Source organism: Eucalyptus grandis, chromosome 1, assembly GCF_016545825.1.
Source record: "Eucalyptus grandis isolate ANBG69807.140 chromosome 1, ASM1654582v1, whole genome shotgun sequence".
NCBI lineage: Eukaryota > Viridiplantae > Streptophyta > Magnoliopsida > Myrtales > Myrtaceae > Eucalyptus > Eucalyptus grandis.
Window position 1 is genome coordinate 754106 of NC_052612.1, and position 70133 is coordinate 824238.

The following is a 70133-nucleotide window of genomic DNA, read 5'->3' on the forward strand; positions in this document are numbered from 1 at the left end:
AATTTTTTTTTTATTCTCAAATCTTGTCCAAAATCGTTCCGAGAACAAATTTGTTCCGGAACAAAAAGTTTACCAAACGCGATTCTCGTCCCAAAGCGGATTAAGGAACAAAAAATCGGAACGTGGCACTTTGTTTGGCAAGTTGCCAAAGAGGCCCTAATATTCTCAACAATGCTCCACTTTGTGTTTTCCATGCTTCTTTCTCTCTCTTTCCTTTGCTTTTTGCATACTGTAATCTCTCCGTGACACGATGGGACAGCCCGCTCTCATCCTACATCACCTGTAATGAAGTCAAAGATCTATCATATGTGTTTTTCTACGCACCAACCATAGGCTGTTTAGAGGTGAGTTATGCCGTGTGGATCAGGCGCACCTTTGGTTGTATCTTTATGTTTGGACGCTATCGGAACGTCTAGAGCTTCTGAACTATTGACCTAGTACAGCATAGACAGCTAAAGGATACATTATTGCGCTCATGAGGAGAAGTTTCACGTTTGTTCATTCAAAAAGAAATGAACATAGTCTAGCGCGGATGGGACTTGAGATTGAAGAAATTGGCTTCTTTGGAGCTACCTTTGAAATAAGTTTGTCATAAGCAAGAAATGTGCATATCAAGGTAACAAATCGGAAAGCAATAAATCAGAATGGTTACAATGCAAGAATCTTCTATAAATCAGTATAAATATCACACATCAAATAGAGTATTCTTAAGTTAATCATTTAGAGATTTTCTCTAATTTATTTTTATATAATTTTTATGTAGAGAAAAATTTGTTATCTTTTATTTTTAACCGCCACAGAGCGGTGATATATCTATTTATATTGTTCATCTGCTCAATGAAAAAGCATATTTCATCGGCTCAATTCTTTGTTTTACTTTAGCGAACACCCAAAAATACAAGTAAATGGAAAGAATGAATGTGAACATTCTACTGGAGGTCGAGCTTCAATTCCATGTACAAAAATATAACCTTTTGATATTGAATAAGCTTAAAGTGAAAGAAAGTACGGTGCAAATTCGTAAATGGAGTTTCGAAAAAAAAAAAAATCCTTATAAGAGTCTTGTCGAGAAATCGATGAATGAAATATGAAAATTTTCAATGTACCGACCCCACATAATTAATGCTTTGAAAATCGAATTATCCTAATAAGGGTCTTATCGGGAAATTGATTAATGAAAAACCGTAATTTTCAATGTACCGACCCCACATAATTAATTCTTTGAAAATCGGTCTCGTGTGTTCTCAATCAGATTTCGGTACTTTTAAAAAAAAATAATTTCGGACAAAATTTGATTAATTATCTAATCTAAATTTCAAGGAACCATGAAAATAGCATACCCGAATCCACGTGTCAAATATGGATATATCGCGAAAATGCGCGGGCATTCTCGATCTTGCATTTGGGCCTCGGCCCAATCCCGAATCAGGCCCACATCATATCTGCAGGCCCAGAGATCAGTTCAATTCATTTTTTTGACCGCGTCATCTCCCCGGAGGCGAGACCGCTCCCTTGCTCGCTCGTTCGTTGCCGACGAACCCCCGGCGATTCGATTCGATTCGATCGCTAGGGTTTATGTCATCCCGCTCGCGCGATTCGGATTCGATTCGATTTCGATTCGACGCGATGCGGCGCGCGCCGATCGTCCGAAGCTTTTCGCGTTCGCGTCCTTGATCGATCTCCATTCCCGCGCCGACACCGCGTCGATCGCCGCCGCCGCCTCTAGCTTCGCTCCGTTCGTGCGCCCCTGAATCCTTTGGAATTGGATGACCACCTTTCGCGAGGAGTTTCGTTCAGTTTCCGATTGAAGCGGAAGCGGAAGGGAGTCGATGCGGTCCTGATGGCGCAGGCGCTTTCCTTCGTTTGGAGTTTGCAATCCCGGTTGTGGCCCTTCTCCCGGCCGAGGTCCGATGATGACCTCAAGGCCTCGAACGAGCTTGTCCGGGAGCTCCCGGTCCCCGAGCAGACGAAGCAGTTCGTCTTCGCCGTGCGGGACCCCGAGTCGCAGTCCGTGGTTTACGTGCTCGCCGTCCAGAATCTGTCCGAGCGGTCCACCCGGGACGCGGAGCGCTTGATCAGGGAGGTTCGGCCGAGCGCGGTGGTGGCGCAGGTCGATCCGTTGGATTCCAGTGAGGTACGGTCTGTCGACTGTGTGCCCGGCGATGGGGTCGATTGCGCCGTGCCCACTTCGGCAATCGGCGTTCTCAGGCGTTGCTTTGTGGATAAAATTAATAAGGAGACGTATGAGAATGTTGCGGGGGGATTGGTTTTGAGAGAGATCTTCGGTATTGGCTTTCAAGGCCATTTCTTTGCCGCCAAGAAGGCTGCACGCGAGGTCGGTTCGTCGTTCGTTGTTCTAGAGTCGCCGTTTGTAAATTGTTCTTCTGGGGATACTAGTCCGAGTGAAGCTGATTGTGGGCAAGGTGTTCAAGGTTTGGTCAGTAGCTTGGTTCCACAACGGATGGGTTCTGGGGTTTCTTCTTGTTTGAGGAGGCTTCCTCTTTATGATGATGTTCAATCTCAGATGGTAAAAATTGTATCTTCCAATTTGGATCCGCTGGCATGGATGTCGAGTCCTTCGAGTTCTGATTCAAACTTGGGGTCAGAGAAGGTGCAACCCATACCTGAGTACGAGGCACCACCATTTGCCCAGTCCATCTATCCTTTACTTGTGGATCTTCATAATATTTTCAGTGATATCCCATCTATTGGAAGGGCTCTTGTCCATGCTCAACAGCTGCTTTCTGATGTGAACGGGGGGCAAGCTGTAGATGGTCAAATTGTTTCTGAAGTTTACTCATTCCGGATTGCTGTTGAGGGGTTGAGGATAGCACTGAATAATGCTGCTAGGCTGCCCAGAAATAAAAATGGAAGTGGTGATTCTTCGAAAAGTGAGTTTGCAGATCTACCACACGAGGAAAAGGCACAAGTGCTCTTTGCACAGGCTCTTCGGAGTCAGGCTAAGAAGTTCAAGACTATAGTTGCTGTAGTTGATGCTAGTGCATTAGCGGGTCTCAGGAAGCACTGGAACACTCCCCTTCCCCTGGAAGTGAAAGATTTGGTAGAAGAACTTGTTACCGATTCTGAGGTAGCTGGAGAATTTCCTAATAGAGGAGACAAGAAAAGAATGTTGTCTGGTAAACCGGTGGTGGCAGTTGGTGCTGGAGCTACGGCCATCTTAGGAGCTTCTTCTCTGTCGAAGGTCCTTCCTGTGTCCACGTTTATGAAACTCGTGACCTTCAAAGTTCCTGCTTCATTTAAACTCATGCTGTCTCCAACCCAAAAGGTACTAGCGATGGCCTTTGGCAAGTCTCTTGGTCCCTCAAAATTGGCGGCCCCTGGACTTGCTAGTTCGGCTGCGAAAACCTCAGTATTGAAAGTGACTGCTTCAGCTGAGAAAATCCGGGTGTTGGCTCATGGTGCTATTGCCTCTGCTGAGAAAACAAGCTTTTCTGCCATGAGAACTGCATTCTATGAAATAATGAGGAATCGGCACATTAAACCAGTTGGTTTCCTACCTTGGGCAACATTTGGGTGCAGTGTTGCAACTTGCACGGGTTTACTTGTATGTGGAGATGGCATCGAATGTGCTGTTGAATCACTTCCTGCCGCTCCCTCAATTGCTAGTTTAGGTCGAGGAATCCAAAGCTTACAGCAGGCATCTCAGGCTGTTGTACATGCTAATGGGAGCAGAATACAAAAGTCTATAGAATCTCTGATGTACAAATTGAAGAAAGTAAAATTTCAATAATGTAAGGTTTTTATTGTTTTCTTTTGGCTAGATGATACGCAAGATATAGCAGTCCAGTTGTCGGACTTGAGTCCATGTTCAGGTTTGATTTTCTGTACCTAGAAGCTTTAACCATTCCTTATGCTCAATACCGATTGGTCTTGAAAGTCTGTGGACGCATTGCAGTTAGAGTTGGTGTACTCAGAGAATAAGCAGACCAAGAAAATCTATCTGATATGAGGATAAATGGCATTATATGATATCTATCTAAATGAAAGCATTGAGGATTTGTTTTGGAGAATTTATTTGCAGAGTTGGATACGAAAGTTTCCAGTAGAAAGTGGATCATTTGTCATTGCAAATAAGGGTAAGGACCAACATTAAGAGGATTGCGATATTATTGCCAAACTGCATTAATATTGCATCCAACTGTATTTTGACTCATCTTACGTGTGGATAGGAAAAATTTGCAATCCAGTTGATGCCATTATTAAGCGTGAGATGGTGACATTGGAAGAAAAAAATGGTCTGTTGCTTGATTCAATTTTTTAACAATGCTCACTCAGCCTGGTTTTGTACTTTAATCTATCCTTCGAGTACAGATTAAGTTAACTAAGTGCCAGCATTTAAGGTCCTCCTTTTGCATATATGCGTTCATTTAATTGTCAGCAGACTGATACTTACCAGAAAAGAATGAATTGATGCATACTGTCAAAGACTAAGATGTGAATATAGTTATAATTTGAATATCAACTTTAATAAGCAGTAAATAATGCTTTCGCATATCATCAATGGTTATTTTTTTCTTATATAGTGTTACTTAGAGTTTATGTGGCAAATGTATTCTGGTTGTAACTTCTGCAGAAATAGATCGGTAGGTTCACTTTGCTATACCATGTAGGGCTACAAGACCAGGAAGAATTTTTCTTCCTGTATGTGCTTGCCTCTTTGTACTTGGGCTAACATTTTAGTCTGACATTCATTTGTACTGAGTAATTAAAGGATCACATTTGTGTATGACAGAAGAATTTATTTGGGTTTAATATGTTGATGTTGAGGGGCAACTAGGTAGGTTGAGTTGCCGCTATAAACTGCTTATGATGTTTAATTGACAAATTGATCTTTGTTTTCTTGTGATGGGAATCAAGATGCACGTTTTTTTCTATTCCTCTGGATTAGTTATTTTGTGCTGCTGCTGCTTCCTGACACTTCCTGAGCTGTTGTCTAAATAAAATTTTGCTCTCTCTTCTCATCAGCTCCATAAGCTGTGAGTTACAGTTGAAGTTCATCATAGAGGCCTGGCAACTGGTTATTTTAAACTTTAAATTACTTGATTCAACTAAAAAATGGACAATGTGATTCTGAATTTGGAACCTAAATACAGCTGTTATTTAGGTTAAAATCTGATGGAGTGGTTTTGATTTTTTTCCTATCCTGCTTCGATGAATCTGAAGGGTACTTTTGGGAGTCAATGTACTCTGAAAATTTTAGATCAAGAAAATCTGTCTGATATGAGGAGAAAGGGTATTGTTTGACATCTGTCTACATGGAAGCATTTAGGATTTGTTCTGGAGTATATACGTGTGGTTTTGGGTATGAAAGTTTCGAGTAGAAATTGGATTGCTTATCATTGCAAATGTGGGTAAGATCAACCATAACAGGATTATGATTCTATTGCCAAACTGCAACTGTATTTTGGATAGTTTTACTTTGTTGATCAGAAAAACTGGTAATCCAGATGATGCCACCTTTAGTTGTGAGACGGTACAAGTGCGTATGTTTGGCGCAAGAACCTGAAACCTTTCTTGTATTTGTTCCTCCACTTATAGAAATGTGAACCCCTCAGACAGGGTTTGGAAATTCTCAAGGAGCATACCACTTTGTGGCTTAGTGTATTATTCACTTTGGAGCTCTTCTAACTAAATAAAGAAGGCTTTGCCATAAAAGGGTGGTTGAACCGGGGTTGAGAGTTATCGAACTATCCTGAAGGAACGAAGATCATTGTTTGCCCTTTCAATAGTGGCCCTGTCTAGAGATCGGGAGTTCCAGCTTCTTAAGTATCGCCATGACAGCTGTTTGCACTTTGGAATGTTTACTAAAGTTTGCGCCATACATGCAGGTGCACATGGATGTGCGGTGTGTGTGTTGCTGCACAGCTCCAACACGATACCTCACAGTACCATCAGTCCATAATGGCATGCCATTGCTTTGCAAACTTGCAATCTGATCCGTTATAACAAAAGCGGGATACAACTCTTTTATAACCAGCCGGGTTAATGGTCATCTGGCCTTTGTTCAGTCTTATTGGTCCCTGCAGAAGTGTTGACTTTTCACATATTAGTTAGTGCTCTGCCTGCAATGCCAACGTCTGTTTTTAAGTGTTGACCTGACGGTAGCTGTGAAATCTGGACAGTCTATATGGAATCTGTTAAACTTCACTTGTGATAGGATGGAAGTGTTTATTATTGAAAAGAAGCAGTACATTGGTTCTTTCTGCAAAAGAAAATAAAGAAGGAAAAGTAGGCATGTTATTGAAAAAGCTTAAGAAATATATGGTATAAAGCGGTGAGATTCATCAGTTGGCTATGCTTGACTGTTTGTAATTGTAGTGGCTACAGAGGAAAACTGTTTCATCTGATTCAGGACATGAACCTGCACCTCATACTAACTCTCTTCCCTTCTTAGTATCTTCTACATAAAGTTCTTCTCTATTAAGCTCATAAATTAAAAAGTTTTGGCCAAATATCTGTAAGTATATATATGTATTTAATTGATTTAATCAGCTGGAGGTATGATGATGTCATTCTTTCTCCTTTTCTTCTCTTGAGGGCCCATTTGGTTCGGCTTTAGGCAAATGTCATTGGGAAAATGCAAATTAAAGAGGTTTGTGAAAATGCAAATAGCGTTTGGTAAATTGTAATTTTGAAGTGCATTGTGAAAGGACTTTTGCTTAAACACCGTTTGGTAAAGTTACATTTTATGAAGGATTTTTGCTAAATTTTATATATTAAAAAAGTTTTTAAATTTTTTTAATTATAGTCACCCGCCGAACAGCCTTGCCTGCAGTTGCTAGACCTCAGGCGACGCTTGGGGTCATGACCCAAGCGGCCGTCGGGTCGGCGACCTTAGGCCGAGGTCGCCTATTGCTGCCGAACCTTAGGCGACACCTGGGGTTCGCGACCCAGGCGTCGCTTGAAGTCTGGCAACCTCAAGTCTCCGTTGCCTGGGTCACGCGAACCCAGGCGACCACCACTTGAGGTTGTCGGACCTCAGGTGACGCCTGGGTCACGTGACCCAAACGCCTGAGGTTGCGCGACCTCATGCGGTGGTCGCTGGGGTCGGGCGACGCCTTAGGCAACGGTCGCCGGCGCGGGCAACTCTTTGGCTGGTGGTCATTGGCCTCCATTCATTTTTTTGAAGAAGATGAATAGTACCGTGGGATTTGCATTCTAAAGATTCAACTTCCCAAAATACTTCAAGAGCTACGTTGGGCTAAAGGCCCTTGGAGTCATTTGGAGATGCAATTGTATCTTGCCAAAGTTGCCCAAAAAATTGAACCAAACGCGTTTGCATTTGGCCAAGAGACTTTAGAGTCCCAAATCCCCTTCCAAATGCCGAACCAAATGGAACCTAAGATGCTCCTGCACATCTTTATCGCCTTCTCAACAGCTGCATATTGGTCCAGAGGAAGAGGACTCTGCAAGGACTGAACTTGTGGTAAGATTAGGTTCATCTATGTCTCTCCGATTCTCCATGTCTTCCTCCCTGAGTAAGTATCTTTCTGAGCTCTTCTTTCTTTCTTTCTTTCTTTCTTTTTTTTTTCAAGTTAAAAAATTCTACATATATAGTTATGTCCAGTGGATATAGTCTCGCATAAATATGAATTCTGCTGAGCACATCAGAGACGTTTATTGCTTGCACCCTATGCATATGAACCCAACATATTTGGGATTGATCGAGTGGACCTCTGATGCACCCAGTTTATACAAAAAGTTGATAAGCTATTTGGTTCTCTGGGCTGCTGAGACATTAAGAAAGGTTTACATACTTAGATATGTTTCATCAATATAATCTTGCATAAAAATGAATTTGAGCACATCAGAAATGTTATTTGCATGCACCCGTTGCATTTGAGCCCTACACATCTGGGACTGATCAAGTGGGCCTCCAACACATGCCGGGTTATGAAAAATCTTGATCAACCATTTGGTTGTCTGGCCTGCTGAGACATTAAGAAAGGTCTACATACCTAGTTATGTTTTGTCAATATAGTCCCACATAAATATGAATTCTGCTAAGCACATCAGAGATGTTATTTGCATGTGCCCCATGCATATGAGCCCAACATATTTGGGATTGATCAAGTGGACCTCTATCTTGCTCCAGGTTCATATAATAACTTGACTAGCCATTTGGTTCTCTGGGCTGCTAAGACAATGAGAAAGGGACAGAATAAAATCAACGTTTGCTGAACTGTACTTCTGACCTTTGAAAAAGTGTGTTTTCGCTGAAATCTTTATTTTTGAATCTCCTTGGTGACAATAAGAATTTCATTTTGCTAGTCAGCTTTTCTAAAATAATTTGATGTTCTTCTCAGGTTTAAGAGAAGATGGCTATCTTTAGTGAAGAGTCAGTCTTGTGGAAGTTTTATCAAAGCAGGAGCCTGGGCTCGCATTGAAGACCAAACTAGTGACTATCGATTCTTTAATGGAGCAGTGACGTGATGGCGATTGGCAAAGGGTCTTGCGTAAGGTGAATGGAAACTGTAGAGTTTTCAGTTGATTTCATATAACCTGTTGGAACTGCAGCCAGAGATTTTGATTATGTGGGATAAATAAATAGTCTGCAAAGTAGTAAAAGGTACCTCTCATCATTTTCTGCTTGCTCTGGTATTATGCAGGTTCCAAGTCTGAGCTGTGTTTAGTGAAAAATATGCTAGGTGCATTAAGCTGTTTAACTAAGTTGATATAGTGAGTGATGTGGGAGATTTTTATTGTATGCCAGATATGATGCACTTTTCTTAGGGTCCATTTGAGGTGTGACATCTTTTAATGCATGAAATTAGCAGACCAATGTTGATATACCTAGCATTACTGGTGAGTGCATTGCTAAGCACATGGATCTCTGCGTAAAATGATTCTAACTTAAACGGTTATGCCTTTTCTATATGAAATTGCTTGAGCAGGCCCATCTCATAAAAGGGGTTTCTCAGAGAATTCTGTTGCCGATTCTCACGGTGTTGTCGTTCAGTTCTGCTGTGAGTTGTCCTCCAGCTCCAGCAGTTGCATCGAGAGGAAAAGCTAGTCCAGAGAAAGTCTGCTGTTGCGAACCAAATTCACTGCTTCCTTTTCAGATTTTAGGGATGGACAGCAATCTCGTCCCCGTCACCTTGAATCCCTTGCCTGTGTGGAAAGACATATCGCATGGACATTCCAGGATATGTGGGTGAGGCAGGGGACCATTTCTATTAGGGACCCAATTTTTATGGGTAATTCTGTGTTGTTGGGGGCTAAAAGCAGAACAAATTCGTGGCTTAGTTTTGCCGATTGTGGCCAATATTCGTTACAGATTACTGCTCAAGTTGCTGCTTTTGTGTAAAAGGTTACTAAATGCAGATATAACTTGAGTTGCTTGTTATACAATACGGTCGTTATATTCTTTGGTGGAGAATCACTTGATTACCAATTAAAGAAAATTTTCTTGATTTTCTGTCAATACTACGAAGAGCTTCTTTCTTCAGAAGTGAATGTGTACACAAAAAAGGGAAGCACAAATATTCGGTTTAGCTTATTGGGGATATACCCCACAATGAGTGTTAATCACTCATTTGTACCTTCCCTTTCAATGTCACCGTAGTGAAAAAAATAAAAACAAAAAATAACATTTTTCATTCAATAAATGGTATTCCGAAAGTTCCCGTTTCTAATCGAAGGCCACCAATTATTTTAAAACACGGAGATGTCGCGGATAATAATTCTTCTTATGGAATTACTTTGACATAACGAAAAAAGTATCGATTGATATATATAATAAATAACTTCTCTAATTCGACGAAGTAAAAATCAACCAGATATATGTAGAGAATAGAATTATAAAGATTTCCTATTCTTGTCTGGTTTTCACATGGCACAATATCTTACATTAAATTACATGCCCATGTACACCAAGAAGTAAAAAGAGGAAAAAAGGATCCACATAAACAGATTTGACCCCAACAGCTGCTTTTTGCCTTTTTCAAAGTGTCCTTTTCACACTCTCTCTCTTCCTCTGGTTCTGCAGCGCAGGTTGGCTTTCTTAATGCGAGCAGCAAGGGCGAGGCACACAGAGAGAGAGAGAGAGAGAGAGAGGGGGGCAAAAGAGCCCAAGGGGAACGGACGAAGGGGAAGGAAGGGGGGTGACTGACCTTGACCGTCAAACCACCTCCAATTAATATAAAGTCTCTCTCTCTCCATCGAGATCCCCCTGTTGCCGAATTCCCCAAAAAGCAGCAAAAGAACTTCAGAAATCCCTTCTTGGCAATACGCTGTCGATTCCCCACCCTCTCTTCCTTCCTCATCAGATCCCCTCTTCCCCCTCCCCAATTCCTTGATTGGCGTGCAATCCAGGGTCATCGTCTTCGTCGCCCTTCCTTCTTCGTCGGGGAATCGACGACCTTCCCACCCTTTTGCTCTGCCGCCCGCCTCGCTTTGGTCCCCGCTAGGGTTAGGGTTTTTCTTTTCATTTTTCGGTTTCTTCAATTGCTCCCCAGCCATGGAGTCCGATGACGATATGCACGACGCCAACGACGTGGAGTCGTTGGACGACGATTTCTACAGCGGGGAGGCCGACGATTACTACAATAGCGACAACGCCGACGTCGACGATTACGAGTTCGTCGAGGACGCCGATGCTGACTCCGACGTCTTCACCGCTCGTCACCATCAGGTGAGACAGCCGGCCCCGTCCGAATTCGTTCGGAGCTCTTCCCCTTTTCACCCGTGCCTCCTGTGCGGCTGCCTGTGCGCGGTTTGTTTTGGTTCCCGGGGGAGGGGGATTAGAATGGGAAATCGGGTGGAGCTGGAGCTGCTGTCGCTGGCTAGAGCCTCTAGTTCTTCGTTTCGTTTTTGATCATAACGACCCGTTCACCATCGGCGTCTTGCCGTGATGGGGGTGATCATTCTTTTATTGCTCGATGATCGGACGCAGCTGAAGTTGGAGATTGAAAGTTTGGTTTTTTGTCTTCTTTTTTATTTTATCTATGGTGAACTATGGCAGAAATCTGTTGCACGGTGATCATTCACCGTAAACGGGGTACGAAATGACGCACATGACCGGGATAAAAACACTTCTTTTTTTTTGGCTTTTTGCATCATGAAGGACGGAAGACTTGCTAGCGAGATGATATTAGTATTGTTGTGGGTGTGAATTCTTCTGCTTCTTCTTCTTCCAACAATCAAGCTTAATGGGTGAACGTGCTTATGTCCTGAAAATAACTCGGAGTAATTGATCATGCGTGTTCAACACATTGGATGAACTGTCTTTCCTTTATCTGTTTCGGGAGAACTATAATTTGATCAAGAGAGCACCCGATCTTTGTCCTTCAACGTCTTTGCTGTTACTTTTGTTGTTTTTATTGTGCATATTTGTTTGTCTGATTATGCTTTTTTATGTTTCCTTTTCTTCAGCAAAACTATATCATTTTAAAGGAGGAAGATATACGACAACGTCAAGAGGATGATATAATAAGAGTTGCAGGCGTCCTATCTATACCTAGAGTTGCTGCTATCATCCTTCTGCGCCATTACAATTGGTAAGGGGGTCCTTTGTTGGTGCTTTAGCTGTCGCACCTGATGTGCTATATGATGTGGCTTTCTTGCCATTGTTTGTTTCTGGTGGTGCTTGGCATTATGATGCTTTTGACAGTCAACCTGTATATGTAATTTATTTTTGGAAAATTACATTTATCTCCACGCTACCTCTTTTAGTTGTGGTAATTGAGTTGTCTATAGAAATGCTTGATGTCGTGATGTTTAGGTGGTGAGTTAAAATCTAAGTTTCTGCCGTTCCTGCTATGCTTTTTAATGGATTAAGTTGGCATCGCAGGAGTGTAAGTAAAGTTCATGATGCATGGTTTGCTGATGAAGATGGAGTGCGAAAAGAAGTGGGCTTATTGGAGAGACCGGTTGTTGAGCATCCTAATTTAAGAGAAGTATGTTGTCTTAATTGTCTGAATTGTTTCCAGGCTCAGTTTCCACTTACTTTCACTAACTATGGACTGCTCTCTTTGCAGCTACCCTGTGGAATCTGTTTTGAGTCCCATCCACGTGATAAAATTATGTCAGCTGCTTGTGGTCATCCTTTCTGCAGTACATGCTGGGCAGGTTTTGTCTGATTTCCCGCTCTTGTCATCCCGATCTTTGGGTTGTTATCTGCAATGTCTTCACAATCTTCACTATCTATAGCTAGTTATCTAAAGAATGACTGTTAACATATCTTGGTTCTTTTGTTGTTTATTGTAATCTATGGTTGAATTTTGGGTCTTTTGCCTTTTGAAGTAATCTGAGATTTTGGGGCATGTTTGGTGATTACGGAAGGGTTTCTTCCTCAAGAACTAATGTGTTATAGAGCTGTTTTTTATGAACTTCTTTAATCATTTAATAGGTTTTTCCGTTGCTATCCAAAATGATGTTATCTTTTCTTTCCATCTGCGTCTTTGAGAATATAATCATCAATTTAAGATGGTGCATGCATGTTCATAGTAAGTCTCTAACCAGCAGGCCTCAGCTAATGTTAATTTTCTTTTTCGGATGTGATAGGTTACATAAGCACATCGATAAACGGTGGTCCCGGATGTTTAACATTGAAATGTCCTGATCCATCTTGTGGTGTTGCCATCGATCAAGACATGATAAATCAATTTGCGCCTAAAGAAGATAAGAAAAAGTATTCTCAATATCTTCTTCGCTCGTACATTGAAGACAATAGAAAGGTATATGTGCAACTGTGTTCTTTTGCTTTTTCTGAAGTTTTTTTTTTTTTTTTTGGTGTTTTTTAGAGTGTGATAATGACTTTGTGCTGCTGGGTGCCTGTTAAATGAAATATAACTTCCTTTACCTCATTTTCCTACTGCCAGACCAAGTGGTGTCCTGCCCCTGGTTGTGAATACGCTGTAGAATATGCTGCTGGCAGTGAAGGTTACGATGTTTCCTGCCAATGCTCTTTCAACTTTTGCTGGAATGTAAGCTTCCTTTTGGAAATTTCTCGTATCAATATGTAGCAAGTAGTGTGTTGACATCCTTTTGATTTGATCTGCTGCAGTGTACAGAGGAAGCTCACCGTCCAGTAGATTGTAACACTGTGGCACAGTGGATCATGAAAAACAGTGCTGAATCTGAAAACATGAACTGGTACAGATAACTTTAAACATGTAGAATTCGCCATCAATTGGGTCCTATGACAATGGTTTACAACGGATTGTGTGGTCTTTCCTCTTTCAAGAAACAAGAATGTTTTATGTGACTTACGAGGTTGGACATGGATAGTCCTATTTTGGCATGAGGAGATATTTGAGGGCCTAAAGGGCTGTCATATATGGTGTAACCTTTGGACCTAAAAGCAACCAGTCTACTGCATACAGGAGTTCTGCAATTATGCCCTTTCTGTAGCTAAATTTGGAATCCTTGGAATTTCTTAATAGATGGATATGGTTGTTCTTTCTATCATATGGTTAGTGCATTCACATATTTTCTCTGGAGGAGATTCAACAATGCTAAATTGGATGATTCGTCTGGAGGATAATGATGTCACCCATGTCAGTTTGAAGTTTGAATATACAGAAAATTCTAAATGTGTCATTTCTTTTTTCTTATTTTAGGAAAAATACTAGGTTTAGCCACTGCAATTCTCCTTTTGATTTATTTATGCATGTTTATTACTCCCATCTGGTCCTATACAGATATAGAACTACCAACAGGTGGGAAGAACCATCTGTATGGATTATATAACAAGTCAATGCTTGCGTGGAAACTGACTAGTGTTATTTTCCCTATATAGTTTTCCAGTTTATTTTTTTCTTGTTTTTTTGGGGGAGCGGGGGGCGGTGGGGAATCTTTTGGAGATACCAGGTAGACTTTGTTTAAGTCTCTATATTTGTGCTTGATCTTAAAATTCTGCATTCATCATCCTTCTAACCTCAACAAATGTCTATCAATATGAAAATTTATAGTATAAGGTCTTTTTTCTATGGAGGGTGGTGGATGGGACCGTTGGAAATGGAGTCCAATCACTCTGCTACATTTCGAAGCTTTGATTGAGCTAGTAGTGGTAGGAGGCGCTTCAACAGATTTGACTGGGATGGGTTTTCCAGAATACTTTTAATGACTGATATGGTGTTGTCAAAATTAACACTATTGTTTTGATGTCCCCTTTCCTGTTGGAGTCTTTTTATTTGCGGACGGTTTTATCGGGCATATCTCTGTTACTTTGTCTGCCTTTTGGGTCATACCCAGTTTATCAGAGCAGGCCGGGGATTCATGCTGAAAATATATATTTGGAGAGTTTGTTATTTGTGAACTTGTTCGTGCTATGTTGACAACCTGTGAATGGAATTGAAGCTCTTTTATATAAATAAAATTGACCTTGTGGAGAATGTTAGGATGGGACATGCTAAAGTTTGATCAACCTAGTGCCGGTTGTTTGTACCTTTCATGATTTGTTGTGGCAATATGTTTTGTTAAAGTGGGATGACAGGATAGAGCCGAGGTTTAACAGAATGTCTGGAAGAATATGACTCTTTATATCACGTGAAATGTTGGGAATCCTACCTCAGGTTTGCCTTTAAGAATGAATTTGGACAGTTGTGCTCCCTCCAATACTTGCCACCTTTTCTTAATTTGGACGCAAAAGTTTGAGGAAGTCTTAAATAAAATAGTGATTCAGTGTCCAGAAATGTCATTATGTGCAAATATGTGGTTGTTGCTCGGCTTTCCTAACAGATATGAAATGATATGCAGGATTCTAGCCAATTCAAAGCCTTGTCCAAAGTGTAAGCGGCCAATAGAGAAAAACCAAGGGTGTATGCACATGACTTGTACACCTCCTTGTAAATTTGAGTTCTGCTGGTGAGGTTATTTTCTTCTAAACGGAGCATTTTCATTTATTTTTATGTATTCATTTTTATTGGGTGTATTCTTGTGGTGATACAATGTAATTCCCTTGGAACCAGTATCGTATGCCTTACTTGTTCTATATTACTTTTACAAACAGGCTCTGTCTGGGTGCATGGTCTGATCATGGTGAGAGAACTGGTGGTTTCTATGCCTGCAATCGTTATGAGGCCGCTAAGCAAGAGGGAGCGGTAGGAATTGAAAAACTTTGGCTTTTCTCGGGCAAAGTTATGTGAACACCGTGGAACTAACATTGTTAGTTTTGCTCTTGTGAAAATACCTCTTTGTAGTATGACGAGGCTGAGAGAAGAAGAGAAATGGCGAAAAATTCATTGGAGCGATATACTCATTATTATGAACGATGGGCGAGCAATCAATCCGTAAGTGGTGAATCTCTCCCTTGCTTTCTGGGTTTAACAAGTCCAGTATTCGCTTTCCCTTACCCTTTCTCTGTAGTCAAATTATCTCAAAGGTTCTATTGCTGGTTTTAGATGTTAAGGAAACCTCATCAGAAACCCTTCTGGTTCCTTGATGACCTAAGTTTATTGCCATTTGTGATGTTGTCGTTTAGATAAGTACCTTCGATTTACTTCTCAATTATGTAATTGAGGATGAAAAAGGGCTGAAGGAAGGATTATCGAGGAAATAAATTTTGTTTTGTGTCTTAAAAGAATTAAAGAAAGAAGGGATGATGTTGAAAAACCAGAATTGACTATACACTTTTGGACTTGTAGAAACTGTAGATTTTCCCAAGTCCTTGTTTGGTTATCAGGATATAATGGGATGAAAAATAGGGAATCGGAGTGATATTTGTAATCTGGTTTCTAAGTTTGGTGTGTAACACATGGAATTACAATGATTTCTTGTGATGTTTTTGAAAATACTTGACTCTGTTTTGTGCCTCAAGTAGTTGATATTGTATTTGCCCATATTCCCTTGAATAGACTACATAAAGAAAAACTTGCGTCTGAAATCATCACACTTCGCCACGGGTCATTGCTTGTTGTGGTCGATTTTAGTCCAAATCCCTCTAAAGAATAAAGTTGAAAAAAAGTTAAGAAAGCAAGAGCTCCTTTGTAGTGCTTGACTCCCACCACACCCCCCCCAAAAAAAAAAAAAAAGAAAAAAAAAAGAAACAGGGCCACCTCCGGCCGCCTGCGATCACCATCTGCTGACCGCTGGCAGCCAATTGTCGCCACCAGACCATTAGTGACGGTCGCCGCCGCCCTCAGCCCACCGGCCAACGATCGCCACTAACCGTTGTTGCTGCTGCCGACCGCCGCCCATTGCTGTCCTGTTGCTGCCAACGCCGGTGGGCTGTGGGTGACGGTCTTGCGGCGATGGTCGGCGGTTGTCGGCGGTCCATGAGCAAGAAAAAAAAAAACGAATAAATACAAAAATTAATAAATTGTACCAAACGCTTTTTATTCTTTTTCTATACTGAGAATAGAAATTTTATATAGTTATCAAACACCTTATTTTACTCGGAAATAGAAAAGAACTATTTCTGAAAAGAAATAATTTCCCGGAATAGAAACGTTGCCATGCGCATCCTTATTGTATTGGTTTGTGTTTTCTAGGAAGTCTGTCGAATATGTCTTTCTGGCCACCAAAGTTAAATCTATTTATATCTGCTGGGCTATTCATGTTGCATCCAATGACAATAGTCATTTTGTTGAATCTGTTCTAAAACATGTGCACTTGGTTTTTTCAGGTTTTTCAATCTGCCCACTAGATAGCTTTTTTTGATTTCTCAAATCAATGTATTTCTACCCTTTCTAGAGTTTACTTTGGTAATTGAACAAAGATGTGTCCCTCTACATGAAAAAGTATCCCACAAATTTTTTGGATCTCTGAAACTTATGTCATAAGCCACAAATAAAGTCATACGTAGATAGAGTATGATTCATGATGTGACTTTGGTTTGATCATCTAAGTTCTGACAGTCCAATGCCGAATAGGACTTTATGTACATTATGTTAATTACATTCTTGTCGCTGTTGGTTTATTAGATGTCTTGACTGTGTTATATGATTTGCTAAGGCATTTTGATGTCAGAAATCTTTTGATGGTTCATTGGATGTAAAGAGTTCTAGCGTGACTCCAATTTTTTTTTGTCTTACTTATATGCAAAATCTCTTTCTTTTTGGCAGTCAAGGCAGAAAGCTCTTCATGATTTACATCAATTGCAAACTGTGCAGGTAAGTTTCATTCAACTCAGCTGTATTCATGCTTTTTACTGAAGTGGGAATAGAGAGAGATTGGTACTTGATGTTTCTTTTCTGCTTGAAGTATTGGTGTTTGACATGTTGGCTATAGCTAAAATGAATAGCTGCAGCATGTGTCTTCTTATTTTCCTTAGGGTATAGACTCTCGATTCCTTGATGACACACATTTACTGAGCAAATCACAGCAAATTTGAGGATCCATGTATTAGGCTTCAGTTGATATTCTCTTGTATGCAGGTTGGTGTACAACTGAATATATGATGTTCTGATAAAAAATAAGGGATGCCTCATTGTAGTCTTTATAAATTTTCTATAGCAGATGTGACCTTTTGACTCTGCACCATTATTTTCTCCTCTTTTTGCTGATTACACATAGGTTTACAGGCCCCTAAGGGCTGGTGAATGCGCTTATTCTCCTAGCTAGATGCTTGGGATTGAGTCATGTGTCACGGGCCGATCGATTGGGATCGTGACTTGGGGTCGACTCTGGGGAACCACTCGGGTTGTCCATCTTTCGGCCCGTGACACATGCATATATCTTTTTGATGATGGTGGCATATTGATGCCCAAGTGACCCCGTTCATAGACTTAACCTAAGAGGCCAAAACTTTGCTTAGATTGGGGAAAAGAAGAGGAGGGAGTGGGTAGCGGGATTAATGGCTGATGTGGGAATGGGTTTGAATATGAAATTCTTCCCTCACAAGAGTTTTAAGTTTAACCCAATTTTCCACAGCCCCCTCTTAGTTTGTAAACCTCTTCTCTGCCCTCCCTCCCTTTCTCTCTCCTCTCGCCCTTTCTCTTTTCCTTCTTTGTTCCTTCTTTCCAATCATAGCCTAAGCTTCAGCTTTGATATAGGTGCTGTTGGGGTGCCTGTGTAGCATAATGTTTCCAGTATTTTGAGTCCGCCGTGGATCGAACGAATCCCCACGTTAGGGAAGAAAAGGAGGAAAAGTTATTGCCAAGTGTTCCCGATCTCTAGCCCTGCTACTAAAAAGACCTTTGCTTCTCACCTTCCTTACCACCTCGAGCGTGAAAATATCAATGTGTTCAGAGATGATGATCAATACCTCATTGGTAAAGATGTTGATCGTGAGGTTCACAGTGCCATGGACCACTGCAAGATATTTATTCCGATTATCTCTGAAGATTTTGCCTCATCTCCTGACTCTCCTCTCGCCCTTTCTCTTTTTCTTCTTTGTTCCTTCTTTCCAATCATAGCCTAAGCTTCAGCTTTGATATAGGTGCTGTTGGGGTGCCCGTGTAGCATAATGTTTCCAGTATTTTGAGTCCGCGGTGGATCGAACGAATCCCCACGTTAGGGAAGAAAAGGAGGAAAAGTTATTGCCAAGTGTTCCCGATCTCTAGCCCTGCTACTAAAAAGACCTTTGCTTCTCACCTTCCTTACCACCTCGAGCGTGAAAATATCAATGTGTTCAGAGATGATGATCAATACCTCATTGGTAAAGATGTTGATCGTGAGGTTCACAGTGCCATGGACCACTGCAAGATATTTATTCCGATTATTTCTGAAGATTTTGCCTCATCTCCTGACTCTCCTCTCGCCCTTTTTCTTTTCCTTCTTTGTTCCTTCTTTCCAATCATAGCCTAAGCTTCAGCTTTGATATAGGTGCTGTTGGGGTGCCCGTGTAGCATAAAGTTTCCAGTATTTTGAGTCAGCTGTGGATCGAACGAATCCCCACGTTAGGGAAGAAAAGGAGGAAAAGTTATTGCCAAGTGTTCCTGATCTCTAGCCCTGCTACTAAAAAGACCTTTGCTTCTCACCTTCCTTACCACCTCGAGGGTGAAAATATCAGAGCGTGAAAGTATCAATGTGTTCAGAGATGATGATCAATACCTCATTGGTAAAGATGTTGATCGTGAGGTTCACAGTGCCATGGACCACTGCAAGATATTTATTCCGATTATCTCTGAAGATTTTGCCTCATCTCCTGACTCTCCTCTCGCCCTTTCTCTTTTCCTTCTTTGTTCCTTCTTTCCAATCATAGCCTAAGCTTCAGCTTTGATATAGGTGCTGTTGGGGTGCCTGTGTAGCATAATGTTTCCAGTATTTTGGGTCCGCCATGGATCGAATGAATCCCCACTTTAGGGAAGAAAAGGAGGAAAAGTTATTGCCAAGTGTTCCCGATCTCTAGCCCTGCTACTAAAAAGACCTTTGCTTCTCACCTTCCTTACCACCTCGAGCGTGAAAATATCAATGTGTTCGAGATGATGATCAATACCTCATTGGTAAAGATGTTGATCGTGAGGTTCACAGTGCCATGGACCACTGCAAGATATTTATTCCGATTATTTCTGAAGATTTTGCCTCATCTCCTGACTGTCTCAATAAACTAGTTAAAATGTTCAACTGCGTTGAAAAAAATGGGCAGAAGATTTTGCCTGTCTTCTATGAAGTGGATTTGTTGCAAAAGAAAGAATTGCGGCATCTTTTTTGGATGGACATGCTACGGCATGATGTTCCGCAAGAGACTCGTGAATGGTGGCTAGAATCTTTTGATCGGGTTTGTTCAATCGCAGGATTTGTATCGGAAAACATCGGCAATGGCAATGGAGGGGAGCTCGCGGAAGCGGTGGTTCCACAAAATCTCACATGGTATCAGAGCTAGGAGGTCCTGAGTTCGAATCTTCCAGGCTCATATTTGCCTCCCAATTAAATTTCCATGCTTAGTACTAGGCAAAATAATTCATTGGGGAGGCAAATAGGAGCCTGGAAGATTCGAACTCAGGACCTCCTAGCTCTGATACCATGTGAGATTTTGTAGGACCATAGCCAACTGTTCTAAAAGCTAAATATTCTAACAGTTTCCTACCATTGTTGTTATCGCGCGGCTTGTGCTGTTGGGCTCATCCTTTTGCCGTTTAATCTTTCTATATAATTCATACATGACTTGTGAAGTCTGAATAACAAAACTTTGAATTAAATGTCAAATTTTGCCCTTGGTTCCAATCTTGTTCGTCACTTTTTCTCCCTCTAATGCAAAATTTAATGTAAGTGGCACAGAGGAATTTGTCTGCTATATCTAAGAAATCTAGCTCTTTCTTTATGATTTTAATAACATTAGTGGCATGTACGAAGGTTCTTTATAACTGCAAAATCACTTTGTAGACCCTTGGATCACTCTTTTTCTTCCATTTGTTTTTGGTTTGGTCCGATACTTGCCAAGAAAGTAGTAAGAGGGATCTTTTCCTTTGATTGGACCTCTTAGAGGGCATGTGCTCAAAATTGGGTCAGTGAATGTTAGTCCTCTGTTGTGTTTATTCAGATCATGAAATCCTGCTGTTTGTGAATCGATTGTTGAGTCACATTGGAAGAAAAAAATGGCCCATTTTTGCTTGATTCAATTTTTTAACAATCCATGCACAGTATGATTTTTTACTGTGATCTGTCCTTCAAGTATAAATTAAGTTCCAGCATTCATGGTTCTTACTTTTGCACTTAAGTGTTCATATAATTGTCAACAGACTGATAGTTACCAGGAAACATAATGAACAGATGCTTAATTTCAAAGAGTAAATCTGAATATATTTATAATACAAATAAAAACATCGACAAACATTATATGATCGTTTTAGCATATCATCAACAGCCAAATTTTCTATTAATTAATAATATTACATGAGTTTTTGTGACAAATGGATTCTGGTTGTAACTTCTGCAGAAATAGATCTTAGGTTCACATTTGCTGTATTAAGGAGTGCTACAAGACCAGGAAGATCTTTGTTTCTGTATGTGTTTGCCTCTCTGTACTTGGGCTAACATTTTAGCCTGACAGTCATGGGTATTGAGTACACTAAGGATTGCAGTTGTGTCTGAAGAATCTATACTGGGTAAATGTGTTGATGCTAAGTGGCAACTGGGCAGGTTGAGTTGCAATAAACTGCTTATGATGTTCAATTAACAAATTGATCTTTGTTTTCATGTGATAAGAAGCAAGATGCATGGCTTTTCTATTCATCTGGTTTAATTTTGTCGTGCTTCTGATGCTTGCTGACCCTTTGCTATTGATTAAATAAGGTTTTGTTTTTTCTTCTTGTCAGCTCGATAAGCTTAGTGACCTACAATGCCAGCCGGAGTCACAGTTGAAGTTCATCATAGAGGCCTGGCAACAGGTTTTATTTCTTAATTCAACTTAAATATGATTTATGTGATTTTCAGTTTGGAATGTAAATACAGCTGTTATAGGTTAAAATCTGATGGAGTGTTTTTGATTTATTATCCTGACCTGCTTCTGTGAAACTAAATTAGGCTTCTTTGATGTTTGCAGATAGTTGAGTGTAGGCGAGTGCTCAAGTGGACATATGCATATGGTTATTATCTACCAGAACTTCACCATGCTAAGAAACAATTTTTTGAGTATTTGCAAGGTTTGTATTGGAGAGTAGGATTGTGGATAGACAATGGCCATGCATATCCTTCTTGTTTTCCTATTTACTTACATGAAATGGTTTCTTTACCAGGTGAGGCAGAGTCCGGATTGGAAAGGCTTCATCAGTGTGCAGAGAAGGAACTTCAACCGTTCCTTAGTGAGGAGATTCCTTCTAGTAACTTTAATGACTTCCGCACCAAGTTAGCTGGACTTACCAGGTATCTTCTTGTTAGATTCAATTTTGATAATTAGTCAAGTTAAATATGTCTGGTACAAATTAAAATTGTGTACGGTCAATTTTTATATAGACTCGAGTCCCTAGATATCCATCTATGAAATGGGAAATAGTTAGGCTATGATTCAAAAAAAGGAGGGGGGATAGGCATTCTGTCATATAGGAGAATGCCTGCCCATTTTGATTCTGAATAGCACATGAAAATACTAATATTGGAATTCGCGATTATGTTCCTTTTGCCAAAAAATGTGCTTTATTGTTTCTGGAGAGAGCATGATATGTACCAATGAGCAGCTTCTTCCTGATAAATTAGTGTATGTAACATTCCTGCGGAATCTTCTTTTCGGCTTCATATATTATGTAAAAAAGTTCTAGCAAAGCTCATGACTCATCCTGAGTATAGCATTCCTATTTCTAATCCTGCTCTTTATTGTCAAGCTTTCAAAGTTTACTTTATGGAATAGTATTGACTCTGCAGTTTGATGTTAACTTAAAAGCTGATTTGAGCCAAAAGCATTCTCACTAGTTCTTTTGACTGGATTTTTATGCTAAAAAGATTGTCGATTCGAAAGTCAAACCTGGACGGTGGACTTACCAAGAATATGATCTTCCAGTGCATATGGCATTGGTTGGTTGTTATAAGGCTGTTGAACTATTATTTGTTTATTTATTTAAGTTTATAGAGTATTAGTGGGAAACAAGAATTCTTGGAGCTGTTTTCCCATCACAAACGCGTCTCTCCTTTGATTGAAAAATCGGTGGCCCTCTTTACTTCAGCTGCAATGTAGTTTACGTAGACACTTTTCTTAATAGCCTCTGTTGTGACTTCCAGAAGGAGCGCCCATGTGTGCACAGACGTGCGTTTGACTTTCTTACATCTGTTTTTGTTGCTACAGTGTGACCAGAAACTACTTTGAGAACCTCGTGAGAGCATTGGAGAATGGGCTATCAGATGTGGATGCCCATGGTGGTTGCAGCAGGGCAGCGAGCTCTAAGAATGGAGGGAGCAGCAAGGCAAGTAAAGGTGGTGGAAGGGGAAAAGGAACTGCCAGCACTCGAGCTGGTTCCAGCCGAACCGATGACGCGTCTCACTGGTCCTGCGATCATTGCACTTATGCTAATGTTAAATCTGCAACCACTTGCCAGATTTGCCAGCATCGCCGATGAGGGCAGTGACAGGAAAATTTACAAAGGAGGATGGTTTTCACCAGAAACACGACTTTCATGGACAAGGAACCAGTTCAAGCGCATGGGCAGTGTCCTATAAAGGGATTATTGGTATGAATCGTTCAAGTTCCCAGTGACAAATCAATTATTAGGAGGCTCAACTCGTTTGGTGTGCCGAACGATTCAGGCACGAGCAGCAGCAGCTTTTGGCCTGTGTTTACTCTTGTTGTGTGTTGATGGTGGCGGCCCATAATACCGGCCCATGTATATAGGCTGCAGGGTTTCATTGTCGGTACCGTACTACTTTGGCAAAGAAAAAGAAATAGTGACTGTCACCAATCATTTAATATTTCATCTATTTGCTGCTGGAAGAGGCAAATGTACTCCGTTTGTCTTATATTTCGCATATTACTTTGTCTATTGGAGCTCATCTGATCCTTTTTTTGAAAGGAATTACTTCAGAGTTCGTATTCTGTTGGATGCGTGGGGGTGCTCTCACTCAAGACGGTTCGAAAAACCAGAAGGATGATTCTGCTTGTGTATGATGTGCTTCAAACGGAGAATTTTTCTGAAGTAGAGTTGCAGTTCTCATATGAACGTGTACAATCAACGCACGCATGGGTCTAGTCATTCATTACATGAAAAAGCTATGTACTTTTAATGGGAACATGACACATTTGTGGACAACAGCAATAGCTGCTTTGAAGCTTGGATGGGTTTCTTATGAGCTTTATTTGAATGTTGCAAAGCATATAGAGCTATGTATCTTAATTTTAATAGATTCCTGATATCGATGGATGAGCTCAAGTTGTTTAGTTTATTTGCAATATTCAAGTTACGATTTGAAATTTTGGTCTATATGAGTAAATATCTAATGGTTCGTTTGGTCAGTATATCTAATGTACACGCCTAAATGAAATCATCCAACATATTCTATCTGGACTAAATGAAATCATCCAAAATATTCTATATGGACGAGAGACGATACCATGTAATCTATGGAGGGGCTCCAGAGGTGAATTTACTTCACGAAATTGACGGAGGTGGTTGAGTTTTACAATATATCTTGTGTTATGTATTCAAACTTGCAGCAATTCACTCGATATAAGCTAGAAGATCTAGCATCCTATGATATGAGATTTGCAAGTTAATATGTGATTTTATGATGACATTGCTTTGCATTTAACACCAAAAACCATATGCTCATGGAGATGGTCAGGTTGCCGCAATATGGGGCTCCAAATTCCTTAAGTTGATTAGGATGGACATTGCAAACCAACTCTGATTAATAGTTTCAATTGATTTTCCATTTAATTACGGAAAATAAAAACATAAAAATTTGAATGCCAAGTGGTGTAGGAATCTGACTAATTAGACCCCATTTCTTAAAAATTTTCACAGCATTTATGTCCCTAGCAAACCAATGCAATGATTTTGTATAATGCCTCCTTCCCAATATCCTTTTGATGAGACTTCGATTTTGTTTCTCCACAGTTCATCTGGATCAAGATTAAGAAGTCATGGGTGGAACATCTTTTAGCCTCTGAGGGAAGAAGGTTTGTCTTTGAACATCTTTTGGCTAAGCGCGTTCAGCATTGCTCTTGAGTATTGGCGTGAAGCCATTTTCCAGTCCATGCCCATTTTCATCATGGCCTTGAATTCATCATAACTGATTCGACCGTCCTGGAATACATTCACCACAAAATGAGATCTCTATTTCGTATACAAACAAGATATACACAGATTCCAAATTGCAAGTTGTTCTGGTTATGTATTACCTTATCTAGATCAGCATCGAAAATGATGTCTTCAATAAATTTTTCGTTGTTTGGACCAAGATTGTCATCTATCAAAGCTTCTTTCAACTCATCGAATTCAATATATCCGCTTCGATTCTTGTCAAAGGTTTCAAAAGCTCGAGTAAGGTGGTCATCACTGCCGATCCTTCTCAAGTGGACTGACATAGTCACAAACTCTTGACAATTCAGAGTTCCGCTTCCATCTTCATCAGCCTATTCTCATAAAAGATGGAGTTATATTTTTAGATGCCAATACAAGAATTTGTAACTCATCAAATTATCAGAAGCCCACTTGATTTTGCAAGAAGTTCTATCAATTTTGTGAAGTGGTGATACAACCTCATGATCAAATCTTTGACTAGCTGATGAAAAATATATTTCCGTATTATGTAATCTGTCCTGAATCTTCCAAATGCCTTGCAATTTAAGCAAAGTCGTGCACTTCACAGCATATAATGCATCAACATGGAAGAAGAAAACATAAACCATGTCAAAAACAAAATGTGCTAAGCTGTTGAATAAGTGATCTTACTGCATCCATCAGCATCTGCACATCAGGATCAGCAACTTGCTGTCCACATTTGTGCAGGCCATGTTTCAACTCTTCAAATGTCAGATCTCCATTTTTATCGGTATCCATCACGTGGAACATCTCTTTGATATGATCCACTTGCTCATCAGGCAAATTGTCTGCTACTACCTACATTAACAATGCAGGAAACATAATTCGAATTTAACCGTGCACTAAGAATAGCAATGAAATCCAACAAGGCAATGCTTAGGGGCTCACTCTGAGAACTTTCTTCTTGAACTTATTCATCAAAGAGAATTGCTTTATCCTCGTCCGGACATTTTGTCCTAGTGAAACGTTGGGAGCCTTGTCCACATTCTGTATCCACTTATGCTCTGCGCAAGTCGATTAAAAGTTGACAACCTTAAAACTATTTCATGGATCTCTTCAATGGGATTATTAAGCTAGTTTTAGTCCACATAAGCAACTGTTACGTACTTACTAGGAATATTTCATAGGAACAGATTAAGCCCTGAGACCTTACCAGCCCAATTTTGTCGCTGAACATCTATTTCATATATAGCAGCAACAAGCTGAACAGAAAAGGACCGAAATTTCGATCTTAAGTCAATTTACGAGATCAACTGTCTAGCTGACTTATTGTTTGGTGCTAACCTCTTTCACCTGTTAAAATCACATTAACGTTTTAAGAATTCTGATCCTTGCAAATGACAAGTGACTCATAGTCCACACACATCTTTCCTGCTTCATTTTCTTGTACAATCAGATTCATAATTTGATATTTTGTCAGATCAGTACTGGGAAGAGAAACAATGTGCTGAGGATATTTAGATTAGAGGGCAATGCATACCAAGGACTTCTTGGACCGTAAGACGTGTATAAGGATTTGGTTCGAGCATATTTCTCACTAGATCCTTTGCTTCTTCGGAAACCTTGGGCCAAGGATCTCGTTCGAAATCTATTTCACCCTGGACAATGGCCTGCGCAATTCCTTCTTCAGTTTCTGCCAGTTATATATGATGCAACTCAACCTATTAGCCCATGAGTTGAAATTTATGGGACTCCGAGAAAACTGATGAATCGGTTTGGCTGATAGTACTTGCCTGCCCAAAAGGGAGGAACCCCACAAAGCAAAATGTAAAGAATAACCCCTGCACTCCACACATCGACTTCCGGCCCGTAATCTCGTCTTAGCACCTCTGGAGCCATGTAGTATGGACTTCCAACTATTTCTCTAAAATGCTGGCCTACCAAAATTTGAAATGTTTTAGGTCTATGACGGACCTGTAAGCTGCAGAAATCTAATCATTTGAAGTGCTGTTATTAAAAAGGAAAGGAAAGAAGAAGAAGAAGGAATACCTGGTTCAAAGAATGTAGAGAGACCGAAATCAATTGCCTTCAAAGGTGATGAATCACTCGAATTGGCAAACAAGAAATTTTCCGGTTTAAGGTCCCGATGAATCACTCCATGTTCATGGCATACCTGAAATAACACCAGTCCCCATGATGAAGGTCAAATTGAAAGAGATGCAGATAATCTGCCTTGCTCTCATGACCAAACAAGCATATTAGGAGACCAGAATAACAGAATCTTCTGGACTTGCCATTTTTTTTTTTTTTTTTTTTTTTCAAGAGAAGACCCTGAGTTTTGCCAAAAAGTAAGTTTTGCATACACTGACAATCTCCAAGATGGTCCTGGTAATTGTGACGGCATCACGCTCCGTGAAATGGCCGCGCGCCACGATCCTATCAAAGAGCTCGCCACCCTCGCACAGTTCCATCACAATATAGACCGCATCTCTGTCCTCAAAAGCCTCCTTCAAGCTCACGATATTCGGGTGTCTCGGCAAGTGCCTCATTATCTCAACCTCCCTCCTCACGTCGTCCACGTCAATCTCCGTCCTCAGCTTGCTCTTCGATATCGTCTTGCACGCGTAGGCCTCGCCCGTCACGAGCTCTGTGCATCTGTACGTGATCCCGAACTCGCCCCTCCCCAGCTCCTTGCCAAATTCGAACCTGTCTTGGATGTTGTCTCTGCTGGGGTTCTTGAGGATCGAGATGGTGCGGAGGACGCCGGATCTGCAGACACGGTCTACATCGGGTTGCGGCGTGAACCGGCTGCTCCTGGTTGATGAGTAAGATCCTGCTCTCTTTGCAGGGGCTGAAATACAGCCTCCCATGGGGCTCTTGACCACTTTTTTGGGTTCTTGGATTCAAGTCCTTTTGATCACCTAATTACAAAACAACCCACGGGAAGATCTGCAGAGCTGAATTCAAGGCGACTAATTTTAGCTCAGAGACAGGGAGAGAATGGAAGGGGCAGTTTTTGAAAATTAGTTGTTCTTCTGTGGAAGTTAGTTGTTGGTTTTTGGTTCCTGTCTAGAATGGCGCCTTCTTATCAGGGGCCGTTGGAATGCTGTCATGTCCTAGCGTCCGACCGTGAACCCCACGTTGACCTCTGACCGTTATCTTCGACGTCTCAGCTTCAGCTCCTTATGGAACTCAAAAGAGTGCTGGAGAGGGTCCGATCGTAATTATACACATTTGCCAGTTGAATCTTAGCCCAATATGCAATTTAGTCCTTAAACTTCTAATTTATTCAATTTGGTCATTGAACTTTAACTCAATTTGTTATGTAATCCCTCAATTTCAATTTCAATTTCAATTTATTCAATACGGCCCATGGGCTTTTGGTATATGTTCAATTTAGTCTATAAACTATGTACAAATGTTCAATAGTTTATGGACTAACTTGGACATGTACCAAAAGTTCAGAGTCACATTGAACAAATTGAATGTTTAGGGATCATGTTGCACATTGGGCTAAAATTTAAATATCAAATTAGATAAATTAGAAGTTTAGAAATCACATTATATATATTTAGTCACAATTCAAGGTCTATTTGTGAGATGCTTTTGATATCAATTTGGAATAGGACAAGACATGGACTATATAGTCTGCATGACATAAAGATCACCCCACGAGAGGGAGATCAAAACCCAAATGACAAAGATCCATCTCCTGAATGTTTCATGAATCACCCCTAGGCCAAGCTCGAGAAGCATTTGTCATCATCGTGCCGTACGCGTGGTGAAGGCGTTGAAGAGACCGATGTGCACTTCGGCCGGAGAAATTGTCAAGACCAGGTCGGATCAAACGACTTGTTGATCGGTTCATTTTGCAATGTTGGAACCGGTGCCCACCCGCAAAAGTCATCCGCAATCTTGAACATGATCTGGACTCAGGCTCCCTGTTAAAATTCAAATCTTGAACGAGAAAGACCAACGTATATATTGGTAAAGGGCTTCACCTCACGAGTCTCCAATCTTAAAAACGAAAGAAAGCAATGAAGTTTAAGTTTCATAGAGAGAGGCGTGTGCCTGCAAAGGATGAATCTTTTATAGTCGTCGACTCTGGGTTCGCAACCAATTTCCATCATAGGTCTCAGTTCAAGTTCTCAATACTCCCATGCCCCATCTTTTGGCTATTTTATGGCCATTGTGAACATTCAGATCGCAAGCAAACCGGAATTTAATAGCTCGAGAAGACACCCGATGTCCTTCATATTTCCATTTCCTAGTTTAATACAGCTCACCATTAAAAGGAAACAGCAAGCCATCTAACACGGAAGCTTCACATGACCTTCCTCTCCATTTTAATTAACACCCTAGTAATTAGACGGAAAATGATCGAATGCCATTAGAAGCAGCAATAAACCAGAACAAACTAACTAACATATATATTCTAATCAATCTCCATTGTGGAAATGGCTTCATCTATAATCTCCTCAAGTTCCTTCATTCTTTGCCTTGTCAATGAAACGCATTCCTGCAAGCACAGCAACATTTCCCATCATCATCACATTAAAGCTACCATTTGGACTATTATACAATCTCTATATGAAAGGTGTTGAAAGGTATACACCTCACATATATAGTTTTTCCCTTTCTTTCCCTGGGATAGAAATAGATTCATTTTAAAAACCAAGGAAATGAAAACATTAAAATGAAAGATCAACCAAATGGGCCAAGGAAATGCCAACATCCTAAAGTCCATTGATCCTGGCAAATAACCACATGTGTATAGTCATGTATATAAAGCAGACAACAGTTGCTTATCCAATGTGCTTTACTTCGTATGTTTCAGGTTATTAGCTCTTGAAAACACTCACGAGTGGATTGTCAGTTTATCTGCTGAACCACCATTTGCATAAGAAGCTTATCAACTTCCACAAGTTCTTGAATGTTCTACATGCCACATTGGGCTTGTCCACTAACCAACCACAAATTACTTTAAAGAACCCAAGATCCGTCTTTTGCATAATTAAACTGACTGGAGTACAGTTAGAGCAAGAATGCAGTTGACTCAACAGTATGAAAGCCATTAATCACTTGATCCCAATCGCATGAAACGGGGTCTCAAAGTACAATTCTCAAACAATGAATGAACAAATAAATTAAACAAGGAATAAGGAGAAAATAACCTGAATAGCTGATGTATGGGCAAGAACCGGTCCACCCGGCTTATAGAGAGAGACAAGTTGACCAGATGAATTCAAAACCACAGTTATGAACGTTTCCATTATGGATTCTTCTTCGAACGTAGGGTCTGCCAAGATGTAGTTCTTGTGAAGAATGCAAGTCAGGGAAAATGGAATGCTTTTCAATGAGAGTTTTCTCCTCTCTTTGTCAACAGGTTCTTTATCCAACTTTTCACCCTCAAGTTCCTTAGAGACCATCACCATTCTTCCTTCATCATTCAAAGAAACCACTGGGATACGCACTACAAGGTCCAAAACAACACAATTTATCAAGTGACCATCCGGGAAGTGACATGAAATATACAGAAGAATAGAGGAAAAGCAAACACATAGCATTGATGTGAGGATGCAATCTTTGGCACCACACTCAAAAAATATCAAAAGTGAGAGCATAAACAAGGCATGACAGATCAGCAAAAGAAAAGGAAAAAGCCTTTTGAATGTTCATCAACTGAACAATCATTGATAGTAGCTAGATCTTCCTTAAATCAAAAGTTTCAAACTGAGATTATTGCACTAGAAATCCAAACATCTAGGATGATGTTCAATAGAATCATGAAACTTCAAGAATTTTCAATGAAGCCCTTTAACTTCTTAAGAGATTGCATAAGCATTTTTGTATAAGACTGGTGCTCTTATCTATCTCATTGAAGAATATAGGATTATTGAACTGGGTCTTCCTTTATTGGTAGAAAAATGAGAAACCATGAAATGATTAACATCAATGGCTTTCCTGGTCAGATTCAAAATCAGGGTAAGAGCACAAAGGCAAGTGGGATAATTACGACTCCTCCTGCCTTAGGTGATTCATATTGCTTTTCTCTGTCAGCAACTCGTAACAAGTATCTCTTTGAAATGCAAATTGGTTGAGCTAAAGTCCATCCATAAGCAAATCACCTTAAGCATTTATTAAGCTAGAACTATCTGACATTCATAAGCAAGTCCTACGTCTCTTACAATCATAGACAACTGCAATTTGGAGCATGATCACAAATGTAATATATTAAAGATCCACTTTATATCAACTCACAAAAGTCATCAACCGAGTTGTAGAATAGGCCATGCAAGAAGAAGAAAGCCAAAAACCAAGTTAGAAAAGAATGTCAGCATCTAAATAGTAAAGGATGAAATATCTTACAATGAGAAAATGCAGCAACTGCTGAAAGCAAAGCAGCATCAAAAAGAGCTCCATCAGCATCAAGACAATATATATCCTGCAGCACTTGAAAAAAAAATGTGAGCAAGAACATTTTGAGGCAACATGTATGGTATTCATCGAAGTAGCTCTCCCAGCAAAAAGTTGCCCCCAGTCACACATTCCAAAGATTAATGCAGCTAAAAAGGGAAAACCCTGCACTCTATCCTAAATTACGCCTCATAACATCTGGCATTAAGTATTACCAGGTACGCCATCCAAGCTGCTTTTCCTTTGATCAGGGATAGCTCCTTCAGATCAATCATACCAGAGCTGCAATAACCAAATGATTACCAACTCCAGCATATGAATATTAACCAGCACATGACCCAAGAAGGTATTGCAGCATAAAAACATGTATTGTTTTAAGAAACTGCAATATAATCGTCCGAGAATTAAATGAAACAATGACCAGTGCCAAGGAAGACAAGAAAGCACAAACCATGGACTTGAGGGAAACCTTATGATCAATTTAGTAAGGTATGTAGTATTAAATCCAACAGCATCCTTCAATGATAATCTACTACCTTTGAACCTATGGGTTATTTTGTGACAAAAATTGATCACAAGAGAATATATGGGGATCTGGACTTGGTAGAACCTATAGGAACCACTCCAAGTGTACTCCCAAGGTATCTGCAACTAAATTGAATCTGTGCAGAGCTAATATCTCCATGAAGTGTAGGTTACATTGAAAAATTGAATGGTCTTTCCTCCCCCTTCCCTTCAGGAGACAAACTGAAAAGGGTCCGATTTAAGTCTAGCATTTGAGTTTGAATGATTGGAAACATGCTAGGAAAGCCAGAGCAAATGAGAAACCAATGTTTCCCTGTAACCAAGAGCAAGTTTACTCTTCACATAATCTCTACCCTGAATACAAGTCTAAGTGACAACAAACCCTCTTAACTTCTGCGACTTTCAGTAAACTTGCCAAAGAGTTATCCACTTTGTTTATTTGAGAGTTAGCAGAAGGCTTTACAGGGGCAAGATTGGTGTTGCTCCACATAATCTGTGCAGACTTATTGCTACATGATCAAGTGACTTCCTGAAAATTTGCTTCAACCAAAGAGTAACATTACATGCCTATTTAGTAGACCAGTGAAATATTCCATACTGAAAACAATCAAAAAGTTCAGTCAAAATAGTCACAGGCACAAGGTGGATACGGTTTAGAACTTATTCATATATATTAGCAAGACGCCCACAAATATACAGATGTCAATACAACAAGGTATTGTTAATACCATATCACCCTTCCGCTGAAGCAACAGGAGAAAAATAAAGGTTTCAAGAAGTCAAGGCAAGCTGAAAAAAAAAAATGGAACTTTACCAATTTCACATGCCTTAATAAAGAGTCAAAAAGTTGCTTCGATATCACTGGTGCTACCTCAGCAGGCCTACCTGGCCTCACGACTGGAGAGCATATAGGGGGCATATGAAACTCAACCGCTGAAAATAATACAAAGTCACATGCCAGCGTCGAAGAAACATTAGAAAAAAGAAAAGTGATTGACTGGTCAATGGCTGCTTACCTATACTGCCTTCATCAGGCAAATCGACAGAAGGAGTCATGACTTCCATTTTTATAGCAGCCAACATTGTCTGTGGAAAATATGATTGCGCATGTTTTAATTAAATGTACTTGTAAAAGAGCAAAACCTATAAACTTCACAAGAATAATGATTAATGACCACCTTAAATGATTCAATGTGTGCAAAAGTTAAACATCGAAACAAATAAAATGGAAGAGATAGAAACTATATGTTGGTTCAGCTACGAGTATATACATATGCAACTACTTTGAACATGCTGAAGTGCAGGAGTCCATTGGCATATGCATCACATCTACACGAGACTGAAAAGGGGAAAAACTCACGGTGGAACCAATCTTTGCCAGCGCAGACCCATCAGAGGATGCAACAGCCCCTGCATTATCAATGCTAAGCAATCATAGGAGGAATACAACCTGTGCGGACTTGATGAGGGAAGGAAAAACAAATCACCAGATAAACAAAAAGCTAAACAAACCGACCGAGGGACACAATAGTATCTCTGGCTCTTTTCAGGGGCCTAGCATCGGGCCGTATCGATTCGGAGAGATGCCGCTCGTAGTAGTGAAGAGGGAAGAGGCGTCTGAAAGCACTGACCTCCATCTCGGACGACCAATCTCCAACAGCATTTGGCGTCCCCATTTCTATGGCTATCTACAGATGGTGATTTCCGGCAAGGAGAACCGAGATTAAAACTGCAAATTAAAAAGAGCCCATTAAGGTTGACCCCATATATGTCCCAAGTCTTTACAAAAATTTGAATTTTACTGATAAAACACTAAAATTTGTGCCAACCCACGAGCGAGGTGAGAGCAACCATCTGGTTTTCTCAAAAAGGAACGGTTTTTTTTCCTCTGGCCAGCATTTATTCAAGCACACTAGACATATACAGGTGAAAGCTTCGACGAAGAACTCAAAAGATAATAAGGCAAACTCTCAGCATTGCATACGGTTCAAGAGCAATAAAACAAACAGGTGGAGATCGTGCACGAGTAAAAGGGTAAAGATGGAGTCTTTCGGAACAAGCACCAATCTCCGAAGTAACCCGGCTGTTACCTGTAAGCTCGAAGCCCAGCTCCGATGCCGGTAGCCACAGAGCGAGACAGAGAGAGACGTTAGGTTAAGAGCAAGAGCAAGTTCGGCGCAAACAGGGTAAAGAGGCCTGCAGAACAAGACGACGGCCAGGCAAAATCGACTGCTAAATTCTCTCTCCCCCCCCCTTTATAATTTTAGTGGAAGCCGCAAATAATGCTGAGATTTTACAAAATATATTCGTTAAATTGGATTTTTTTTTTCCGACCAAGTTAGTGCTTTCGCGTCGTACACATATGGATCGAAATGCTGACGTAATTTTTTATAGTTTAATTTAGGGAAAAATTTTAAATAATGATATGAAATATTCCCATTTTCTTAAATAAAAGTTCAAAATAGACATTATTTTAAATAAAACCCGAAATAATCAAATTATCTCAAATAATAACTTGAAGTGGTACTTATTTCAACTAAAGGCCCGGAATTAGCATATTAGTCTCATAAAAGGTGTTTAACCTCTCTGATTGAAAGGCATTTTCATCTTCTTTTTTTTGTAAAGGGTATGAAATATATTGACTTAAGAACCAAAAGGCTATACAACCGCACAACAAGGGACCTCGGATGGCATTTTCATCTTTTATCTTTCAAAAAAGAAATTTCTTTTTTACTTTTTCCCTCTTCCCTTTGCTAGCCATGGCGAAGGGAAGTTGAACCCAAGTGAGGACTAGGGTTGCCCTCGCTCAGCATCGGGCAAGGGCAACCCTTGCTCAAGCTAGGTAAGCAACGCCCAAGCTAGGCGAGGGTTGCCATGTTCCAATGCAGGCAAGGGTCACCCTTGTGGAATCTAGCTAGGCTACTTTCGCTTGATAGTGAGGGCGACCTTCACTGAGCGTCAACAACCATGTCCGAAGAAGGAAAAAAGGAAAAAGGAAAGAAAGAATAAGGAATAAAGAATAAAAGATTGAAAATTTTAAAAATATTAAAAAGGGTTATTATCCCGAAAAAAGCCATACAGTGACAAATTTACCCAAAATTATTTTTTTACCACTAAAACCCAAAACTGGTACATTTTTTACAAATTTACCCAAACCTAAGACACTTGTGACAAATTTACCCTCTGTTAGTTTTCGTTAAATTTTAATTAAGTCAAATGACACGTGACAGCTTAATTGGTATATCGATTTGTGATTTTACACTGTTTGTCACGATTTACAATTTTTGTGATTTTTTTTTGTGGTATTAATCTAATTTACTGTGCAGGTATAATTGTCACAAATTTACCAGTTTGAGGTTTTTTGTGGTTGAATAAATTAGTTTTGGGTAAATTTGTCATAAATATACCACTTTAGGGTTTTTTATGATCGGGGGTAAATTTGTCACGGATGTATTAGGTTTGGAAAAGTGTGTACCAATTTACGATTTTTAATTATTAAAAAATATAGTTACAATTTTTTAACCAAAACACCCCTTCTCCAATGGTTGAAAAAGTCGGCCTCAGTCAAAGACCCTTATTTGAGATGATTTGGAGCCGAAATAATTTGGCCACTTTAAGCTTTTTTTTAAACAATATCCAATTTGAACCCTTATTGAAGAAAACTAGGGCATTTCATGCCCTTTTTTGAAAGTTTCCTTTAATTTAATTACGGTTGTGGAAAGTAAAGGGTGGAAAAATTACAATTAAAAAAAAAAAACCTAGAGAGAGAAAAGGTGAGTGTGAAACAAAGATAGAGAGGGAGAGAGGGTTGTCCAAGCACTGGTGAGGGCCAACAACCCTCACCAACTAAGGTGAACCGACAATGTTGTCACCAATTGAGTTGAATTTTTTTTTTTTTTTTTTTTGGCTAAAGAAAGAAGGGCAAATACCACAAAAAGTCCCAAATTAGGTCAAATGTGACATTAATACTCTATTTTTTTTTTTCATATCTCACAAGGTTCTAAACTTATTCATTATGACACAATAACTCCCTTTTTTTTTTCCTTTTTGTCAAGAAAAAGAAACTTGAACTTTGATTATTTATTTTAGTTCTATCCAAGGTATATTTATGACGTTAGTATAAGTTTGGAATTTGTTATGTTATAAAAATATCGAGTTATTTATGTCACGATTGGCAAATTAATTTTTTTTTTTAATGATTTTAACCCAAAAAAGAGTTGGACCCAATTAACTATGGTCTTTGGAATAGCTTGAAATTTTGGGAACGTGGAAGTTCATTTGCTACTTCTTTGTTCCTTGTACCCACGGGCGACGGAATACTTAGAATTAGAGTTGATTTTGAGATCAAGGATGGAAGATGGGAGAGTGAAGATCAAAGGATTTAAGGTGATTGAAAATTAGGTCAAGAAATATCTGCATCTCATGTAGATTGGGAGGGACTTGAAGATCTACATAGCCATTCTTGTCGGAGTTTTTGATTTATGCAGCTTGCATTTCTCGAAGATTTGCACAAAGTCACTTTGGGTGAGGGTTGTTGAGGGGTCCAGGCAAGCTGATGTAACCGCCGTCGGCAACCATATCGTTACCTATGCTCTTTTTTCTTTGTTTACATACATGTGAACACATGGGTATTTTTATGTTCAGTGATGGAGGTATGCTATCTGAACAATGGATTTCCATCCATGAGCACCTATTATTGCTAAACCATGGACTTGAACTAGGAGATCAAAAGACACACCTAGGATCTCGTACGATGGAACTCACGATTATGGACTTGAATGAACCCATTAGCATAAAACATTTTTTTTTTTTTAATCCTTCATTTTGGAAGAAATGCAAGTATTGACATGCTTAAAACTCCCAAAATACTAGTCGACTTGCTTTGGCTGAAGGACCTCCCCTTCCGCAATTAGAGGGGGAAAGGCCCAAAAATTCTTGAAAAAAAATTTATCCCTCATTTTGGAAGAAATAAAGCTCAAAACTTTCAAAAGAAAGTAATTTTTGAATCCACCTTTATTGTCAAATGACACGTGGCAACTAAGTGCTTATGTTTTTCCTTTTTTTTTTTTTTTTAAAAAAATAATTTGAATTTTATTAATTTTTAATCTAATGTAATTTAAATTTAACTTGTATTTTAAGGAAATTATCTTTTATTAGCCGAAAATTGGGTAGCATTGATGGAACTCCTTTGCCCTACCTTGAGAGCCATGAAAAACAAGGTAAGACAATTGCCCATTGATTAGTTGTTACAACCCATTTAGTTTATTCATTTAATTTGACCATATGAATCGCAATCAATCACATGGCTAAATGGGAATCACACGGTCGAGGGATAGGACTTTTCCAAAAAAGGTGAGGACTCACTGATAATTTAATGGGATCTGAAAATTGACAGGTTGTTTCAAGGCTACTAAAGGGTGTTGAATAAGATCAAATTGCATTTCAGACTACTTGTCATGATAGTCCGAATCATATTATATTGAGTAAGGTTGTTTCAACGCTAGTGAGGGGTATTATCACTCCTACTTTCAACAGACAAAAGTGTCAATTTTCAGATAACGCTGAGACAACCTTACTATATAATATGATTCGGACTATGACGAGTCTGAAATGAGGAGGGACAACCCTCCGTTAGTCAACATTATCTGTCCTTTTTGTTCTACACACGAAAGGAAAGACTAGAGAGAGACGGTAGATGTCGGGAGGCTTTGCGAAAACGAGGACGCGCGCTCGTGCTGGTTCTACCCTCCTCTGCACTCATTGACGTCGCAGCCCCAGACCGCGAGCGACGACGACGACGCACTGCGACGAGCGACGGCGACCCACTCCCGACGTCTGCTGCTCGCCGCCGCCGCCGCCTCCTCTCTTCCGACGAGCTGCTTTGCAGTCCAAGCCGCGACGACCACCTCCGACGGCGCTGCCCTCTCCTCCCGCCGAACCTATCTGATGTCATTCCCCTTTCTCCCAAAAAAAAAAAAAAAAAAAAATCCTCCCTCAAATTTGGGATTTTGAAGCTGAGAGCCTGTTTTGTGCTGCATTTCTTCTCTAGGCCTTGATTTCTTTTCTTTTTTCGCTGGGCCCGGGCCCGCGGGAGGCCGTCGTTTTTGCTCCTTCCCACACCTCCAACTACCGGAGACGACGCGGCTTCTCTCTGTCCAAAGCCGCAGCTGTTGCATCATAATGTCGAGCCTGTTTTCGTTCGGTCGGCGTCCCTCGTGGCTTCGTCTTGCATCGCTACCCCCGGCCGAAAGTCACTGCCGAGACGAATCGCCAATCGTCGGCCGAATCACCGCCGCGTGCACCTTGCCGAACCACCACCGTTGCCATCCTTTGCCAGGGAGCACCGTACCGGTCATCCGTCGAGCCGATTCCGATGAAGTCCATCCTGTGAATTTAGGTAAAATCTCGTCCGAATTTGTTTGTGTTTTTGCATGTGATTGTGCACTCTGAGCAGAAATCCCCTTCGCTAAATCTATTTGCACACGCCTTCAGCTGCCGGATGATCTTTTTTCCTTCTTCTTTTTTCGTGTCTGTGTACGGACCGCTTACCATTAACATACAGTATATTCCCGAGGATCTCCGTCTTCATCTCCGTGTGCTCTGCCGCGGAAGCATTCCAAAAACCTCAGCTCACTTCCTTGCCAGGCCACGCCACACCAAGTTACCAACCTTTTTTTCTCTTCTGGAGAGGGAGAGAGAGGTCTGGAAGATATGGCACCCTCGAAGGCCAGAGCCTTTGAGTTCGATGTGTTCTTGAGTTTTAGTGGAGCGGATACTCGTTTTGACTTCACGGACTTCCTCAGTAGAGACTTGAATAATGCCGGAATTCGCGTATTCAGGGACGAAGATGCAATTGAGGTGGGTGATAAGATTGGCCAGACAATTCTACAAGCTATTGACAACTCCAAAATCTATGTACCCATCATCTCTCAAACTTATCCTGACAGTGAATGGTGTCTCATCGAGCTTGAACACATGATGTACAATGTGTTTAGGTCGAATGCCAAAAAAAAGATTTTTCCCATCTTTTATAAAGTGGAACCTGCGCATGTTAAACATCGGACTCCACGCCCCAAAAATCTTTCCTCCGAAGAGGCTCTTGTAAAGGTTGGTCAAATCAAGGGATGGAAGGTCGAGGAGGGACAAAGGTAAAACTACCTTTAAGATGCCTGCATAATTCTTCCTTTTTGGGTTTTTGTTTGATAAAACATTGCCCTATCAAATCATTTATTTTCTTCGGAAAATTTCGATAACCACTTCCAACTTCAAGTGCTACTCCTTTTGAACTTTACAACCTCTACTCGACTCGAGACATCTTCCCTAATATTTCAGTTGTTATAGCCACTGCTGGCGCTGGGGAACTTGTTACGGGTTTTGGGGTTATATAATCTGTCTTCCCCTAATTGCAGTGTTCAATGGATGGCCTTGAATTTGTCTGCATTTTCTCCCTATTACAAGTGCTGAAAATCTTTTCTAGGCTTAGCTATAAATGCCGAAATTTTGCTTGGGCACTATGTGGTAGCCACTTGGTAATTTCAGCCATCGTGTAGACCACTACCAAATAGAAAAAGGCATCCGGTGAATTGAATTCTACTAAATTAGCCTATACTGATTATTCAGTGTATTTAGATATTGTTTGTAACCACGTGCGATGTGTGGGTACAAATTAAATCTAGTCAACTAATGAAAGCGCTTTTGTGTATGGTAGCCAAGCCAAAATTGTTGATTTGGTTGTTCGAAAGGTTTTGGAGGAGCTAGGCAGAAAAGATGAGTCACAGACTGAGCATTCGATTGAGCTTGATGACTTGACACAGTCACTTGAAGACTCTTATAATCATGCGGTGATGGTACCATATCTTCTTCTCCGTCAATATACAATTGACGCACGTGAATGCATGGATTTGAAATTTGATTTGTTCTAACCTCGGCTTGATGCTATAATTTGGTGAAACTACACAAATTGCAAGAAGTTAAATGTTATTCCGAAATTATGCAGACAAAAATATATTTTCCGATCAATTAGTTTTCCTTCAACACGTTCTTTTTTTTAATTGGAAATGTTGTTTCCTATAAATTAAATTTTTTTTTTACAAGTCTCATAAACTGTAATTTTAAATTTATTTCTTGCTGTATAATTCATTGTTGGGCGTTGTGTGATGTGTATTTATTTTTTCCTTTTTTTATTTATTTCATACTATTTGCAATAATCGGCCTTTTGAATGTTCACATTTTTTCCAGATTTTGAAATTTTAGTTTATCCCCTACCTTCTCTAGGTTTTTTTTTATTTATTTTTTCCTTTTTTTTATTTATTTCATACTATTTGCAATAATCGGCCTTTTGAATGTTCACATTGTTGCGTACTAGCCTGCAGATTTTGAAATGGTTTAGTTTATCCCCTACCTTCTCTAGGTTTTCAGTCTGCATGACCATCAAATGTTACCTAAAATCTTGTTGTCCTAAAGCATTAGGACAGGAGGTTATTCTCCAAAGATCGATTAGCAAAAGCATGGCTTTGTTAAAGCTCGACAGTTTCTCCAACCCCATTCTGCCTCCCGTTTTCTGCCTTTGCTATTTCCTCCCATCTTCTCCAGCATACTCAATTTCCATTTTAGAAAAAATCTGATTTTTCGCTCGATTGCCCTGCAAACAGAGACTGGAGTTTCAAATATTGACATGGCATGCGTTGGCAGTGCATGCGCTACTGTTTTAATAAGTACTTTTTTCCCAGCTTTTAACAGTCTCTTTTCCTTCCCTCCCCTTGCCCCCTTCAAGTTTCGAAAATTCTTACATACAATGAATTCCAAAGACAGATCTCATTTTTTGGGACAGTGTATGAAATTTTACTTATTGTACCGCCTTGAAAACAGTTTTGGTTGTCAGCAGGATAAACATTGCAAGATACAAAGTAATCTTTAGGAGCCACACGTGTCTTGATGTGGATCATTATATGAAGTACATAAATGTGGTAGTTTATATGTGCCAATAGGAATTAATCAAGCTAAATGTTAGCACTATACTATTCAAAGAAAGTTTTCTTTTCTTTTCTTTTTTATAAAAATAATTCTATTGACCCCAATTGTTGAGTAACCGTAGGAGTATAAACAATATGTTCCACAAGAAACCTAATCTGTTCTTGATTAGATGATTAGTGAGAAAAGATTAGCATTATCTTAATTGTGCAGTGCTTAAAACTTATGTGAAACAACGCGGTCCACATGCAGCGGTATGCCGGAAGAGAGAGTCTAAGCAGAGGAAGTATAGGGAGAGGGACGAGTCTAAGCAGTACTAGTACAGAGAGGAGATGGAGTAATCTAAGCATAAATAGGATAGAGGGCATGGACATGGAGGAGGCTAGGGTGAGTACAGGGAGGAGTGGAAGCAAAGGGAGTCTAAGCATGAATAGGATGGAGGACATGTACATGGAGGAGGGCAGTGGGAGTACAGGGGGAGAAGTGGAAGCAGCAGAAGTGGAGGGAGCAGTGGAAGCAGCAGAAGGACTAGCAGCAGCTGAAGAGGGAGGAGTGGGAGCAGTGGAAGCAGCAGGGAATAGCAGCGGGGAAGAGGAAGTGGGGGAAGCAGTGAGAGGAAGTTTTCAAGATATTTTTTGGGGACGTTCTTGGTGTGCCTTCTTTATGCATTGTGTTTTAGCCTTTCTCTTCTTAAAAACAAGGAAACAAGTCGGTAAACAGATGGGTTATGGATGCTTCTTTCATTTTTTGATCAGCATGGGATGGTAAACGGCGCCGGTCAAACTTGTAAGGAGAGTTTCCATAGATTTGATAAGTATCTCAACTTCTGTAATTCAATCATCTTGAGAATTCTGATCCCGGTGCTTGTGGTCGGGCATATGGTATGAAAATATTTGATCTCAAAGAGTGGAAGAAGAGAAACATCATGGGAATACATCACCGATAGCAGGAAATGAACAAGGATAGGACATTGTGGATAGTCGGCGTCTTACCCCTTGGATTGGTCACTTTCTACAATCTGACTAAATAGTTCGATCAGAGGTGGCATCGTTTAGACTCAGCTATGATCCAGCACTCAACCGGACAGAAATGGACAATGCAGCAGTCATTCATTACAATGGAAACTGTAAACCATGGTTGGATTTGGCAGTCTCCAACTATTTTGTAAATCTATGATTAGTCTTGAGTGTATGCATAATAAACCAATCAAAGAGAAGGAACTTTGCCACGCAATTACATTTCAATTTGACGTTCCTGAGAATTGCCAACACAGTCTTGTGGGTTAGAGAACTGTCCTCCAATGGAAGATGGCATGAAGTGTTAGTCCACTTTAACAAAGCGAAGTGAACAGGAATTGAAATCACTGAGCCTTCCATGATTAATTCTGTTGTCAAAGTGTCGTCAAAGTGTCTTTCAAAGGTATCAAATAAACAAGGGAAGTCCATCCATGCTTGTGTGCTCAAGCAGGGTCTCGACACATTCTCTTCCATCAGCAATTCTGTCATGGATTCGTACATGAAGTGCAGGGACTTGGAATCTGCGTTGGGTGCCTTCCAGTCAATGCAAAGCAGGGACTCCGTCTCGCAGAATGTGCTCACTCGTAGGTCTCTTCATCAGGGAAATTTGGGATGAAGGTTGTCATGATTTTGGTGAGCCCAAGTTGATGGATTTGAACCCAATGTCTCCACTTTAGTACTGGTTCTCCAGGCGCATATGTGGATGTTGATATGGAGCGAGCAGATGGACTTTCATATGCTCTTGAAGTTCATCAACGAGTGGAGTGGGCACATTGATCTCGATTCAATCTTAGAATGCAGAGACATTATGCAAATGTGCAGGGATAGTTTGTTCAAAACAGAGATGAGCATGAAAAGGCACAAGGTTTCAGGATGTGCCCGGACAAGATATGATGAAGTATGATCACGTGACTTAATGTGAAAAACATCAGATCAGCATTTAAATTAGGGAGAAAATCTCTCCTTCCCCCACCAATGAGGTGTGTTGAGGCCGTCAAATTTATCACGAAAGGATGTATCATTGAGCCCAATTAAGCATGGAGATAACACGTTCCATTTTCTTTTCTCACAGGGGGATAATTGAGGCAAGTCCTGATGAATGAAGACATGAAGCAAAATGAAATTGATTCAACACAAGAAGGGTGTATCGTTCCTAAATTAGTCCAATTCAAGTTTGAAATGCAAGTAACATGTCCCATCTCTTGTAGGACAAGGCGCACATCAACCGCGGGAGCGACACCTTCTACCAAGTTGGCATGCTAAGGCCATCCATTTTGTTGTAAGGGATGTATATCGTTCCTAAAATGATTTCTAGTCAAGTTGGAAATAACATGCCCAGTCTTCTAAATGTCTCTTTGAGAAGAGCATTTGAAAAGAGCAAGAATTGAACTTTGTGGATTATCATATGCAGTAAAGAAATGTTTTTCATAAATAAAATCAAGGCCATAGAGGCATTTTTCAAGCAATCCTGTCACTTTAGGTGATTTATGTCATGCATATCATGCATATATCCTTCATAATATTTTCCTAACATGTGTTGTCATCATTCTTGATAGGAAATGTCATACCCAAAGAACACAAACACGTGAAGGGTAAATTGTATCGAAACCAATTGCTGATTTTCATACTGTTTCTGACGTGATTCTCTTTTCCTTTGATTTGGATTACATCAAACACTTGTAAGAGGTGTGGTACTATTCTGATTAGTGGTTCTGTTAACGGTTACTGATGATTATAACACAAGCTTGTAGGATTTTTTTAGTAGGAAATGACAATGATAGTAGATGTTCCAATTTAAAAAGCTAGCACAAATCGAGAAAGGGAAACAAATTACTTGTACTTTGAGCTGTTTGCAAGGTGATATGCTTCTTTTTGGATCATAACCATGAGGAGAAGAGAGAGCAGGGGGGGTGCATTGCTAACTTGACAGTACCATTTGCTTTGTATCATCTATGTATGATGAGTTGCTGAGAGATTGTCTTCCCTCTGGTTAACATAACTTGTTCTTCACATGCAGAGTCTTGACCGTATAAATATGTCAGCTTTTGGAAGGTACAAATGCTCAATACTAGACATGCAAGCTAGGTTGCTGTTAGACACGCTGGGGAAGAGTATTGAGTCTGCTCGAGCATTAGTAGCTAGGTGTATCCAGTGAAATGTTTCCTGGAATTAATCCTTGTAGGAGATATGCAAAGATCAATTTGTTGGAGATATGCGAGATATATGAAGATCAATTTGGGATCATAATTGATCTATAGTATTGTTTCAAAAATCAATTTAGAATTTGATTTTATTTGATTTCGTGTATTGGGTCTTATTCCTTCTTTAGTTATATATCGATTGTATTATAAATAGGAGCATATTATTGTAAAGAACAATTCATTTAATACAGAATACAGATTTCTCCCAAGTCTCTCCCTTTTCTTTCATTTTGTAACAATCATGAAGCTCTTGCCGTTGAACTGGCACTTGTCCCAACTATACAGGTACTTTCACCTTCATTTTGATTTTTGCTCTTAGATCTCCTTGTTGTGACATGGAAGTTTGAAATGCAGATCTTCTGGCTGTGTTTTTGCCATGGCTTGAGGCCGTTATTTTGATGACCATCTTCATGTCTGGTTTGTAAACTAAAATTCCTTTATGGGTACTGTGATGGTGAAATTTATTTACAAAAGATGTAGGACAAATAAGCTTTTCAATTAAAGAAACGTAGCTTTTGCTGAAAAAGTGGTTGCCCAGATATCTTTTGGCTTTCAAATGATGCTATGTGAGAAATAAAGAGAGAGGGAGAGAGGGTTGTCCAAGCACCGACAAGGGCTAGCAACCCTCACCAACCCTCACCGACTAAGGTGAACCAACAATGTTGTCACCGATTGAGTTTAACTTTTTTTTTTTTCTTTGGCTAAAGAAAGAAGGGTAAATACCACAAAAAGTCCCAAATTAGGCCAATTGTGACATAAATACTCTAATTTTTTTTCATATTTCACAAGGTTCTAAACTTATTCATTATGACACAATAACTCCCAAATTTTTTTTTGTCAAGAAAAAGAAACTTAAACCTATATTATTTATTTCAATTCTATCCAAGGTATATTTATGAGTTAGTATAAGTTTGGAATTTGTTATGTTATAAAAAATTTGAGGTATTTATGTAACAATGAGCAGATTTAAGATTTATTTATTTTATTATTATTATTATTATTTTTTATGATTTTAACCTAAAAAAGAATTGAACCCAATTAACTATGGTCTTTGGAATAGTTTGAAATTTTGGGAACATGGAAGTTCATTTGCTGCTTCTTTGTTCCTTGTACCCACGGGCAACGGATTACTTAGAATTAGAGTTGATTTTGAGGTCAAGGATGGAAGATTGGAGAGTGAAGATAAGAGGATTTAAGGTGATTTGAAAATTAGGTCAAGAGAATATCTGCATCTCATGTAGATTGGGAAGGACTTGAAGATCTACGTGGCCATTCTTGTTGGAGTTCTTTCTTGATTTATGCAGCTCGCATTTCTTGAAGATCTGTGCACAAAGTCACTTTGGGCAAGGGTTGTTGAGGGGTCCAGGCAAGCTGATGTACCCGCCATCGGTAGCCATACCGTTACCTATACTCTTTTTTCTCTATCTACATACATGTGAATGCACGGGCATTTTTATGTTCAATGATGGATGTATGCTATCTGAACAATGGATATCCATCAATGAGCACCTATTATTGCTAAGCCATGGACTTGAACTAGGAGATCAAAAGATAGGCCCAAGATCTCGTATGATGGAACTCACGATTATGGACCCGAATGAACCCATTAGCATGAAACATTTTTTTTATCCCTCATTTTGGAAGAAATAAAGGTATTTACATGCTTAAAACTCAAAATACTAGACTTGCTTTGGCTGAGGAAATGCAATTATATTTCCTTAAAATTCTCCAAAAGAAATTTACCAAATAGGACCCCAAGGACATACAAAGCTCAAAGGTTTTGAAAAAGTAGTTTTCAAATCCACCCTTGTTGTGAAATGACACATGACAACTAAGTGCTCATGTTTTTTTTTTTTTAAAGAATAATTTTAATTTTATTAATTTTCAATCTAATCTAATTTAAATTTAACTTGTATTTTCAAGAAAATATCTCTAATTAGCCGAAAATTGGGTAGCGTTGATGGAACCCCCTTGCCCTACACAAATTTGAGAGACATGAAAAGACAAGGTAAGACAATTGCCATTTGATTAGTTGTTACGACCCATTTAGTTTATCCATTTAATTTGACTATATAGCTGTAATCAACCCCATGGTTAAATGGGGTCAGACTCGGTTGGAGGTACAGGGAAAGCAGAAGCTATTGAGGACTTTTAGGAGTTTGGTTTTCGCGGTCCGAGGTGTAGGGAAAGCAAAAGATTTACGTGGGACTAGTTATTAAATTCGTAAAATTTAACGTAGCTTTGGAAGCTCTCAGCTTCTTTATTAAATCAATACTTCCAAACGTGACTTTGGAACCTTCGGTCTTCCTTATTAAATGTATCCCTTATTAAATCACGGTAACAATCCAACGTGATTTTGGATGTCCTTCCTTATTAACATTCGATCCTTATTAAAGTCCCCACCTTGGTCTCTCGGCTTCCTTATTAAATTCGTATTCGTAAATGAATTTAATAAGGAAGCAGAGAGGTTCCAAAGTTACGTTGGATTGTTACGAATTTAATAAGGAAGCTGAGAGCTTCCAAAGGAATTTAATAAGAAAGCAGAGGAATTTAATAAGGAAGCAGAGAGGTTCCAAAGTTAGATTGGATTGTTACGAATTTCTAGCTCTACGAATTTAATAAGGAATGAGAGACCTTCTAAAGTTTCGAATTTAATAACCAGTCCCACGTAGCTTTTGCTTCCACGTAGCTTTTGCTTTCCGTACGTGCGGCGCATCCTATAAATGCCAGTGAGTCACAGCCCTCCCTGTCAATATAGTCTGTCCATTTTGGTCTACACACGAAAGGAAAGACTAGAGAGAGAGACGGTAGAGATCTCGGGAGGCTTTGCGCAAACGAGGACGCGCGCTCGTGTTGCTCCTACCCTCCTCTGCACTCATCCACGTCCCAGCTCCAGCCCGTGAGCGACGACGACGGCACTGCCCCCCCACTCCCGACGCCTGCTGCTCACCGCCGCCGCCTCCTTTCTTCTGACGAGCTGCTTTGCTGTCCAAACCGCGACGACCACCTACGACGGCACTGCCCTCTCCTTCCGCCGAACCTACCGTCGTCATTCCTCTCTCTCAAAAAAAAAAAAAAAAAAAAAAAAAAAAAGATCCCCCTCAAATTTGGGATTCTGAAGCTGAGAGCCTGTTTTGTGCTGCATTTCTTCTCTAGGCCTTGATTTCTTTTCTTCTCTTTTTTCGCTGGGCCCGGACTGGCGGGAGGCCGTCGTGTCCATTGCCGAACCTAACGAGCTGCCGCTCCTTCCCACGCCTCCAGCTACCGGAGACAACGCGGCGGCTCTCTGTCCCAAGCCGCAGCTGTTGCATCATGATGTCGAGCCTGTTTTCGTTCGGTCGGCGTCCCTCGTGGCTTCGTCTTGCATCGCTACCCCCGGCCGAAAGTCACTACCGGCACGATTCACCAATCGTCGGCCGAATCACCGCCGCGTGCACCTCGCCGAACCACCACCGTGGCCATCCTTTGCCTGGCAGCACCGTACCGCCGGTCATCCGTCGAGCCGATTCCGATGAAGTCCAAATTTGGCACTATTATCCTGTGAATTTAGGTAAAATCTCGCCCGAATTTGTTTGTGTTTTTGCATGTGATTGTTCACTCAGAACAGAAATCCCCTTCGCCAAATCTATTTACACACGCCTTCAGCTGCTGGATGATCCATTTTCTTCTTCTTTTTCGGTGTCTGTGTAACATTCAGTATATTCCCGAGTATCTCCGTCTTCATTGGAATATCGGTCATCTTTGTGTGCTCTACCGTGGAAGCATTCCAAAAGCCTCAGCTCACTTCTTGGCCAGGCCACGCCACACCAAGTTACCAACCTTTTTTTCTCCTCTGAGGGGAGAGAGAGAGGTCTGGAAGTAATACGCTTCCCAGATATGGCACACTCAAAGGCCAGAGCATCACAAGTTCAGTATGATGTGTTCTTGAGTTTTAGTGGAGCGGATACTCGTTTTGACTTCACGGACTTCCTCCATCAAGGCTTGAATAATGCCAGAATCCGCGTATTCAGGGATGAAGATGCAATCGAGGTGGGTGATAAGATTGATGAGACAATTCTACAAGCTATTGACAACTCCAAAATCTACATACCCATCATCTCTCATACTTATCCTGACTGTGAATGGTGTCTCATCGAGCTTGAACACATGATGTACAATGTGTTTAGGTCAAATGGCAAAAAAAGGATTTTTCCCATCTTTTATAAAGTGGAACCTGCGCATGTTAAACATCGGACTCCACGCCCCAAAAACCTTTCCTCCGAAGTCGAACTTGGGGCGTTCAAAGAGGCTCTTGCAAAGGTTGGTCAAATCAAGGGATGGAAGGTCGAAGAGGGACAAAGGTAAAACTACCTTTAAGATGCCTGCCTGAATCTTCCTTTTTTGGTTTTTGTTTTAGAGGATAAAACATTACCCTATCAAATCATTTATTTTCTTCTTTTTTAAATGGAAAATTTCGATGACCACTTCCAACTTCAAGTGCTACTCCTGTTGAACTTTACATCCTCTACTCGAGACATCTTCCCTAATATTTCAGTTGTTATAGCCACTGCTGGCGCTGGGGAACTTGTCACAGGTTTTCGGGTTATATAATCTGTCATCCTCCAATTGCAGTGTTCAATGGATGACCTTGAAGTTTGTCTGCATTTTTTCCCTATTACAAGTGCTGAAAATCCTTTCTAGGCTTAGCTATAAATGCCGAAATTTTGCTTGGGCACCATGTGGTAGCCATTTGGTAATTTCAGCCATTGTGTAGACCACTACCAAATAGAAAAAGGCATCCAGTGAATTGAATTCTATTAAATTAGCCTATATTGATTATTCAGTGTATTTAGATATTGTTTGTAACCATTTGCGATGTGTGGGTATGAATTAAATCTAGTCAACTAATGAAAGCGCTTTTGTGTATGGTAGCCAAGCAAAAATTGTCGATTTGGTCGTTCAAAAGGTTTTGGAGGAGCTAGGTAGAAAAGATGAGTCACAGACTGAGCATCCGATTGAGCTTGATGACTTGACAGAGTCACTTGAAGACTCTTATAATTGTGCAGTGATGGTACCATATCTTCTTCTTCGTCAGTATACAATTGATGCACGTGAATGCACAGATTTGAAATTTGATTTGTTCTAACCTCGGCTTGATGCTATAATTTGGTGAAACTACACAAATTGCAAGAAGTTAAATGTTATTCCGAAATTTACGCGGACAAAAATATATTTGCCAATCAATTAGTGTTCCTTCAACACGCCCTTTTTAATTGGAAATGTTGTTTCCTATAAATTAAATGAGTACACAAATACAAGTCTCATAAACTGTAATTTTTAAATTTATTTCTTGCTGTATAATTCATTGTTGGACGTTGTGTGATGTGAGGAGTGTTTATTTTTTCCTTTTTTGTTTTTTATTTTTTAATTCATACTATTTGCAATAATCGCCCTTTTGAACGTTCACATCGTTGCGTACTTGCCTGCAGATTTTGAAAATGGTTTAGCTTATCCCCTACCTTCTCTAGTTTTTCAGTCTGCATGACCATCAAATGTTACCTAAAATCTTGTTGTCCTAAAGCATTAGGACAGGAGGCTATTCTCCAAAAATTGATTAGCAAAAGCATGGCTTTGTTAAAGCTCGACAGGTTCTCCAACCCCATTCTGCCTCCCGTTTTCTGCCTTTGCTAGTTCCTCCCATCTTCTCCAGCGTACTCAATTTCCATTTTAGAATTTTTCCCACAAAAAAAAGAAAAAGATCTGGTTTTTCGCTCGATTGCCCTTCAAAAAGAGACTGGAGTATTAAATATTGACATGGCATGGGTTGGCAGTGCACGTGCTACTGTTTTAATAAGTACTTTTTTCCCAGCTTTCAACAGTCTCTTTTCCTTTCCTCCCCCTGCCCCCCTCCAAGTTTCAAAAATTCTTCCATACAATGAATTGCAAAAGACAGATCTCATTTTTTGGGACAGTGTATGAAATTTTACTTATTGTACCACCTTGACAACAGCTTTTGGTTGTCAGCAGCATAAACATTGCAAGATACAAAGTAATCTTTAGGAGCCACACGTGTCTTGATGTGGATCATTAAATGAAGTGCATAGATGTGGTAGTTTATATGTGCCAATAGGAATTAGTCAAGCTAAATGTTAGCACTATACTATTCAAAGAAAGTTTTCTTTTCTTTTCTTTTTTACAAAAATAATTCTATAGACCCCAATTTTCGAGTAACCATAGGAGTATAAACAATATGTTCCACAAGAAACCTAATCTGTTCTTGATTAGATGATTAGTGAGAAAAGATTAGCATTATCTTAATTGTGCAGTGCTTAAAACTTATGTGAAACAATGCGGTCCAAGTGCAGCGGTATGCCGGAAGAGAGAGTCTAAGCAGAGGAAGTATAGGGAGAGGGACGAGTCTAAGCAGTAATAGTACAGAGGGGAGATGGAGTAATCTAAGCATAAATAGGATTGAGGGCATGGACATGGAGGAGGCTAGGGTGAGTACAGGGAGGAGTGGAATCAAAGGGAGTCTAAGCATAAATGGGATGGAGGATATGTACATGGAGGAGGGCAGTGGGAGTACAGGGGGAGAAGGGGAAGCAGCAGAAGCGGAGGGAGCAGTGGAAGCAGCAGAAGGACTAGCAGCAGCTGAAGAGGGAGGAGTGGGAGCAGTGGAAGCAGCAGGGAATAGCAGCGGGGAAGAGGAAGCGGGGGAAGCAATGAGAGGAAGTTTTCAAGATATTTGTTTGGGGACGTTCTTGGTGTGCCTTCTTTATGCATTGTGTTTTAGCCTTTCTCTTCTTAAAAACAAGGAAACAAGTCGATAAACGGATGGGTTATGGATGCTTCTTCGTTTTTTGATCAGCATGGGATGGTAAACGGCACTGGTCAAACTTGTAAGGAGAGTTTCCATAGATTTGATAAGTATCTCAACTTCTGTAATTCAATCATCTCGAGAATTCTGATCCTGGTGCTTGTGGTTGGGCATATGGTATGAAAATATTTGATCTCAAAGAGTGGAAGAAGAGAAGCATCATAGGAATATATCACCGATAGCAGGAAATGAACGAGGATAGGACATTGTGGATAGTGGGCGTCTTACCCCCTGGATTGGTCACTTTCTACAATCTGACTAAATAGTTCGATCAGAGGTGGCATCTGTTTAGACTCGGCTATGATCCAGCACTCAACCGGACAGAAATGGACAATGCAGCAGTCATTCATTACAATGGAAACTGTAAACCATGGTTGGATTTGGCAGTCTCCAACTATTTTGTAAATCTACGATCAGTCTTGAGTGTATGCATAATAAACCAATCAAAGAGAAGGAACTTTGCCATGCAATTACATTTCAATTTGACGTTCCTGAGAATTGCCGACACAGTCTCGCAGGTTAGAGAACTGTCCTCCAATGGAAGATGGCATGAAGTGTTAGTCCACTTTAACAAAGCAAAGTGAGCAGGAATTGAAATCACTGAGCCTTCCATGATTAATTCTGTTGTCATAGCGTCGTCAAAGCGTCTTTCAAAGGTATCCAATAAACAAGGGAAGTCCATCCATGCTTGTGTGCTCAAGCAGGGTCTCGATAACATTCTCTTCCATCAGCAATTCTGTCATGGATTCGTACATGAAGTGCAGGGACTTGGAATCCGCGTTGGGCGCCTTCCAGTCAATGCAAAGCAGGGACTCCGTGTTGCAGAATGTGCTCACTCGTAGGTTTCTTCATCAGGGAAATTTGGAATGAAGGTTGTCATGATTTCGGCGAGCCCAAGTTGATGGATTCGAACCCAATGTCTCCACTTTGGTACTGGTTTTCCAGGTGCATATGTGGATGTTGATATGGAGCGAGCAGATGGACTTTCATACGCTCTTGAAGTTCATCAATGAGTGGAGTGGGCACATTGATCTCGATTCAATCTTAGGAATGCAGAGACATTATGCAAATGTCCAGGGATAGTTTGTTCAAAACAGAGATGAGCATGAAAAGGCACAAGGTTTCAGGATGTACCCAGACAAGATATGATGAATTATGATCACCTGACTTAATGTGAAAAACATCAGATCAGCATTTAAATTAGTGGGAAATCTCTCCTTCCCCCGCCAATGAGGTGTGTTGAGGCCGTCAAATTTATCACTAAAGGATGTATCATTGAGCCCAATTAAGTATTGGAGATAACGTGTTCCATTTTCTTTTCTCACAGGGGGATAATTGAGGCCAGTCCTGATGAATGAAGACATGAAGCAAAATGAAATTGATTCAACACAAGAAGGGTGTATCATTCCTAAATTAGTCCAATTCAAGTTTGAAATGCAAGTAACATGTCCCATCTCTTGTAGGACAAGGTGCACATCAACTGCGGGAGCGACGCCTTCTACCAAGTTGGCATGCTAAGGCCATCCATTTTGTTGTAAAGGATGTATATCGTTCCTAAAATGATTTCTAGTCAAGTGTGGAAATAACATGCCCAGTCTTCTAAATGTCTCTTTGAGATGAGCATTTGAAAAGAGCAAGAATTGAACTTTGTGGATTATCGTATGCAGTAAAGAAATGTTTTTCATAAATAAAATCAAGGACATAGAGACATTTTTCAAGCAATCCTGTCACTTTAGGTGATTTATGTCATGCATATCATGCATATATCCTTCATAATATTTTCCTAACATGTGTTGCCTTCATTCTTGATAGGAAATGTCATACCCGAAGAACAAAAACACGTGAAGGGTAAATTGTATTGATTCCAATTGCTGATTTTGATACTGTTTCTGACGTGATTCTCTTTTCCTTTGATTTGGATTACATCAAACACATGGAAGAGGTGCGGTACTATTCTGGTTAGTGGTTCTATTAACGGTTACTGATGATTATAACACAAGCTTGTAGGATTTTTTAGTAGGAACTGACAATGATAGTAGATGTTCCGATTAAAAAAGCTAGCACAAATCGAGAAAGGGAAACAAATTACTTGTACTTTGAGCTGTTCGCAGTGATATGCTTCTTTTTGGATCATAACCATGAGGAGAAGAGAGAGCCGAGGGGGGTTTGCGTTGCTAACTTGACAGTACCATTTGCTTTGTATCATCTATGTATGATGAGTTGCCGAGAGATTGTCTCCCCTCTGGTTAACAGAACTTGTTCTTCACATGCAGAGTCTTGACCGTATAAATATGTCGGCTTTTGGAAGGTATAAATGCTCAAATACTAGACATGCAAGCTAGGTTGCTGTTAGACACGCTGGGGAAGAGTATTGAGTCTGCTTTGCATTAGTAGCTGAGCCATGGCAGGCATCCAGTGAAATGTTTCCTGGAATTGATCCTTTTAGGAGATATGCGAAGATCAATTTGGGATCATAATTGATCTATAGTATTGTTTCAAAAATCAATATAGAATTAGATTTTGTTTTATTTGATTTCATGTATTGGGTCTTATTTCTTCTTTAGTTATATATCGATTGTATTATATTAATAGGAGCGTATTCTTGTAAAGGACAATTCATTCAATACAGAATACGGATTTCTCCCAAGTCTCTCCCTTTTCTTTCATTTTGTAACAATCCTGAAGCTCTTGCCGTTGAACTGGCTCTTGTCCCAACTATACAGGTACTTTCACCTTCATTTTGATTTTTGCTCTTAGATCTCCTTGTTGTGACATGGAAGTTTGAAATGCAGATCTTCTGGCTGTGTTTTTGCCATGGCTTGAGGCCGTTATTTTGATGACCATCTTCATGTCTGGTTTCTAAACTGAAATTCCTTTATGGGCACTGTGATGGTGAAATTTATTTACAAAAGATGTAGGACAAATAAGCTTTTTAAGTAAAGAAACGTAGCTTTTGCTGAAAAAGTGGTTGCCCAGATATCTTTTGGCTTTCAAATGATGCTATGTGAGAAATATATCAAGATCGTCATTCGATTCGTGAAGGTACAAAATAATCTTTAGGAGCCACACATATCAGTGATGTGGACCGTTATATGAAGTACATAGATGTGGTAGTTTGTATGTGCCAATTGGAATTAGTCAAGCTAAATGTTAGCTCTATACTATTCAAAGAATTATTTTTTATTTTTTTATTTTTTTTTATTTTTATTTTATAGAATAATTCTATTGACCCCAATTTTCGAGTAACTGTAGCAGTATAAACTGTTAAAGAACAAAGGTCAAAACCACAGTCTACAAATACTAATGGAAGTAAAGAAACAGAGCAAAACAAGCTGAAGCAAGAACAGAGCGAAGTAAGCTGAAGCTGAAACAGGCGTGAGCTCAAAATAAGGAAAAGCAAAGGCCGAGCTGGTGATCTCGTGAAGAAGCCGAGTTGGCAATCCGTAAAATGTAAGATTGACTGCAGCTACGCCAAGAGCCGTACAAGTGTCAATATAACAAGATAGTTAGTTTGATGATTCAATCTTGTAACAAAATACTGTTAAGTCTGTTTTTGAAAAGAAGTTTTTGTAACGAAGATATAAAAAGCTCCGCTATTGTAGCGTGACGAGATGAAGAATGATGATTCTCTCAATTCTCTCAATTGCTTTCTTTTTTCTTTGAAGTAGAACTACAATTGATTGTATAGATTGAGAGAAGTAGAAAAGAGATCTTACTTGATGTAATTGATCGATTCAGTTCTATCTGTATACAAAGTTCTTTACCTCATATGCAGTTCATCTTTGATATCTGCATCTTCACATGGTATCAGAGCAATCTTCCTGGTAGTTCGTGATCTTCTTTCTCCATTGCTGAAAGCTTGTACAGGAAGCTTGTACAGAGGCTGCTTGATCAAGTTCAACAATACCTCGAAGAATCGATATTCAAAGGTTTGATTTTAGATACTCAAAGGTCACCTACTTGTTCTGTCATATCTTCAAAGTGTCTCGGATACGTAATGACAACCAGAGTGCAGAAGTATTCATTTCCGATTCATGTGAATATAGCAAATTTTGTTACAACAAGTCGACAGAGGAGAATTTTCTACTATGGCAAGCTCAATTTCATAGGTTTCTAAAGAGTCAAGATTTAATCGGGTTTATTAATGGTGAAACATCTTCTCCAAAGACAAACGATACAAGCTGAGATTGAGGGAAGGCAAACACAAGAAATAAACCTCGATTATCTAGATTGGATAAAGACCGATCGCTAATCTCATCCCTGGATAAGTGGAGCGGTATCTGAAAATATTCTAAGTCCGATAATTGGCTTAGAGACTTCATTCGAGATATGACAAACTCTTATAAATCGTTTCACACAGAGATCTGTAGCAAAGGAGTTCGAATTAAGAGGGAAATTACAAGCTTGCAGGAAAAGAGATAGATCGTTGAGTGAATATCTTCGAGAGTTCAAGTCCATTTGTGATCGTTAAATGCTATTGGAAAACCGGTTGATGACATAACCAGGATGTTTGGAGTTCTTGAAGGTTTAGGATCGAATATGAAAGCTTTAGAACAACCATGTACCGTCTCAAACCTCAACCAGAATATGATGAGGTAATTTCTCAACTTGAAAGGTTTGAGACTAGGCTACAAACATATTTTGTAAATCAGTTCAATACTAACCTAGCATACTATGGACAAAGAAAGACTGGAATAAGTCCGCAAAGGCCAAATTTCAGAAACCAAAGAGAATATTCGAGGTGGGCATAACTATGGCAGAGGACAAATTACTAACAGAAGGAATAATGGGAGTAACTTTTCTGGAAGAAGGAATCATCAATATCAAGAGAATAACCTGAATACAACACAACAAGATCAGGTTATTAGGACAACCGGTCTAACTACGGACGGTGGTTTTAGACCATATACAAATTCTTCTCAAAGGTATCAAGGTGTTAGATCCTATCCACCACAAAGCTCAATTAGCAACAAGTGTGTGCGAGCTCGAAACCAAAAGTAAGTAATGGTCCTCTCGGAATGTCAAATTTGCAAAAGGCCAGGCACACAGCTCTTCGATGTTGGTATCGTTTTGACAACTCATATCAAGTAGAGGAAATACCAACCGCATTAGCAGCCATGCATATTGAAGAACCTTACGGTACGTAATGGTACCTGACACAGTGAGCTACATCTCACATTGCTGCGTAACTCCGGTATGCTTCACGACTACTCTACATATAGTGGTACCGACACCGTTATGATTGGAGATGGATCCCTGTTTGTCGATTTCAAATATTGGTAATGGAATACCGCATACAAAAACAAGCATATGACCATTAAAAGATGTTCTAGTAGTTCCCGAAATAAAAAGAATCTGATTTCCGTATCAAAGTTACAGATGACTATCCCTCGTTCTCTTATTTTTGATAAATATGGGGTTTATATGAAGGACAATTACAATCATACAACAGTGAAGCTAGGAAGGAAAATCAAGGGGCTGTATCAAGTGGACCCTAAAATCACAGAAGTTCACTTCACTCAGGTTCAACAGGAAGTGGGAGAAGATGTCTGGCATCAAAGGCTTGCTCACACCAGTTTAAAAACAATGAAGCTTCTACGAAGTCAACAACTCATTCAGTACAATTCAAAAGCTCAAAACATGTGTAGCAGTTGTCAAATTGCTAAAAGTTCAGCTTTACCTTTTTCATCTTCAGACTATACATCTAGTGCTCCCCTAGAAAAGATACATTGTGATGTTTGGGGACCTGCACCAAAGGCAACTGCTCAACAATTTCGTTACTATGTCATTTTTGTGGATGACTTTTCTCGATATAGCCGGATATATCCAATGAGGCAGAAATCAGAAGTTTATGATGTTTTTGTCATATTTCAAAAGCTGGTGGAAAATCAACTTGATCACAAGATCAAAATATTTCAGAGTGATGGAGGAGGCGAGTTTACTAATATCAAACTTCGAATCATTTACAAGCAGTGTGGCATAAAAAGCAGTATTTCCTGTCCTTACACACCGTAACAAAATGGAATCTCTGAAAGGAAGCATCGACATGTGATTGAATTAGGCATGGCAATGTTATATCATGGTAGAGTACCTTTGAAATATTGGGTAGATGCCTTTATGACAGCAGTCTATATCATCAATATCCTTCCTACAACAAAGCTACACATGACTTCACCTCATTATAAACTGTATAAACAAAAACCAGATTATGCTCATCTACGAGTCTTTGGATCTGCCTGTTATCCTTGCCTCAGGCCCTATAGACAACATAAATTCGATCCAAGATCTCTCATATGCATTTTTCTGGGATATAGTGAGAGACACAAAGGCTACGATGTCTCTTACCTACTAATGGACATGTCTATATCAGTAGACATGTAGTATTCGATGAGACAGTCTTTCCTTTTACTCAGTTAGTCACAGCTGAGCATCAACAAGGATCTGCACTATACAACCAATGGACAAGAGGAGTCTCTGGATTCAATAATACAGAACAGTACCAGTCAAAAGCCAATAAGCCTATTGAGCACTTGCAAAATACTAGATCAACTCATATAGTTCCTGATGTACAAGACAATGGACTTAGTACAATTGATTCAATAGATATATCACAAGGGAATACAAGACTGCAATGTGATGCGATTTCTAATAATGCATCAGCTAATCTTGAACTGCCTCCTGTAGCTGCAAATACTGAGGAACAAGAATATTCGAATCAAGAATCTGTTCCAATACCACAAAGTGATACAGAACAAACTCAAACCACTTATGCATCAAGAAACACACAAGGTACTTGATCTATCCATCCTATGCAAACTAGACTGAGATCTGGAATTGTTAAATCAAATCCAAAATATGCGTGTCTAGCTGAATACAAAGTTCCTAGTGAACCAAAATCAGTAAAATCAGCTTTGGCAGACAAGGGATGGTATCAAGCAATGCAAGATGAAATGAATGCTCTATATCAGAATAACACTTGGGAGTTAGTTCCTAGAACTAATCAAATAAATATCATCGGCTGCAAATGGGTGTTTAAGACAAAACTTGCTCCTGATGGCAGTCTTGATAGATTGAAAGCTCAACTTGTAGCCAAGGGTTTTCACCAAGAAGCAGTGTATCGATTTTACGTAAAACCTTCGCCCCGTAATTAAGCATGCTACAATTCGACTAGTCTTGTCTCGTAGCAATGATGAAACAATGGGAAATTCATCAACTTGATGTTAAAAATGCTTTCTTACATGGTACCCTAAGTGAAACAGTCTATATGGAACAACCTCCGGGTTTCAAGACTCACAGAGACCTCATCATGTATGTCTTCTCAAGAAATCCCTCTATGGACTTCGACAAGCCCTCGAGCTTGGTTTGAAAAGTTCAGCAATTTCTTACTAGAGTATGGCTTCTTTCGTAGCTCCACCGATCCATCATTGTTTATCCTACATACCGGCACGTAAAAACAATTCTCCTACTGCTGTATGTTGATGACATCATTTTAACTGGAAGTTCATCTTACATGCTCTCTAACCTCATCAACTCTCTTGGTCTTCAGTTTCACATGAAAGATCTAGGTGCACTTCATTATTTTCTTGGCATTGAAGTTAAGCGTGCTCCTCGACAACTTTCTTTGCCAAACGAAGTATGCGGTTGATCTTCGAATCGAGCTCATATGCTGGATTGTAAACCAATCTCTACTCCACTATCATTGAGACCAAATGGTTTGCTTACTGATCCTATTCTTCTGTCTAATCCAACTGAGTATCGAAGTTTGGTCGGTGGTCTCCAATACCTCACACTAACTCGTCCAGATATTACCTATGCCACAAATGTACTATGTCGAAGATGCAGCAGCCTACTCTTATGCACCTTCAGAAATTAAAGAGAGTATTAAGATATATAAAAGGTACCGTTGATCTTGGAATATTCATCCATTCCGTAAGCACTATGCATCTCTATGGTTACTCGATGCAGATCGGGCTAGTCAGGCCGACACTAGAAGATCAACCACCGGTTTTCGCACATATCTCGGATCCAATTTAATCTCTTGGGCAGCAAAGAAGCAACCAACAAGCAGTCGATCCTCTGCGTAAGCCGAGTATCGTGCTCTTGCTTCCACTACAGCTGACCTCACTTGGATCAGTTTTGTTCTACGAGACATTGGCTGCTCTCTTAAACCTCCTATTCATCTATACTGTGACAATAAGTCAGCCATCTCGCTCACTGTTAATCCCATCTTACATGCTAGAACTAAACATGTTGAAGTTGACTTCCACTTTGTTCGGGAAAAAGTTTCCTCAGGTTCATTACAGGTACGATATGTTCCAAGTCATTGCCAACTTGCCGATATCTCGTACTAAACCGTTGTCACGACTAGTACATCATCATATGCGAGTCAAATTGGGAATTCTGCCCCCATTCCCAATTTGAGGGGGAATGTTAAAGAACAAAGGTCAAAACCACGTCTACAAATACGATGGAAGTAAAGAAACAGAGCAAAACAAGCTGAAGCAAGAATAGAGCGAAGTAAGTCAAGCTGAAACAGGCGAGCTCAAAATAAGGAAAAGCAAAGGCCGAGCTGGTGATCCGTGAAGAAGCCGAGTTGGCAATCCAAAAAGAAGATTGACCGCAGCTACGCCAAGAGCCGTACAAGTGTCAATATAACAGTATAGTTAGTTTGATGATTCAATCTTGTAACAAAATACTGTTAAGTCTGTTTTGAAAAGAAGTTTTTGTAACGAAGATATAAAAGCTCCGCTATTGTAGCAGAAGCGAGATGAAGAACAGATGATTCTCTCAATTCTCTCAATTGCTTTCATTTTTCTTTGAAGTAGAACTACAGTTGATTGTATAGATTGAGAGAAGTAGAAAAGAGATCTTACTTGATGTAATTGATCGATTCAGTTCTATCTGTATACAAAGTTCTTTACCTCATATGCAGTTCATCTTTGATATCTGCATCTTCACATAAACAATATGTTCCACAAAAAACCTAAACTGTCCTTGATTATATGATTAGTGAGAAAAGATTAGCATTATCTTAATTGTGCAGTGCTTAAAACTTATGTGAAATTTCAAGTGGTCCAAGTGCAGCGGTTTGCTGGCAGTGGGAGTCTAAGCAGAGGAAGTATAGGGAGAGGGACGAGTCTAAGCAGTACTAGTACAAAGAGGAGGAGGAGTCTAAGCATAAAGAGGATGGAGGGAATGTACATGGAGGTGGGTAGTGTGAGTACAGGGAGGAGTGGAAGCAGCAGAAGCGGAGGGAGCAGTGGACGCAGTCGAAGGACTAGCAGCAGCAGAAGAGGGAGGAGCGGGGACAGTGGAAGCAGCAGGAGTAGCAGTGGGGAAGAGGAAGCGGGGGAAGCAGTGAGAGGAAGTTTTCAAGACATTTGTTTGGGGGCATTCTTTGTGTGCCTTTTTCATGCATTGTGTTTTAACCTTTCTCTGCTTAATAACAAGGAAAAAAGTCAATAAACAGATGGGTTATGGACACTTCCTTCATTTTTTTATCAGCATGGGATGGTAAACGGTGCAGTTCAAACTTGTAAGGAGAGTTTTTATAGATTTGACAAGTATCTCAACTTCTGTAATTCAATCATCTCTTAGAATTCTGATCCCGGTGCTTGTGGTCGGGCATATGGTATGAAAATGTTTGACCTCCAAGAGTGGAAGAAGAGAAACATCACGGGAATATATCACCGATAGCAGGAAATGCATGAGGATAGGACATTGTGGATACTCGGCATCTTACCCCCTGGATTGGTCACTTTCTACAATCTGACTTATTAGTTCGATCGGAGGTGGCTAGTGTTGAGACTCAGCTATAATCCAGCACTTAACCAGACAGAGATGGAGGATGCAGCAGTCATTCATTACAATGGAAACTGTAAACCATGGTTGGATTTGGCAGTCTCCAACTATGTTGTAAATCTACGATCAGTCTCGAAGGGGAACAATGCAGCTGTGTGTGCATAATAAATCAATCGAAGTGGAGGAACTTTGCAATGCCATTACATTTCAACCCAACCTTCCTGAGAATTGCGGACACAGTCTCGCGGGTTAGAGAACAGTCCTCCAATGGAAGATGGCAAGAAGTGTTAGTCCACTTTAATGAAGCGAAGTGAGCAGGAATTGAATTCACTGAGCCTTGCATGATTAATTCCGTTGCCAAAGCATCGTCAAAGCGTCTTCAAAGCCATCCAATAAACAAGGGAAGTCCATCCATGCTTGTGTGCTCAAGCAGGGTCTCGGCACATTCTCTTCCATCGGCAATTCCATCATGGATTCGTACATGAAGTGCAGGGACTTGGAATCCGTCTTGGGCACCTTCCGGTCCATGCGAAGCAGGGACTCCGTGTCGTGGAATGTGCTCCCTCATTGATTTCTTCATCAGGGAAATTTGGGATGAAGGCTGTCATGATTTCGGTGAGCCCGAGTTGATGGATTCGAACCCACTGTCTCCACTTTGGTACTGGTTCTCCAGTTGCATATGCGGATGTTGATATGGAGCGAGCAGATGGACTTTCATACGCTCTTGAAGTTCATCATCTAGTGGAGTGGGCACATTGATCTCGATTATCTTAGGAATGCAGAGACATTATGCTAATGTGCAGGGATAGTTTGTTCAAAACAGAGATGAGCATGAAAAGGCACAAGGTTTCAGGATGTACCTGAACAGGATATGATGAAGTATGATTACCTCACTGAATGTGAAAAACATCGGATCAGCATTTAAATTAGGGGGAAAATCTCTCCTTCCCCTGCCAATGAGGTGTGCTGAGGCAAAACCGTCAAATTTATCGCTAAATGATGTATCATTGAGCCCAATTAAGTAACGTTCCATTTCTTTTTCTTAAAAGGAGATATTTGAGATAAGTCCTGATGAAAGAAGACATGAAGCAAAATGAAATTGATTCCACACAATAAGGGTGTATCGGTCCTAAATTAGTCCAATTCAAGTTTAAAATGCAAGTAACACATCCCATCTCTTGTAGGACAAGGCGCACATCAACCGCGGGAGCGACACCTTCTGCCAAGATGGCATGCTAAGGCCTAACCATCCATTTTGTTGTAAAGGATGTATATCATTCCTAAAATGATTTCTAGTCAAGTGTGGAAAAAACATGCCCAATCTTTTAAATGCCCCTTTGAGAAGAGCATTTGAAAAGGGCAAGAATTGAACTTTGTGGATTATGGTATGCAGTAAAGAAATATTTTTCATAAATAAAATCAAGGCCATAGAGGCATTTTTCAAGCAATCCTATCACTTTAGGTGACTTATGTCATGCATATCATGCATATATCCTTCATAATATTTTTCTCACGTACTTCATTGTCATTCTTGATAGGAAATGTCAATACCCGAAGAACTAAAACACGTGAAGGGTAAATTTTATCGATTCCAATTGCTGATTTTGATTCTGTTTCTGACATGATTCTCTTTTTCTTTGATTTGGAAATCATCAAACACTTGTAAAAGGTGTTATACTATTCTGATTAGTGGTTCTATTAACGGTGACGGATGATTATAACACAAGCTTGTAGGAGTTTTTAGTGGGAAATGACAATGATAGTAGACAATCTAATTAGAAAAGCTAGCACAAATCGAGAAAGGGAAACAAATTACTCGTACTTTGAGCTGTTCGCAAGGTGATATGCTTCTATTTGGATTTATGAAGCTCCTGTGTTTCTCATAATCGTGAGAAGCGGGAGGGAGAGGCATTGTTAAGCTGACATTACCATTTGCTTTGTATCATCTATGTATGATGAGTTGCCGATAGATCGTCTCCCCTCCTGGTTAACAGAACTTGTCCTTCACATGCAGAGTCTTGACCGTATAATATGTGAGCTTTTGGAAGGTACAAATGCTCAATACTAGACATGCAAGCTAGGTTGCTGTTAGACACGCTGGGGAAGGGTATTGAGTCTACTTTGGTGTATCCTCGAGCATTAGGAGCTGAGCCATGGCAGGCATCCAGTGAAATGTTTCCTGGAATTGAACGTTGTTGGAGATATGCGAAGATCAATTTGTTGGAGATATGCATTTATCAATTTGGGATCATAATTGATCCCAAATTGATCTATAGTATGGTTTCAAGAATCAATCTAGGATTAGATTTGATTTTATTTGATTTCATGTATCGGGTCTTATTCCTTCTTTAGTTATATATCCATTGCATTATAAATAGGAGCGTATACTTGTAAAGGACAATTCATTCAATACAGAACACAGATTTCTCCCAAGTCTCTCCGTTTTCTTTCGTTTTGTGACAATCCTGAAGCTCTTGCCGTTGAACCGGCACTTGTCCCAACTATGCAGGTACTTTCACCTTCATTTTGATTTTTGCTATTAGATCTCCTTGTTGTGACATGGAAGTTTGAAATGCAGATCTTCTGGCTGTGTTTTTGCCATGGCTCGAGGCCATTATTTTGATGGCCATCTTCATGTCCGGTTTCTAAACTGAAATTCTCTTATGGGCAGTGTGATGGTGAAATTTATTTACAAAAGGTTTAGGACAGATAAGCTATTTAAGTACAGAAACGTAGCTTTTGCTGAGATAATGGTTGCCCAGATATCTTTTGGCTTTCAAATGATGCTATGTAAGAAATATATCAAGATTGTGAAATAAATGACTATGATATATTCTTGCATAGAGTTGTCTTAAGGTTGCATTCACTGTCAAATGCCATGCATTTGTCGCGTGCCCTGCAGCTGTCTCCTCCCCATGTTGTCGACCTTTTCTTCAATCCAGACTATGGCAGTTGACTTCAGATGAAACAAAGATATGATAGTAGACATGTTTCTGACAGTCGAAGGTGTCTCGCACGCTTATGTTGATGCAGTTCTTGATCTGGTTTCGCATTTTATCACTAATTTCATTCAAATCGTTCCCAAACCACAAGAACATAACCACAGTCAAAAGGCGCCAGCAGCGAATACAATTCAGACATAATCAAAAAATATAAAAAAATAAATGCGACGCATTGTCGAATCAACGCTACACAATTCGCAAACCTCCTTCCCCCAAGCCTGAATTCAGGCATAATCAGGCAGAAACGCGAGGCGTTGACGAATTGACACTACACGATTCGCAAACCCCCCATCAGGCATAAGCAGAAGAAACACGACGCGTTGACAAATCGTCAACGAACATTGCCCCCACAATTACCAAACGAATTCGAGCCACGAATCTACTCCAGATCATCTCCAACCCAACGAAAACCAAATTAACCCTCACGAAAACACGATTAAACAGCGCAGCTTGATCCGCAGAAACCACCGCCTCAGACCCAATCCGTAACGGACTATCAGATAAACAAATTTGAGGAATTCCTCTCAGCACAACCGACCGAGGCAACAAATATACTTTTGAAAATAAAAGAGAGAATGTAACGAAAATGCGTTGGGGTAATCTAGCATAGAGAAGTCCCCAAATCCATTTACTCTCTCACACACTTTACTTGGATTTATAATCGACCCATCAAAAGCTGATTAGGTCTTGCGGAGGTGCTTAGCCTCGATTGATGGCGCGGTGAGGATGGGTGGTCTCGATGTGGCGTGACTCACGTCCGTGGGGTGGTGCTCGTGCGGCTTTCGGTGAATACAAGTCAACAATTGAATCTCTCTGTGAAGTTTCATTGAGTTTGCCTACGGCCAACAAAGCACCCAAAGTACCAAGTTTTCCCCCCATACCCTGGGGAATTTCTCACGCCACCATGTCAAACATATTGCTTTTTATTTATCATTGTGGATATAAATTATGATGGTTATCTCTCAATGTTAGTAATTTCTTTTGGTTGGATTGTTTTTCAAGATGTTGTCTCTAGGTTGCCACATACAATTTATATTTTAACAGTTGATATAATTTAAGATTTTTTATGGTATAAACCTTAAAAAAGAATTGGGTCTTTTGAGTTGACTTGATTAACTATGGTCTTCAGAATAGTTTGCAATTTTGGGAATGCGGAAGTTCATTTGCTGCTTCTTTGATCCTTGTACCTACTAGCAATGGAATACTTAGAATTAGAGTTGATTTTGAGGTCAAGGATGGAGGATAGGAGAGTGAAGATTAGAGGATTTAAGGTGATTTGGAAAGTAGGTCAAGAAAATATCTGCATCTCATATAGATTGGGAGGGACTTAAAGATCTATGTAGCAATTCTTGTTTTCATATGTGTGTGTGCACGCGTGTACGTGTGAAACTCGAGATGTGATATGTATAATCCCATATTTAAGGTCAATGGGCTATCGCAAATTCATACGAGAGCAGTACCAAGGATGGTAATCATCGGACGGAACTTTAATTCGAAGAGAAAGAGGGTGAGCCAAGCGAGTCCAATTGGGGGAAGGGCATTGAGTGTGTGAAAGCCGACAAGCAACGGTGGCAGCGACGGCTAACCAGTGCCAATATGCTCGAGCATCTAGTGGTGGAGCTTGCGCTAAGTCTGGGAGCCAGTATAGGTGGGTGACTTTGGAAGCGCTTCTAATGGTCATCACTAAGCCTAGCATATTGCTGAGTTCACTCATGGCAACGGCGGCGGCATTAAATCACAATGACTACTAGCAGCAAGTGATGACATTGTTTGAGTCCAACGGTAGCTCAATTTGTTCTTTTACTCTCTTTTTCATCTTCCCCATGATGTAATTAAGGGTTTGCTTATGGTGCCTAGAGCACAATGTCGAAAGTTGTCGGTTCATTTTCATCATAATATGATACAAAGCAACTTGAGTTACATCTCAATGACAATTACATGAAATAACTATATTTATAATTAAATTCACATTTGACACATTCATCACCGTGTTACGCAACACGACGCTACACATCTAAAATATGAATTTTCACACATTTAATTACCCTTCTCGCCTAATTTGAACATTCTAATCAATCTCCATTGTGGAAATGGCTTCATCCATAATTGTCAATGCAACGCATTCCTGCAAGCACAGCAACATTTCTTATCATCATCACATTAAAGCTACCATTTGGACTATTATACAATCTCTATATGAAAGGTGTTGAAAGGTATGCACCTCACATATATAGTTTTTCCCTTTCTTTCCCTGGGATAGAAATAGATTCATTTTAAAAACCATGGAAATGAAAACATTAAAATGAAAGATCAACCAGATGGGCCAAGGAACTGCCAACATCCTAAAGTCCATTAATCCTGGCAAATAACATGTGTATAATCATGTATATAAAGTAGACACAGTTGCTTATCCAATGTGCACTACATTACTTCGTATGTTTCAGGCTATTAGCTCTTGAAGACACTTGCACCCCGGATTGTCATGTCATCCGTTGAACCACCATTTGCATAAGAAGCTTATCAACTTCCACAAGTTCTGGAATATTCTACATGCCACATTGGGCTTGTCCACTAACCAACTACGAGTTAAAGGACACAAGATCCGTCTATTGCATAATTAAACTGACAGGAGTACAGTTAGAGCAAGAATGCAGTTGACTCAACAGTATGAAAGCCGTTAACCATTTGATCCCAATCGCATGAAACGGGAACTCTAAGTACAATTCTCAAACAATGAATGAACAAATAAATGAAATGAGGAACAAGGAGAAAATAACCTGAATAGCTGATGTATGTGCAAGAACTGGTCCACCTGGCTTATAGAGAGAGACAAGTTGACCAGATAAATTCAAAACCACAGTCATGAACGTTTCCATTATGTACTCTTCTTCGAAAGTAGGGTCAGCAAGATGTAGTTCCTGTGAAGAATGCAAGTCAGGGAAAACGGAATGCTTTTCAACGAGAGTTTTCTCCTCTCTCTGTCGACAGGTTCTTTATCCAACTTTTCACCCTCAAGTTCCTCAGAGACCATCACCATTCTTCCTTCATCATTCAAAGAAACCACTGGGATACGCACTACAAGGTCCAAAACAACACAATTTTTCAAGTGATCGTCCGGGAAGTGACATGAAATCCCCAGAAGAATAGAGGAAAAGGAAAACACATAGCATCAATATGAGGATGCAATCTTTGGTACCACACTGAAAGAATATCAAAAGTGAGAGTGTAAACAAGGCATGACAGATCAGCAAAAGAAAAGGAAAAAGCCTTTTGAATGTTCATCAAATGAAAAATCATTGTTAGTAGCTAGATCTTCCTTAAATCATAAGTTTCAACCTGAAATTATTGCACTGGAAACCCAAACATCTAAGACGATGTTCAATAGAATCACGAAACTTCAAGAATTTTCAATGAAGCCCTTTAACTTCTTAAGAGATTGCATGAGCAGTTAGTTTGTATAAGATTGGTGCTCTTATCTATCTCATTGAAGAATAGAGGATTATTCAACTAGGTCTTCCTTTATTGGTAGAAAAATGAGAAACCATGAAATGTTTAACGTCAATGGCTTTCCTGGTCAGATTCGAAATCAGGCTAAGAGCACAAAGGAAGATTTTGTTGATCACCATAGACTTTAGCAAAGGCAAGTGGGATAATTATGACTCTTCCTTCCTTAGGTGATTCTTATTGCTTTTCTCTGTCAGCAACTTGTACCAAGTATCTCTTTGAAATGCAAATCAGTTGAGCTAGAGTCCATTCATAAGCAAATCACCTTAAGAATTTATTAAGCTAGAGCTATCTGACATTCATAAGCAAGTCACACAGCTTTTGCAATCATAGACAACTGCAATTTGGAGCAAAATCACAAGATGCAATATATTGAAGATCCATTTTATATCAACTCGCAAAAGTCATCAACCAAGTGGTAGAATAGGCTACGCAAGAAAAGGAAAGCCAAAAATCAAGTTAAACAAAAATGTCAGCATCTAAATTGTGAAGGATGAAATATATTACAATGAGAAAATGCAGCAACCGCTGAAGCAAAGCAGCATCAAGACAATATATATACTGCAACACATGAAAAATAAATGTAAGCAAGAACATTTTGAGGCAACATGTATGGTATTTATTGAAGTAGCTCTCCCAGCAAAAAGTTGCTCCCAGTCACAAGGTCCAAAGGTTAATGCAGCTAAAGAGAAAACCCTGCACTCTATCCTAAATTACGCATCATAACATCTGGCATGAAGTATTACTAGGTACGCCATCCAAGCTGCTTTTCCTTTGATCAGGGATAGCTCCTTCAGATCAATCATCCCAGAGCTGCAATAACCAAATGATTACTGATTCCAGCACATGACCCAAGAAGGTATTAAAACATAAAATCGTTTTAAGAAACTGGAATATAATTGTCCGGGAATTAAATGACACAATGACAAGTGCCAAAGGAAGACAAGAAAGCACAAATTATGGACTTGAGGGAAACCTCATGACCAATTTAGTAAGGTATGTAGTATTAACTCTAACAGCATCCTTCGATGATAATTTACTACCTTTGAACCTATGGGTTATTTTGTGACACAAATTGATCGTAAGAGAATAAATGGGGATCTGGACTTGGTAGAACCTATAGGAACCCTCCTTCCAAGTGTACTCACAAGGTATCTGCAACTAAATTGAAGTTGTTCAGAGCCAATATCTCCATGAAGTGTAGGTTACACTGAAAAAGTGTACGGTCTTTCCTCCCCTTCCTTCAGGAACAAACTAGCATTTGAGTTTGAATGCTTGGAAACACGCAAGGAAAGCCAGAGCAAAGAAAAATCAATGTTTTCCTGTAACCAAGAGCAAGTTTACTCTTCACATAATCTCTATCCCGAATATAAGTCTAAGTGACAACAAACCCCTTAACTTCTGTGGCTTTCAGTAAACTTTCCAAAGAGTTATCCCACTTTTTTTATTTGAGAGTTAGCAGCAGGCTTTACAGGGGCAAGATTGGTGCTACTCCATATAATCTGTGTAGACTTATTGCTACATGATCAAGTGACTTCCTGAAATTTTGCTTCAACCAAAGAGTGACATTACTTGCCTATTTAGTAGACCCAGTGGAATTTTCAATACTGAAAACAATAAAAAAGTTCAGTCAAAATAGTCATGGGCACAAGGTGTATACGCTTTAGAATTTTATGCCTTTCATATATAATAGCAAGACGCCCACAAATATACAGATGGCATACAACAAGGTATTGTTAATAGCATATCACCCTTCTGCTGAAGAAACTGTTAAAGCTCATAAAGCAACAATCAAAACAGAAAAATTTCTGTTGTTTGAGAGAGAGAAAAGATAAAAAAAAAAAAAAAACATAGCGTAGCACTTCATACGTCTTGTGCTTAAAAAAAAAAAAAACTGTCGAGTACAACAGCTAAATACAAAATAGAAACTGCTCACGTACGTGCAACACATAACTGTACACAAATGTGCTATTAACTTCCTAGAAAATAGCAAAAACACTAAATGCATAATTAAATGAACTGGCTGTTTTTTAATATAAAAAAACAGAGGAAAACAGAGGAAAACATGACAGAAAACAGCAGCTGAACAATTCCAACAAACTCCTCATTGGATCAGTTGCTGCTGCAGATTCCTATTTTCTCTCTTAACAGCTTAAATCTTCCAGCCTAAAGTGGTTTTATGAACATATATGCAAACTGATATTCAGATCTGCAATAGACCAACTTAATTTCGCTACTTTGTTGCACCTCACGCAGAAAGAAAAATTTGACTTTGAAATGCTTGGTTTTGTCATGGAAAACTGGATTCTGTGATATTGCTAAAGCAGCCTGATTATCCACATTAACTTCAATGCAATCACTAGAATTCAACTACAAATCCTTCATTATCTTCTTTAGCCACAAAGCTTGATTTGTAGCTGTAGTAGTTGCTATAAACTCAGCCTCTGCAGTAGACTGAGCTACAATATCTTGTTTTTTAGAACACCAGGAGAAATAAGCAGAACCAAGACTAAAACAATACCCAGACGTACTTTTCATGTCATCCACTGAACCAGCCCAGTCACTATCAGAAAATCCTTGTAAATTAAATTTCTGACATTTCTTAAACTTCACTCCAAATAACAATGTTTCTTTGAGATATCTCAAGACCATTTTTGCTGCAACCAAATGTAACTGACTAGGACTACTCATAAACTTGGATAAAACACTCACAGCAAATAGAATATCTAGTCTAGTTGCTGTAAGATACATGAGACACCCAATCGGACTTCTATACATAGAAGCATCTACTGCATCTGTTCCATCATTCTTCTGCAGCTTCTCTTTAGCAGCCATAGGAGTGCTTACACTTCGACAATCTTCCATCTGAAACTTCTTTAGAATTTCCTTCATGTATTTTTTTTACAGATGAAAATCTCATATGAAGCCTGTTTGACTTCCAGACCCAAAAAATAAGCCATCTTTCCCAAGTCTGACATCTCAAAACCTACAAATAGATCTTGCTTCACCTTCTCTATCAATTCCATATCATTCCCTGTCACTAATAGATCATCTACATAAAGTGACAGAAATACAACACTGTGATTCACCTTCTTGACATAAAGAGTGAACTCACTTAAGCTTTTTACAAAGCCAAAATCTTGCAAATATCGATCTATCTTCCCATACCAAGCTCTTGGAGCCTGCTTCAGTCCATATAGAGCTTTCCTAAACTTGTATACACTCTCTTCTTGGCCTTTGATATTAAAACCTTCAGGTTGTTCAACAAAAATCTCCTCCTCAAGCTCTCCATTCAGGAATGTAGATTT

The 70133-nt window shown here is 39.8% G+C and overlaps 6 protein-coding genes and 1 pseudogene across 9 annotated transcripts; 4 read left to right on the forward strand and 3 right to left on the reverse strand.

The window, feature by feature from the left end:
• Positions 1–1491: 1491 nt before the first annotated feature.
• Positions 1492–4031, forward strand: LOC104451581. Its single transcript, XM_039310677.1, has one exon. The coding sequence runs from the start codon at positions 1841–1843 to the stop codon at positions 3749–3751; it is 1911 nt and encodes a 636-aa protein (XP_039166611.1). The 5' UTR covers positions 1492–1840; the 3' UTR covers positions 3752–4031.
• A 6049-nt stretch (positions 4032–10080) lies between these two features.
• LOC104428279 (probable E3 ubiquitin-protein ligase ARI8) lies at positions 10081–23712 on the forward strand. Of its 2 annotated transcripts, XR_005546681.1 has the most exons (16): positions 10081–10654; positions 11395–11519; positions 11813–11918; positions 12000–12090; positions 12526–12698; positions 12843–12947; positions 13028–13116; positions 14722–14829; positions 14975–15065; positions 15165–15254; positions 17028–17075; positions 21162–21233; positions 21389–21488; positions 21582–21708; positions 22622–23003; positions 23343–23712. XR_005546681.1 is itself a non-coding variant. In XM_010041555.3 (15 exons), exons 1-15 carry the CDS (start codon positions 10481–10483, stop codon positions 22890–22892), a joined length of 1770 nt encoding a protein of 589 aa, XP_010039857.2. In that variant the 5' UTR covers positions 10081–10480; the 3' UTR covers positions 22893–23707. The 2 variants fall into 2 exon arrangements, 1 of the variants encoding a protein (XP_010039857.2); XM_010041555.3 differs by having other exon boundaries at positions 22622–23707.
• Positions 23713–24396: 684 nt separating this feature from the next.
• On the reverse strand, positions 24397–27403 carry LOC104451592 (calcium-dependent protein kinase 24). The gene is made up of 8 exons (XM_010066217.3): positions 26897–27403; positions 26583–26706; positions 26327–26470; positions 26074–26226; positions 25482–25597; positions 25224–25391; positions 24671–24904; positions 24397–24575 (listed from the first exon to the last, which is right to left on the reverse strand). Exons 1-8 carry the CDS (start codon positions 27401–27403, stop codon positions 24429–24431), a joined length of 1593 nt encoding a protein of 530 aa, XP_010064519.2. The 3' UTR covers positions 24397–24428.
• A 1195-nt stretch (positions 27404–28598) lies between these two features.
• Positions 28599–33723, reverse strand: LOC104432537 (exosome complex component RRP43). Its single transcript, XM_039307214.1, has 9 exons — positions 33566–33723; positions 32992–33204; positions 32836–32885; positions 32492–32561; positions 32303–32408; positions 31166–31232; positions 30903–30978; positions 29708–30006; positions 28599–29052 (listed from the first exon to the last, which is right to left on the reverse strand). The coding sequence occupies exons 2-9, from the start codon at positions 33149–33151 to the stop codon at positions 28969–28971; spliced, it is 912 nt and encodes a 303-aa protein (XP_039163148.1). The 5' UTR covers positions 33152–33204; positions 33566–33723; the 3' UTR covers positions 28599–28968.
• Positions 33724–37878: 4155 nt separating this feature from the next.
• Positions 37879–41213, forward strand: LOC120292634 (disease resistance protein RPP4-like). Its single transcript, XM_039310915.1, has 3 exons — positions 37879–38623; positions 39184–39322; positions 40698–41213. The coding sequence occupies exons 1-3, from the start codon at positions 38187–38189 to the stop codon at positions 41211–41213; spliced, it is 1092 nt and encodes a 363-aa protein (XP_039166849.1). The 5' UTR covers positions 37879–38186.
• Positions 41214–46730: 5517 nt separating this feature from the next.
• LOC104432484 (TMV resistance protein N-like) lies at positions 46731–53165 on the forward strand. Of its 3 annotated transcripts, none has more exons than XM_039307204.1 (6): positions 46731–47212; positions 47360–48002; positions 48574–48712; positions 49968–51752; positions 51846–52366; positions 52792–53165. In XM_039307204.1, exons 1-4 carry the CDS (start codon positions 46975–46977, stop codon positions 49983–49985), a joined length of 1038 nt encoding a protein of 345 aa, XP_039163138.1. In that variant the 5' UTR covers positions 46731–46974; the 3' UTR covers positions 49986–51752; positions 51846–52366; positions 52792–53165. The 3 variants fall into 3 exon arrangements, 2 of the variants coding, with proteins under 2 accessions (XP_039163138.1, XP_039163140.1); XR_005548445.1 differs by lacking the exon at positions 52792–53165 and having other exon boundaries at positions 46733–47212; positions 47360–47691; positions 47829–48002; positions 51846–52444; XM_039307206.1 differs by lacking the exons at positions 48574–48712; positions 51846–52366; positions 52792–53165 and having other exon boundaries at positions 46732–47212; positions 50007–50098.
• A 12224-nt stretch (positions 53166–65389) lies between these two features.
• LOC120292638 lies at positions 65390–66463 on the reverse strand (annotated as a pseudogene).
• Between the last annotated feature and the right edge of the window lie 3670 nt (positions 66464–70133).

Bases quoted from the DNA above. Each gene is read 5' to 3' on its own strand.
- LOC104451592 (XM_010066217.3), bottom strand. From the start codon at position 27,403: ATGGGAGGCTGTATTTCAGCCCCTGCAAAGAGAGCAGGATCTTACTCA. The intron at 26,227-26,326 runs GCAAGTACTATC...TATAACTGGCAG, and splicing joins GGTTCCTCCCTTTTGGGCAG to AAACTGAAGAAGGAATTGCG. The intron at 24,905-25,223 runs GTAAGATCACTT...TTATGAGAATAG, and splicing joins TGCAGATGCTGATGGATGCA to GCTGATGAAGATGGAAGCGG.
- LOC104428279 (XM_010041555.3), top strand. From the start codon at position 10,481: ATGGAGTCCGATGACGATATGCACGACGCCAACGACGTGGAGTCGTTG. The intron at 12,091-12,525 runs GTTTTGTCTGAT...CGGATGTGATAG, and splicing joins CTGCAGTACATGCTGGGCAG to GTTACATAAGCACATCGATA. The intron at 12,699-12,842 runs GTATATGTGCAA...TCCTACTGCCAG, and splicing joins ACATTGAAGACAATAGAAAG to ACCAAGTGGTGTCCTGCCCC.
- LOC104432537 (XM_039307214.1), bottom strand. From the start codon at position 33,151: ATGGGGACGCCAAATGCTGTTGGAGATTGGTCGTCCGAGATGGAGGTC. The intron at 32,562-32,835 runs GTGAGTTTTTCC...TATTTTCCACAG, and splicing joins TGGCAAAGATTGGTTCCACC to ACAATGTTGGCTGCTATAAA. The intron at 29,053-29,707 runs GTTATTTTCTCC...CTGTGCTTGCAG, and splicing joins CCCATACATCAGCTATTCAG to GAATGCGTTTCATTGACAAG.
- LOC104451581 (XM_039310677.1), top strand. From the start codon at position 1,841: ATGGCGCAGGCGCTTTCCTTCGTTTGGAGTTTGCAATCCCGGTTGTGG.
- LOC120292634 (XM_039310915.1), top strand. From the start codon at position 38,187: ATGGCACCCTCGAAGGCCAGAGCCTTTGAGTTCGATGTGTTCTTGAGT. The intron at 38,624-39,183 runs GTAAAACTACCT...TGTGTATGGTAG, and splicing joins AAGGTCGAGGAGGGACAAAG to CCAAGCCAAAATTGTTGATT. The intron at 39,323-40,697 runs GTACCATATCTT...GTCCACATGCAG, and splicing joins CTTATAATCATGCGGTGATG to CGGTATGCCGGAAGAGAGAG.
- LOC104432484 (XM_039307204.1), top strand. From the start codon at position 46,975: ATGATGTCGAGCCTGTTTTCGTTCGGTCGGCGTCCCTCGTGGCTTCGT. The intron at 47,213-47,359 runs GTAAAATCTCGC...TGTAACATTCAG, and splicing joins CTATTATCCTGTGAATTTAG to TATATTCCCGAGTATCTCCG. The intron at 48,003-48,573 runs GTAAAACTACCT...TGTGTATGGTAG, and splicing joins AAGGTCGAAGAGGGACAAAG to CCAAGCAAAAATTGTCGATT.